The sequence below is a fragment of the Nicotiana tomentosiformis genome, chromosome 8 (assembly GCF_000390325.3).
Source record: "Nicotiana tomentosiformis chromosome 8, ASM39032v3, whole genome shotgun sequence".
NCBI classification, from domain to species: Eukaryota; Viridiplantae; Streptophyta; class Magnoliopsida; order Solanales; family Solanaceae; genus Nicotiana; species Nicotiana tomentosiformis.
In genome coordinates, this window is record NC_090819.1 from 51247411 (window position 1) to 51319499 (window position 72089).

A 72089-nucleotide genomic window follows, 5' to 3' on the forward strand; every position below is an offset into this window, starting at 1 on the left:
TATAGGACCCAGTACTTCGGACGGCCACCTAGGCCACCACCACCTCAGTTACAGGGTTACAGGTATGACCGCTATACTCAGTCAGGACCAGGTGAGAGCTCACGGGCGTCGGGTTTGCAGCGACAGTGAGGTTCTGTGCAGACATGGTCATTTCCTCCGCGGTGTGACATATGTGGCAGAGGACACTTGGGCCAATGCCGAGCAGGTTCTGATGCTTGTTATACATGTGGGCGTCTGGGGCATATGATGCGAGATTGCCCAAATAGAGATTCTGGGGGAATGGCACAACCAGCGAGTTCAACAACAGGATCATCTATGTCCGTGCATCCTTCAGGGCGCGAGTCTCAATCTTCGGCTGGTAGAGGTCGAGGAAGAGGTAGAGGTTGCAGTTCAGGTGGTAATCAGAACCGTATCTATGCTTTAGTGGGTCGACAGGACCAGGAGTCTTCACCAGACGTTGTGACAGGTATATTAACCATTTGCTCTCACGATGCTTATGCTTTGATAGACCCAGGATCTACTTTATCGTATATTACCCCATTTGTCGCGAGGAAGTTTGGTAGAGTGCCTGAAATACTAAGTGATCCTTTTGCGGTATCTACACCGGTCGAAGAATCGATTATTGCTAGACGGGTTTACCGAGGTTGTACGGTGACAATTTGTAGTCGTCAGACCTCAGCTGACCTAGTTGAGCTAGAGATGATGGATTTTGATGCTATCTTGGGTATGGACTGGTTGGCAGCTTGCTATGCCACAGTTGATTGTCGAGCAAAGGCAGCCAGATTTCATTTTCCGGGTGAGCCAGTCCTTGAATGGGTAGGTAATACACCAACACCCAGAGGTAGGTTTATTTCCTATCTGAAGGCGAGGAAAATGATCGCAAAAGGGTGCATTTATCATATTGTGCGAGTTAGAGATGCAGATGCTGAGATACCTACACTTCAGTCTATTCCCGTAGTCAAAGAGTATGCAGATGTGTTTCCAGATGAGCTTCCAGGTATTCCTCCAGAGCGAGAGATTGATTTTAGCATCGATTTGCTTCTAGGAACTCAACCAATATCCGTCCCTCCGTATAGAATGGCACCTGGTGAATTGAAGGAGTTGAAGGAGCAGTTAAAAGATTTGCTAGAGAAAGGTTACATCAGGCCCAGTACCTCACCTTGGGGTGCACCAGTACTATTTGTGAGGAAGAAAGACGGCTCGCTGAGGATGTGTATCGATTATAGGTAGCTGAACAAGGTAACTATTAAGAATAAGTATCCACTTCCAAGGATCGATGACTTGTTTGATCAGTTGCAGGGGGCTAGATGCTTTTCAAAGGTAGATTTGAGGTTGGGGTACCACCAGGTCAGAGTTCGGGAAAAAGATATTCCGAAGACAGCCTTCAGGACCCGATATGGCCACTTCGAGTTCCTTGTCATGTCCTTCGGGTTGACTAATGCACCCGCTGTATTTATGGACTTGATGAATAGCCTATTCCGGCCATTTTTAGATCTGTTCGTGATAGTATTTATTGATGATATTCTGGTTTATTCCTGTTCAGAGGATGAGCATGCAGACCACCTGCGAGAGGTACTCCAAACCCTCCGTGATCGTAAGTTGTATGCTAAGTTTTCTAAATGTGAGTTCTGGTTGAAGTCTGTAGCATTCTTGGGGCATATTGTATCAGATGAACGGATAAAGGTGGACACTCAGAAGATTGAGGCCATGAAATCTTGGCCTAGACCTACCACTCCGACAGAGGTTCGTAGCTTTCTAGGCTTAGCAGGATACTATCGGAGGTTCGTAGAGGGTTTTTCTTCCCTTTCAGCACCATTAACGAAGTTGACACAAAAATCAACTAAGTTTTAGTGGACGGAGTCTTGCGAGCGGAGTTTCCAAGAGCTTAAGAACAGGTTGACCTCAGCGCCAGTTTTAACACTTCCAGAGGGTCCAGAGGGTTATGTCGTGTATTGTGATGCCTCGGGTGTTGGGTTAGGATGTGTTCTGATGCAACATGGGAAGGTAATTGCTTATGCTTCAAGGTAGTTAAGGAAGCACGAGAAGAATTATCCAACCCACGATCTCGAGTTAGCTGCGGTTGTCCATGCACTTAAGATATGGCGGCATTATTTATATGGTGTTCATGTTGATGTATTTACTGATCATAAAAGCCTAAAATATATCTTCAAGCAGAAAGAGTTGAATTTGCGACAGAGGCGATGGCTTGTGTTATTGAAAGATTACGATGTTAACATTCTCTACCATCCAGGGAAAGCTAATGTTGTAGCAGATGCCTTAAGTTGCCGATCTATGGGTAGCTTAGCACATGTAGAGCCCAAGAAAAGACAATTAGCTAGAGAGATTCATCAATTGGCTTCGTTGGGGGTTCGGTTAGTAGATTCTGAGGATGGTGGAGTTGTACTCCAAAACACTGCAAAATCATCCCTTATAGCTGAAGTCAAGGAAAGGCAGTACGAGGACCCAGAGTTGGTCGAGTTGAGAGAGCGAGTTCCGTAATAGAAGAAGCCATTGTTAGAGCTCAAGGGAGATGGTGTTCTCAGATACAGGGGTCGTTTGTGTGTTCCAGATGTAGCAGGGCTACGAGACAAGATTATGTCAGAGGCACATTATTCATGGTATTCCATTCATCCTGGGTCGACGAAGATGTATCATGATATTAAGGATGTGTACTGGTGGAACGATATGAAGAAGAACATTGCTGAGTTTGTCGCCAAGTGTCCTAGTTGCCAGCAAGTGAAAATAGAGCATCAGAAGCCCGGAGGGCTAATGCAGACTATAGAGATCCCGACAAGGAAATGGGAGGCGATAAACATGGACTTTGTTACGGGTTTACCTCATTCTCATCGTAAGTTCAATTCTATATGGGTGATAGTCGATAGGCTCACTAAATCAGCTTATTTTCTACCTGTCAGATCTACATATACAGCAGAAGATTATGCAAAGTTATATATTAAGGAGATAGTGCGGCTACACGGAGTACCAGTATCTATTATATCTGACCGTGGGGCTCAATTTACAGCACATTTTTGGAGGTCATTTCAGAGAGGTCTAGGGACTCAGGTGAATCTCAGCACAGCTTTTCATCCACAGACTGATGGACAAGCCGAGCGCACAATTCAGACGCTCGAGGATATGTTACGAGCATGTGTGTTGGATTTTAAAAGGTGGGATGAACATCTACCTCTTGTCGAGTTTGCATATAATAACAGTTACCACTCCAGTATTCAGATGGCTCCGTACGAGGCTTTGTATGGGCGTAAATGCAGATCTCCTATAGGGTGGTTTGATGTTGGGGAATCTGGGTTATATGGGCCAGACCTGGTTCAACAGGCCATAGAGAAAGTAAAGCTTATCCGGGAGCGACTGTTGACAGCTCAGAGTCGTCAGAAGTCATATTCTAACGTGCGGCGATGAGACTTAGAGTTCAAGATTAATGACTGGGTATTCTTAAAGGTATCACCTATGAAGGGCGTGATAAGGTTTGGCAAGAAAGGCAAGCTTAGCCCACGGTATATTGGGCCTTATAGGATCATTCGGAGAGTGGGCCAAGTAGCTTATGAGTTAGAGTTACCCTCAGAATTGGAGTCTGTCTATCTAGTTTTTCACGTATCTATGCTACGGAAGTGCATTGGCGATCCTACCTGAGTGGTGCCCACGGATGATGTACAGATTACAGAGGACTTGTCATACGAGGAAATTCCAGTTTCCATCCTAGACCGACAAATCTGCAATCTACGAAATAAGGAGGTAGCTTCCGTAAAGGTTTTAAGGAGGAGCAAGAATGTAGAAGAGATGACGTGGGAATCGGAGGAAGAAATGAAGTCTAAATACCCCCACCTATTTCAAACTGAAGATATGGCTCGAGATGGGATGCTACAACACAGCTCTATTCAGGCTAGCAGGTCATCAGGTAAGCTTTTATTTTTTACTTTTAGTATTTATGATTTACGGTTGGTGAGGCAAAGTGTTGCTATTTATAAACATTGGCCATGTGTGGCATGCATAATATGTTTTCTGGCTACGTGCAGGTTGGTTTTAACCTAGTGTACGAAGGATACTCTGGCAAAAGTTTCCAAAGTCTCTAAGAGTAAACATTCGAGGACGACTGTTCCCAAGGGAGGAATGATGTTACACCCTATGTTTTCGTACGTAAAAATGCATCGTAAGCAAACTAATGTAGGACCAAAAATGAGATAATATTTAAAAGTATATAAAATAATTTAATCATGTTACCTCGGAGGTTACAAATATTGAAGATCATGAACAACAAGTACAAAGAGGGTTGAACGGTTCAGAAGCTAAAGCAATTGAAGAAAATAATGTTTCGTCGAAAGTCGACAAGTTGGGAATGTTATAACATGTACCTTTGGGGTTAGACTAGGGTGCTTAACATGATAAGGAGATTATGTTATGATTTATATTAGTCATATGACATCCGTGTGTTATGTTTTGAAGTCAAGCGAGTTGTGGAACAAAAGTCGATGAAAGTCATCACAAGTTACATTCATAAGTTTTACTGAAACTTTGGGTCAAATGTAACTGCGATTTTCTCCCAATATACTTAGAGTTATGGGGTGTTCCACCCATCAAATTAAATATCTATGAGTCTATTTTCCAACTCATTAAACCGTTTGTCAATACAACATTGGAGTAGAAAGATATGGGCATTTTTGCGATACTGCGCAAGCTGCTAGGTGACAAGTAGGTGTGTCACCTACTTGCTTAAATGAAAGCCCAAAAATGGGCCATTTCGGGTCGTCCAAAGAGGCCTTTTAAAGGCCTATTTTCTTCATATATTAGACTTAAAATAGAGCATAATAACCAGACATAAGCTCTGCAAAGAATCCTCCCAAATATTTTTCACAAACCCTAATTGATTTTCTCTCCCTTTCAAGTTCTAATTGGAGGTAAAACCTAGAGTTTGAAGAACCAAGATAAGAGCTGAGTTATCCAACAAATAAGGTGAGTTTACTGATCTCTTTCATCCATTTTTTCTGCTGTAATTTCATGGGAAGTCGTTCTATAATTGTAAGAACTCACGGGACGGTGATCGGAAGCCGTGACTTCGAGTTATTCACTTGTAGCGGACTGTTTTGTGGACTGTTTTGTGTTGCTGTTGGGCTGTGTGTTTTACTACTGTTTTGTGGAGTTTTGGAGGAGGAAGGGGTTGTAGAAACACCATATAAATGTAGGGTGGTTGGCTGGTCATTCGTCATAACATTTTCGGGTCGTTTGACACTACTACGGTGGTCGTTTTGTGTACGAAGAGATTGGGGTGTGTTGGGCTGTTTTGTAGTATTTGATGGTGTATATAGGGCTGGAAAATGATGTATATATGTTGTTATTGTTCTGTTCTTGTATTGTTGGTGTTATCTTGAATTTGGAGGAAGTAAGGATTATAGGGGAGATGCTGCCCGTTTTAATACAAAATAAGTTTGTCGTTCGTTGTGCGATAGTTGTACCTTTCGTAACTTAACGATAGTATTATTATCATTCTTGTAGATTAAGGTGCGAAGAGGTGAGTTCAACTTGGTGATTGGAAAGATTGTGATAAGGTATGTTAAGGCTAAGCCCTTCCTTCATTTTGGCATGATCTCGTAGCTACATGTGTTAATAATGAGACATAAAGAGAAGTTCGTATTCATGAATTCATTCACATTATTCTAGTCTCATAAGTTACAATATTATTCCTTATCGGGACTTCATATTCAGTTTAGTTTTGTCTTTATTTAGTCAAGAGAGCAGAGGGTCTATATATATATATACAGTATTACACTATTTTCACCACATCGAGCTATAATCGGTGGGCAGGCCCCTATTGGGCAACCTCTGATCAGATGGTAAGTTATATATACCGAGCCTACTGTGGCCGAGCGCCTATGAGCGAGCCCAGGATGGCCGAGATACAGAGCCTAGTATGGCCGAGCGCCTATGAGCGAGCCTACTACGGCCGAGCATTTACACGTACCGAGCCTTATAGGGCCGGACATTTATTTTACTTAATATATTGAGAGAGTTGAGTCAGTATCAGCAGGTAAGTATATCTCCAGACCATCTTTGACTCCCAGTTAATTTCAGTTATCATATTATCAGTTCAGTTTCAGCTTTCAGTTATTTTATTGCCTTACATACTCGGTACATTATTTATATCTGTATCTATGTTATGGGTAGGTCGGGGCCCTGTTCCGATCATAGTACATCTATCAGTAGAGGCTTGTAGACATATCCTGTTGGTTAGTTCAGTATGTTGGGTTTATAGGCCTGGTATGTATATTTGATGGTTTGTCAGCTGTAGTAGCTATGACGGCCTTGTCGGCCTAGCTTTATATTGATGTTTAGTTAGCGCTAGTTTCCATTCAGTTTTATATTTTGCTTCGCAAATTGTCTTGCAAGGTGGCCCCATGGCCAAAGTATGACATTATATGTTCAGAGTCCCTTAGTCGCAATTTGGTACGCCAAGTTAGGTGAGGCACCGGGTGCTTGTCTCGCTCCTAGGTTCGGGGCGTGATAGTTCAAGATTGGGGAAGCTGAGTTGATAGGACCAGACCTCGTGCATCAGGCTATGGAAAAGGTTAAGATCATTAAGGAGCATTTGCAAACTGCTCGAAGCCGTCAAAAATCATATTTGGATGTTCGTTGCAGAGACTTAGAGTTCAAAGAAGATGATTAGGTATTCTTGAAGGTTTCCCCAATGAAGGGTATAATGCGGTTTGGAAGGAAAAGGAAATTGAGTCTGAGGTATGTCGGGCCGTACAAATGTTACAACCCAAATTCGCATATCATAGATCACGCCGTAAGGTAGTCGACGTAAATCCAAGAAGAGATTATCTTTGAGATGATAATAAGTTAATCCTATTGGTCTTAAACGATACAAGGGTGTATAAGAGTGGTTAACAAGTATTTGAAGTTAAGCTAATCAAGGATGTTGTAACCCGTATTTTCGGATAACACTAGAGATGATTAACTGTCCCAAGAGGTCTTGTTTTAATGTATTTGAATCATATAATATCCGCATCATGAGTCTTGAAGTCAAGCGAGTTATGAAATAAAAGTCGATAAAAGTTGTCGCAACTTAGGTTTATAATTTTACTTAAACTTTAGGTCAAATGTTACTGCATTTTACTCCCAATATGCTTGGAATTATGGGGTGATCTACCTATCAAATTGAAGATCTATGAGTCTAGTTTCCAACGCATTAAACCGTTCGTCGATACGATCTCGGAATAGAGAGATATTCGCATTTTCGCGAGAGTGCGCCAAGCTGCTCTCTATGGGGCCCACAAAGGCGGTTTAAGACATTTGGACATATATAAGATAACTCAACCCCGTTTTAAGTCATTATTTTTCAGTATATTCAGACCTTATAACCCTAAAAACATTCTCTCAAGGTTCTCTCATGATCCAAGACCCAAACAAAGGGCAAACAACACAAATCAAATGTCGGGAATCCCGTGGTGCTAGTAAGTTTCTTGTTTTTCTTGTTGTTGCTGATTTTTGTGTTGTTCCAGCTCGTGTGGGAGGTTGTTTTAAGTGCTTTATGTTCTGTAAATACACCTTCAAGTTTTTAATATCAACCCTAGGTGATTTCAAGTCTTCTAAAGTAATTCTAGTGCCGAAAAACCCGAATTAATTGCTAGTTTCGCTTCCTTGTTCTTGTGGCAGAATTGAAGGGATATTTCGAGGAAAATTAAGGTCAAATTGGAGTTGTTCTTTCTGTTTAAAGGTAATGAACCTCTTACTCTATATATATTTAAGATTATCCAAGTTGTGGCTAAGTCGTTGATGCTAGAACTTGTGAAATATATATCGAAAGGCTTGGTAGTAATGTTGTTAGTTGGTGGACTATTTTGGAGACTCAATATGATTATTAATGATGTTGTTTGGGCTGTTTGGTGATTGTATTGACTTGTGGGAAGTCATATAAATAGGGGAGGTGCTGTCCGTTTCATCGTAAAATAGGTTGCGGTCGATACATAATAGTTACGACGCTTAAACGATAATGATAGTGTCATTTCTCTTATTGTAGACTAAGGAGTCGTGACATTTGCATAGCTTGAGGTTGGGCAGTATATACAAGGTATGTGAGGCTATCCCCTTCATTCTTTTGCACGACTCCAATTGTACATAATGTAATGAACGAGCTCCCAAAGATACTCTACTCTTAGAAGCTAGCAGTACTTACATTGCTGCCCTTCTTATGAAACGATTGATATTGATGTTACTTCTCTTATTCTTATATTATCAATGTTGTTGGTAGTTCCTGATTCTTATAAGATTCTTGATGAAGAGTTAATCCTAATAATGTGTACGAAGGATACCGACCTTACGTCACTCCGAAAGGTTCAAATTATGATTCCAACGAGTCCAGCATGCATCATATATATGTATCTATTTTACTCTACCGAGCCGTGCTATAGTCGGCCGGGTATGGCACCTATTGTGCAACCACTGATCAGTTGGGTTTTACCGAGCTCCACGTGGCCGGGTACGATTCTACCGAGCCCTATGATGGCCGGGTACGTTTTACCGAGCCTATTATGGCCGGGTACGATATGATGATGATGATGCCCACAAAGGCATATGTTTTAAACGTTTACGTATATATATATATGATGTCACAGGTTGTATATTCCCTATCACTGTTTACATTATTGTTCTTACTTATGCTATTCTGCCTTACATACTCAGTACTTTATTCGTACTGACGTCCTTTTTATCTGTGGACGCTGCATGTCGTGCTGCAGGTCCTGATAGACAGGTAGACGCAGCTCCCCCATCACAGTAGGCTATCCAGTTCAGCGTTATTGGCAAGATCCTTTCTCTGGACTTGCCGTGGTCTTGGTATGTATTTTTGTTATAGACATTATGGGTATGTCGGGGCCCTGTTCCGGCAATGTTGTAGCACTTATGTTCTTTTAGAGGCTCATAGACAGGTGTCGACTCATGTATGGTTTGGAATGCCTTGTCGGCTGATATTTGTTGTATAGTCTTTCATGGCACCATGGTAGCTCGTACCTTATATATAGTTTCTTGACAGTCTTGTCGTCCCATGTTACGTATGTTCATGACATTATCTTTCATTGTTGGATGTTCATGATCCATGTCTTTCATTTATATTGGTCTTGTCGGCCCTTAAAGATAATAAGGAAGGTTAGAAAATGTACGTTGGTGCTCGGCAAGTATGGCCCGGGTGCTAGTCATGACCCTCCAGTTGGGTCGTGACAAACTTGGTATCAGAGCAAGTCTGTCCTAGGGGTTGTCTATGAGCCGTGTCTAGTAGAGTTTTGATTATGGATGTGTAGCGCGCCACATTTATAATCAGGAGGCTACGTGACATCTAGGGTTGTTACTTTCTTCCTGAATCTAGATCGTGCGTAGAGTTGAGTCATAAGTGTTCATATCTAATATTCACCTTGTTTTCTTTTAGCGATGCCTTCGACTAGGAAGAAAGAGATTAGTAAACGGCTTGATACAACTGTGGGAGAGGGTAACATTCAGGTGCCTCCAGCCAGAGCAGGCCAAAGTGAGCCTCAGAGTGAGATGCCGTCTCATACCTCTCTGTCTCCTCCAGAGGATATTAGGAGGCACCCAGTACATCCAGTTCCTCCGTCTGGCACTACAGACCACGATATGCGCAGTGCGGTGCAGTTGTTAAGTAGATTAGTAGCTGCTCAGGCTCAGAGGTAGAATACTGGTGCTGCTGATAAACCGGTTAGTGCGAGAGTTCATGATTTTATTAATCTAGACCCTCCAGTGTTTACCGGATCAAACCCCAAGGAGGACCCGCAAACATTTATTGATCAGGTTCATTGTACATTGCGGGTTATGCTTGCTAGTGATACAGAGGCAGTAGAGTTGGCTTCTTATCGGTTATGGGATTTAGCGATTTTATGGTATGATAGTTGGGAGAGATCTAGGGGTCCGAACGCTCCTCCAGCCATGTGGAAGGAATTTTCTGAGGCCTTTCTTCGTCACTACTTGCCAGCTGAGATACGACGAGCTAGAGCTGATAAGTTCTTGAACCTTCGATAGGGTAATATGAATATACGAGAGTATAGTATACAGTTTGATTCTTTAGCAAGGTATACTCCCCATATCGTGGCCGAGATGAGTGATAGGGTGCACCTGTTCGTGAATGGGTTGGGACCACATCTGATAAATGAGTGCACAACAGCCACCTTGGTAGAGGGCATGGATATTTCCCGTATTCAGGCTTATGCCCAGACCCTTCAGGATCATAAGTTATATGCTAAGTTCTCTAAATGTGAATTCTTGCTGAACTAAGTAGCATTCCTTGGCCATGTGATATCTGATGAGGGTATTAGTGTCGACACTCAGAAGATCGATGCAGTGAAGAATTGGCCGAGACCTACAACACCGTCAGAAGTCCGCAGCTTCCTGGGGCTAGCAGGATATTATAGGCGGTTTGTAGAAGGGTTTTCCTCTATATCAGCACCATTGACTAAGTTAACACAGAAAGCTACCAAGTTCCAGTGGTCTGATTCTTGTGAACATAGTTTTCAGGAGCTAAAGAATCGATTGACATCTGCGCCAGTGCTCACTCTCCCAGAAGGAACAGAAGGTTATGTGGTATATTGTGATGCCTCAGGTATAGGTTTGGGGTGCGTATTGATGCAACATGGGAAGGTGATTGCTTATGCATCACGACAATTGAAGAAGCATGAAAAGAATTACCCGACTCATGATTTGGAATTGGCTGCAGTAATATATGCTTTGAAGATATGGCGGCACTACTTATACGGCGTCCATATTGACATCTACACAGATCACAAAAGTTTACAATACATCTTCAAGCAGAAGGAGTTGAATTTGAGGCAGCGTAGGTGGCTTGAATTACTGAAAGACTATGACGTCGAGATATTGTACCATCCTGGTAAAGCCAATGTTGTGGCAGACGCTCTCAGCCGTAAGTCAATGGGAAGCTTAATACATATTGAGGCAGGTAGACAAGGGTTGACCAAAGAGCTTCACCAGCTGGCCAATATGAGAATCAGATTGTTGGACTCTGATGACGGAGGTGTTACTGTACAGAATACAGCAGAATCATCTTTGGTAGCCGAGGTAAAAGCACGGCAATATGAAGATCCTACCTTAGTAAGATTGAGAGAGGGAATTCAGCAGTGTAAGATTACAGCTTTCAAGATCGGAGGAGATGGGACACTGAGATACCAGGGCCGATTATGTGTGCCTAGTGTGGCAGGGTTGCGAGAGAAGATTATGATTGAGATTCATCAGTCCCGATATTCTATCCATCCTGGCTCGACAAAGATGTATCATGACGTTAAGGAGCAGTATTGGTGGGACAACATGAAGAAGTCTATTGCAGAATTTGTAGCCCAGTGTCCTAATTGTCAACAAGTAAAGATCGAGCATCAGAAACCCAGTGGATTGATTCAGAATATAGAGATTCCGACCTGGAAATGGGAGGTGATTAATATGGACTTCATTATTGGATTACCTCGCTCTTATCATAAGTTTGACTCCATTTGGGTGATAGTTGATCGACTTACAAAATCTGCCCATTTTCTACCAGTTAAGACAACTTACACGGCTGAAGATTATGCGAAGTTGTATATCAAGGAGATTGTTAGGCTTCATGGTGTGCCGGTATCTATTATATCAGACCGAGGAGCTCAATTTACGGCTAACTTTTGGAGGTCTTTTCAGAAGGGTTTAGGCACACAAGTAAATCTCAGCACTGCATTCCATCCGCAGACTGACGGACAGGCTGAACGTACCATCCAGACGCTGGAAGATATGCTACGAGCATGTGTTCTAGATTTTAAGGGGAATTGGGATGACCATCTGGCACTTATAGAATTTGCCTACAATAATAGCTACCATTCCAGTATTAAAATGGCCCCGTATGAGGCACTGTACGGGAGGAGATGTAGATCACCAGTTGGATGGTTCGAAGTCGGTGAGACAGAATTATATGGGCCAGATTTGATTTACCAAGCCATTGAGAAGGTGAAACTGATACAAGAGCGGCTGAGGACGGCACAAAGCAGGCAAAAATCTTATTCCGATGTCCGACGTCGTGATCTGGAATTTGAGGTTGGTGATTGGGTTTTCCTGAAGATCTCGCCGATGAAGGGTGTTATGCGTTTTGGGAAGAAGGGTAAGTTGAGTCCACGGTATATTGGGCCGTACAAAATTCTTCGACGAATTGGACAGGTTGCTTATGAGTTAGAATTGCCATCTGAATTGGAATTTGTCCACCCGGTATTCCATGTATCTATGTTGAGGAAATGTATTGGAGACCCTTCTCGGGTCGTCCCTATCAAAGATGTACAAGTTACAAAGGATCTATCATATGATGAACTGCCAGTGGCTATATTAGATCGACAAGTCCGCAAGCTGAGAACAAAGGATGTAGCTTCCATGAAAGTATTATGGAGGAACAAGAATATAGAAGAAATGACATGGGAAGCAGAAGAGGAGATGAAGTCTAAATACCCTTACCTATTCCAGAGTGAAAATAACGAGGATACCGGGGGAAAGAAGGACGCATTATAAGGTGAAACGGCTCTATGAGGTAAGCAATAGCTTGTGAATACTCTTTTTTTTAATACAAAATGGTGATATGCAGATAATGTACATATCCATAATGCTTTGTATAGTCTTGTATGGCCATAGGTTGGGTTTAACTGCTTGCAAGTTTGGCTAGTGTCCATTTTATAAGGGAAACTCAGCCGGAAATCTCCGTCGGAATCCACGATGAGTTAGACACCCCATAAACCCTTACATTCGAGGACGAATGTTCCTAAGGGGGAGAGGATGTTACAACCCAAATTTGCATATCATAGATCACGCCGTAAGGTAGTCGACGTAAATCCAAGAAGAGATTATCTTTGAGATGATAATAAGTTAATCCTATTGGTCTTAAACGATACAAGGGTGTATAAGAGTGGTTAACAAGTATTTGAAGTTAAGCTAATCAAGGATGTTGTAACCCGTATTTTCGGATAACACTAGAGGTGATTAACTGTCCCAAGAGGTCTTGTTTTAATGTATTTGAATCATATAATATCCGCATCATGAGTCTTGAAGTCAAGCGAGTTATGAAATAAAAGTCGATAAAAGTTGTCGCAACTTAGGTTTATAATTTTACTTAAACTTTAGGTCAAATGTTACTGCATTTTATTCCCAATATGCTTGGAATTATGGGGTGATCTACCTATCAAATTGAATATCTATGAGTCTAGTTTCCAACGCATTAAACCGTTCGTCGATACGATCTCGGAATAGAGAGATATTCGCGTTTTTGCGAGAGTGCGCCAAGCTGCTCTCTATGGGGCCCACAAAGGCGGTTTAAGACATTTGGACATATATAAGATAACTCAACCCCGTTTTAAGTCATTATTTTTCAGTATATTCAGACCTTATAACCCTAAAAACATTCTCTCAAGGTTCTCTCATGATCCAAGACCCAAACAAAGGGCAAACAACACAAATCAAATGTCGGGAATCCCGTGGTGCTAGTAAGTTTCTTGTTTTTCTTGTTGTTGCTGATTTTTGTGTTGTTCCAGCTCGTGTGGGAGGTTGTTTTAAGTGCTTTATGTTCTGTAAATACACCTTCAAGTTTTTAATATCAACCCTAGGTGATTTCAAGTCTTCTAAAGTAATTCTAGTGCCGAAAAACCCGAATTAATTGCTAGTTTCGCTTCCTTGTTCTTGTGGCAGAATTGAAGGGATATTTCGAGGAAAATTAAGGTCAAATTGGAGTTGTTATTTCTGTTTAAAGGTAATGAACCTCTTACTCTATATATATTTAAGATTATCCAAGTTGTGGCTAAGTCGTTGATGCTAGAACTTGTGAAATATATATCGAAAGGCTTGGTAGTAATGTTGTTAGTTGGTGGACTGTTTTGGAGACTCAATATGATTATTAATGATGTTGTTTGGGCTGTTTGGTGATTGTATTGACTTGTGGGAAGTCATATAAATAGGGGAGGTGCTGTCCGTTTCATCGTAAAATAGGTTGCGGTCGATACATAATAGTTACGACGCTTAAACGATAATGATAGTGTCATTTCTCTTATTGTAGACTAAGGAGTCGTGACATTTGCATAGCTTGAGGTTGGGCAGTATATACAAGGTATGTGAGGCTATCCCCTTCATTCTTTTGCACGACTCCAATTGTACATAATGTAATGAACGAGCTCCCAAAGATACTCTACTCTTAGAAGCTAGCAGTACTTACATTGCTGCCCTTCTTATGAAACGATTGATATTGATGTTACTTCTCTTATTCTTATATTATCAATGTTGTTGGTAGTTCCTGATTCTTATAAGATTCTTGATGAAGAGTTAATCCTAATAATGTGTACGAAGGATACCGACCTTACGTCACTCCGAAAGGTTCAAATTATGATTCCAACGAGTCCAGCATGCATCATATATATGTATCTATTTTACTCTACCGAGCCGTGCTATAGTCGGCCGGGTATGGCACCTATTGTGCAACCACTGATCAGTTGGGTTTTACCGAGCTCCACGTGGCCGGGTACGATTCTACCGAGCCCTATGATGGCCGGGTACGTTTTACCGAGCCTATTATGGTCGGGTACGATATGATGATGATGATGCCCACAAAGGCATATGTTTTAAACGTTTACGTATATATATATATATATATGTATGTATCATGTATTTCATGTCAGTAGCCCTCAGAGGTACCCAGATGTCACAGGTTGTATATTCCCTATCACTGTTTACATTATTGTTCTTACTTATGCTATTCTGCCTTACATACTCAGTGCTTTATTCGTACTGACGTCCTTTTTATCTGTGGACGCTGCATGTCGTGCTGCAGGTCCTGATAGACAGGTAGACGCAGCTCCCCCATCACAGTAGGCTATCCAGTTCAGCGTTATTGGCAAGATCCTTTCTCCGGACTTGCCGTGGTCTTGGTATGTATTTTTGTTATAGACATTATGGGTATGTCGGGGCCCTGTTCCGGCAATGTTGTAGCACTTATGTTCTTTTAGAGGCTCATAGACAGGTGTCGACTCATGTATGGTTTGGAATGCCTTGTCGGCTGATATTTGTTGTATAGTCTTTCATGGCACCATGGTAGCTCGTACCTTATATATAGTTTCTTGACAGTCTTGTCGTCCCATGTTACGTATGTTCATGACATTATCTTTCATTGTTGGATGTTCATGATCCATGTCTTTCATTTATATTGTTCTTGTCGGCCCTTAAAGATAATAAGGAAGGTTAGAAAATGTACGTTGGTGCTCGGCAAGTATGGCCCGGGTGCTAGTCATGACCCTCCAGTTGGGTCGTGACAACAAATTAATTTCGAGGATTGGTCAGGTGGCGTAAAAGCTTGAGCTACCACCCAAGATGTCATTAGTGCACCCGGTATTCCATGCGTCTATGTTTAAGAAGGTAGTTGGAGATCCGTCAACTATTGTGGAAGTTGAGACCATTAAAGGTAATGAAGAACTGTCATATGAAGAAATTCCAGTTGCCATTCTTGATATTCAAGTCTGAAAGTTGAGGAATAAAGAAATTACCTCCGTGAAGGTGTTGTGGCGAAACCAGCAGGTTGAAGAGGTTACTTGGGAGGCCGAGAAAAAGATGATAGAGAAGTATCCTTACTTGTTTGTATAAGCTATGTAACCTTTCTATAAACTGTCGCCTATGGATTCTTGCATCACTTGTTCAGTTAATGTAAAGGTGCTTCTTTCTAAATATATTGTATGTGAGGCCACGGTTGGTGCTGTTATGAGTTATGTTACGTCATTGGTTTATATATATGTTTTAAGGATGTGTTTCTGGGGCTCTCTGACAGGTGGATAGGCCTAGTTACAGGGGAAACTATGGCAAAAATTTTGGAAATTTAGGGAGTTAGTCAAATTTTGGGCTGCTGGTGTGTGGTATGAAAACTGAGTTGCATAAGATGCTAATAGTGAACCTTGACCCTCATTTGAGGACGAATGATCTTAAGTTGGGGATGATGTAAGGCCCCGTGAAATGTTTTCCTAAAAATCGGGGTTCCGTGATGCAGGGGTAGGCGTAGAGGTTAATAATAGTGGAAATTCTTCGCCGCGGTTCAGACTTTTTCAATTGAACAGTGCGCTGGGAAGTTGAAGGAAAGTATTTTGCAGAAATAGGCATTTCTGCGGCCCATTATGCGGCCGCATAATCAATCTGCGGGCTACAGAATGGCCGCAGAGTAAAGCAGCTACTTGGGCCATATTTTATGTCAATTTTGTGTCCAATTATGCGACCGTACAACCATTTCGCGGGCTGCACTTTGATCGCATAATCAACCTTAGGATTTTTGCGGAGAGAGGTTCTGCGGCGCATTATGAGACCGCAGAACTAGTGTGCGGGCCACATAATTACCGCAGACCCAGGCAGATGTTTTCTAGGTTTTGGCACCAAATTATGCGGCCGATATGTGGACCGCATATCCATTATGCGGTCACATATGCGACCACATACCCTGTTCCAGAGATTCATTTTTGGGATTTTTCAACCCGACCCTATTTCGTTAAAACATATGCCATAGTGCATTTTGAGCAAAACTTCTGATACTTGTAGAGTGAGAAAGAGTGCTTAGAGTGGGGGAGTAACCTTCAACCTAATATCCATCAATTCTTGCTCAATCATTGAAGATTAACAAGGAAAGTCTTCATCGTAAAGGTAAGAGTCTATGCCCTAGCTCTTAATTTCGAAAATATTCAAAAAATGGGATAATTTGAAAGACAATTCTTGGGTGTGGGAGTTGTTATCTTGCATGCATGTGTTATCAAATAATGTAGGAAGGTTGTGAGTAACAAATGGTAGAGAATGGGTTGAGGGATGATGGAATCTTTCGTAAAAGGGCCTTAAAAACCTTAATGCACACCTAGTGCTTGATAATATGCTCGAATGAGCTAGAATCATGATCATCTTCCTAATTTTGGTACAACTTGTTATATTTCTATAATAGATCGAAATGCTAAGAATTCCGGAATGTTTTAAACTTTAAAGGAAGCTCAATTGAGGTATATTGGCTAAACCCCTTCTTCTTAGAATCGAATCCCACGGTGTTCATGTAATTGGTGTAAGTCCCAAATTGATCATTATAGAATTGGCTATTCCTAATGTGTTTGTGTTGAAGGATGTATGTTCAATATTTATTCTAAATGCTTCATCATGTCATCTTGTCATTTGAGGATGTGTTCAAAATGTGGAATATGTGTTAGAAATGTTAAGACTTCATGTCAAGATCGAATAAAGGTTGTTATGCCAAATTGTATGAAACGCCTCTACGTGCTTAGGATTCCCAAATTGCTCATATGTGTACTAATGCCTTAAATGGTAGGTCTTATTGTTGTTGATGATGATAATTATGTTTGAATGTTGAAAGGGGAAACTGGAATTATGAAATACGGCCAAGTGTCGAGAATGACTTTCTAATTGAGGCCACTTGTGCCAATGCATTGAAAAGATGTGAATGAAGTATAAAGTGAGATGTTTGATTGCAAAGGTAATATCTCGGGTGAGACGGGCTAGCCGATCGAGCCTTGATCGAACGCCATGCCGCACACATGGTGGTGACTGTGCTAGAAATGACAATTGAAATTTGTGGTTATGGTTGATATCTCAAATGAGACGACCTAGCCGATCGGGTCGTGATCGGACTCCGTGTAAGAATACGGTGGTATTGTGAATTATGGTATATCGGCACTAAAGATCACCCAACCTAATAACATGGAAATTAACTTGAGAACTTATGTGATCCTTACTTGATGTTTTAGTATTGTTTGAAGCTCTTATTGAACTTATGACTGTTTCCCCCTTGTATTATTATTCATTCTATTGAGATGGTGTTTAGTTTTACATACTAGTACTATTCGACAGTACTAACGTCCCTTTTACCGGGGACGCTGCATCTATAAATAGATGTAGGTGGTTCCATAGCAGGCAGTGTTGATCAGCGATAGTGGTACATCCTCTTTCCAACAGACTTGGTGAGCCCCACTTCATCCCGGGGCCATGTATTGTATCTTTCGTTCATATTATTATCACGTTTTGAGGTATAGACGGGTCTTGTTGCCGGCACTATCATAACATTCTTTTGTATCTTTTAGAGGTTCCATAGACACTATGTGGGTTGTACATGGTTGCTAGAATAGTCAAGCAGATTATGTTGTGTTTTGATCTCTTGCTCCACTCGAATCATAAGAATGTGTGTATCTTCAAACTTAAAAGGGATGTAACCAATGAGACGATCTAGTATTGTATATATGATCCTCCTACTGTCTAATTAATGAAATCATGTCTTCTCTTGATCATGGGTGAGTTGGGTAGAAAGAATCTAACAGGCTTGCTCGACCGGGTTCACTCGGTTGAGCACTGGTCGCGCTCTATGAGTTTGGGGCGTGACAAATTATCAATAACAAGACACCATATAACAACAAGTCACAACTACTTCACTACGAGCTACAAGACCAATTAGAATCCGTATACCCCATATCACCCCTTATAGACTTCTTACTTTAACTTCCTAGTATCATTAACAAGATAATGAAGTCATTCATAAATTATTCCAGCCTTATACCATATATTTATAACAAAGAAAACAATCCACAACTCCAACTATCCTCAATTGGCAACTTTATTTAGTAGTTCATGTCTAGTCCATCAATTTAACTTAATCAATATCAAGATTACCTTAAGCACATGAAAGAACACAATATAATTACCTCCTACAGTGGATTCGAGTCGAGATCCATGTTATATATACCTTACAACAGCCCAACACACCCGAATCACTTCATACCCAAAATGACAACTATAGTAGCGTCAAACACCCCGAAAATGATACAAAGAACGACTAATCCACCATTTAGCCATTATGTGGTGTTTTTCCACACCATTTCTCCTCCAAAAATCCATTAAACAGTAGTAAAATAGACAGCCCAAAGGTAACACGAAACAGCCCACAAAATAGTCCACTGCAAGTCAAATAACTCGAACTCACTGCAAGTCTAGTGCTCTATGGAAAAATGGAGAAAGAGACGAGATAAGGGATGTAAATATCCCGTTTTTTAAAAAGTCAAAAAGGTGCTACTTGGCACCCTCGCATTGGCCCTTCTTCAGATGCATATATCTTTTTATCCGGAAGTTGTATGAATAAATGGTTAAAAGCATTAGAAAATATATTCTAAGACCTTCAATTTGATATATAATATGTCCCAAAAAGACCCCATATAACACACAAAATGTATTGCTCAAAAAGCTCTATTACAAGGCAAATCCATAGTCGTTTTTTCTGCAACTTTAATCCATTTTTTTCCAAATTTTATATTTCATATCCAAACATCATATATAGTCATATCATGACTTTAAACTCATTTAAATCATGATTAACAAGTATCATATTCATCTCAACTTATTTAAGACTTCGGTAAACCTTTCTTATCCATGTATAAGGATTTCGTCCTTTTTGAGCTTACATTAGATAATCCTATAATGACAGTGACGTCTGAAGTACAGGGTGTAACAACATGTCCCCTAAGAAATATTTGTCCCCGAATGATAACTCTTAAAGGCTTGCGAAAATGGGACATAACATCATTAAATCACTTTATATACTTCCAAAGAGGATCTCATTTTCAAGTTTATATCAATTGACTTACGACGTACTTTCACTTACAAAAACATGTGGTGTAACATTACTTGACTAGATTTTAGCCATTCGGAGGCCGATTAGAGAGGGAAGGCATTCTTGTAGTATTGATTATGCTCGTTTGAGGTAAATATCTTGCCTAGCCTTGGTTTGGGGGATTATTTGCTCGTGGGGGGTGAGCATGTGTGTGTACACTGGGTTTTATCCATGTTCGAGGTAGTCCTTAGATTGTGTTATGCCTTGTTTTTGAAACTATGCTTCCTGCTATCATGCTTCATATGCTTGTATGACTTCGTAAACTTCTTGAATCATGCTAGAGATCAAGTGTAGGTTGATTTTCTATTCAAACATGATAATTGTAATTTTATGACGTAACCCTCTAATCTGAGCTATAGTAACACACTTCGCACATGCATACACTTAGCATGCTACTTTTCATTAGTTGATAAGTATGTGATTTGATACCCATTGTTCGTATACATATATTCTTGTATATGCATTATGTGTAAGGGACAAGATTGGCAACACGTGAGTGGTTCGTGCAGGTTGAGTTATCATAGCACGTGAGTGGTCCGTACGGTTGTTATTTTAGCATGTGATTTGTCCACGCATCGTGTGGATAATTATCCATCTCCCTAGGGTCGTCCTCTCATGTTTCTCTTTTGATGACATACACACGGTATAAGAAAAACTAATCAGTGTTTGGTTTTTGTGTATCTTCTATATATGCAAAAATATATGATTTTATCGCATATCTTCTCTATATGATAGTTTTGGAATGTATTCATGCCTCTTTATGCATATATTCTCTATATGATGCTTTGACTGAAGAATTAAGGCACGATACATATCTTCTCTATATGTTAACATGTGCATATTGACATGATTATTTATGCATATCTTCTCTATATAGTGGGCTATTAAATAGTTATAAGACTTGTGCACATCTTCTCTATGTGCATTGATTGGTTGTGCTTGTATTTCATGCTTAGATTTCGATATTGTTGCTATGTACTTGCATATTTATGAACTGAACAGGTTATTAAGTGAGTATCATTGGTAATTCTCGCTACTGCCTCGTCGAGGTTAGTCATGATACTTACTAAGTACATGAGGTCGATTGTACTCATACTACACTTTGCACTTGATTATGCAGCTTCATGAGTTGGACCCAGTTGAGCATTGTGAGCTGAGTTGTTGCTATGCTGTTGAAATCGAGGTAGAACAGCTTCCTGATCGCAGTTCATGGTATCTTTTCATATCTTTCATTAATGTTGTTGTTTCAGACAGTATTTTGTATTAGCAAACTTGTATCCGTATAGAGCTCTTGACTTAGTATTACTAGTTCTAGATAATTTACATATTAACTCAGTTTCTATCTATGGTTATTTGACTTTAGACTCATTTAATATGTATTTGTTATTATGTTTTGTTATTGTTTTATGATTGGCTTTCCTAGCTAGTGGGTTAGGCACTATCACCACCGATGGGGGTTTTAGGTCGTGACAAGTGGGTATTAGTGCACTAAGTTGCTTGGGTCTTACGAGTCATGAGCAAGTCTTGTAGATTCTTGCGAATCTATACAGAGACGTCTCTACTGATCTTCGAGACGCTACAAGGCTATTAGGAAACTACTCTTATTTCATTCTCTATCGTGCGGGTTTGTTTGTCCCTGTGTTTGAATCTTTGCTCTTCTATTCTCTTATAGATGGTGAGGACAAATTCTTCTAATACAGCTGAGCAGGCGCTAGTACCCCAGTCCAGGGCCGCGATAAGTTGGGGCTGAGGCAGAGGCAAGGTGGAACACGCATTGCGGTGAGGGGCCTTGCTAGAGAAACCACTATAGAGCCACCAAAAGATCGCATCGAGGAGTAGATTCCTTATTATGTTGAGCCGCTGGGACCAACTCAAGCTTCGGAGGGACCTATTGCTACACTTAGACTTTTGAAGACTTTTGGCTCATATCTTAAGTATGTATGTGAGTTTGACTGAGGTGGGTATGATTCCGGGTGATCCAACTACATTACAGGCTGGTGAAGGAGCCTAGATTACACACATAGCAAAGCAGTTGGCTCGTGGTTATCAAATATTGGGGGTTGTTCCTGTGAAGCCAGTCACTGTAGTTCAGCCAGATATTAGAGTATCCTTGATTGCTAAGGAGCAAAAGAGGCTAGAGAGATATTATAGACTTATTCCTCCTCATTTCAATGGAGAGCCTACTGAGGGTGCATAGGGTGTTCTTGATCAGTATCGTCAGAGTCTACGCATTTTGGGTCTAGTGGACTCGAATGGTGTTGAATTTATTGCTTTTAGTTAACAAGACTAGCATACAAGTGGTGGAAGACATGAGTTTAGTAGGCCAGTTGGTGCTGCACCACAAACTTGGTCTCAATTCTTACTTCTCTTCTTGAGATGTTTATACCATAGACTCGTAGAGATGAGTTGTGTAATGAGTTTGAGCATCTACGCCAATAGGGCTTGACCGTGACCTTGTACGAGATGAGGTTAACGGAGTTATCTCGACATGCAACATTTTTTATCCCTACAGAGAGAGAGAGAATCATGAGGCCCTCAACTATGGTATCTGTTATGGGATTGCCTGAGAGGCCGTGATTGATATTAGCTTTCACCAGGTGGTTGAGTTTGCCGGGCGCTTAAAGCGTGTGCGCAGGTACGACAGGGTGGAGCGGGAGGCCAAGAGGCCCCGTGGTTTAGATGGTTTTAGTGATGCCTCATCTGGAGGCTAGGCATATTACATTAGAGGTTGTCCTTTCAGGCATGCTCAAGAAGCCATTGGATTTCTCATGGTTCTTCAGTCAGCCATAGTTCATACAATGCTCGCTTAGGCAAGTCATCTTTCAGTGCACTACCAACACAGAGTTCATACCGTGCTCCATTTTCTCCGGGTTCTTCGGTCGGATAATCAGGTTCTCAGGGTCAGTCACAGAGTCAGCAGCCTCTACAGAGGAGTGGTTGTTTTGAGTGTAGGGACTTGAGTCATATAGAGGGATTGCCCCAGACATCTGAGCGGTGTACCACATCAAGGCACCGAGTCCATTGTTCCAATGCTAGCAGCTACGCCACCCACATATCCAGGTAGGGGTGGATCTTAGTCTGTTCGAGGGGGAGGTCAGTTAGGTTGAGGAAATGACTGTTGCTATACATTCCCGGGAAGGACATAGGCAGTTGCATCAGATGCAGTGATCACAGGTATTTTTTCAGTGTGCCTTAGGGATGCTTCAGTATTATTATACCTTATGTAATGACCCCGCCGGTCGTTTTATATATTGCAGCCCTGTTCCCCCTATTTATTAGCTCTTATATGTTCGTTTGTGGTTATATGACTTGTCAGGATGGTTGGATTAGTTTCGGGGAAGTTTCAGAATGAATTGGGACACTTAGTCCCAAGGGTGAGAGCTTAAGTTGAAAGAGTTTATCGGAGTTTGACTTTTTTGTAGACGACTCCGGAATGGAGTTTTGATGGTTCCAATAGCTTCAAAAACTTATTGCAGCCAAAGGCACACGCAAGTATACATGGTCGTCAAGTAATAAATTGACTAGAAGTTGAACGTCAAATCCACGAAGACTTGTTATCAACTATTAACTGAATTAGACTATCCTAATTATCTAAATAATAATTAAACCTACAAGTATTTGACTCTAAACTAATTAAAGTAAACAAAAACAAATAATGAACTCTGAACAAAAGAAGAGCAGATTTTTATGTTATCATTGTGACGAAAACGATCTAGGGTCATGGATATCTAACAATCCTATTGTATTCTTCTATTGTTGACTAATTAATTTATCTAGTTTATTTCCTAGCATGGTTAATATTGCTCATAAGAATCTATTGAGTTCTTACTTGTTCTATTCAAGTTAACATAACACATATATGTCTATAGAGGTAGAATCAACAAGAATGCATTTATAAATCCTGTATAATAACAAAGCAAGACAATTAACATATGTCTATCCTAATCGTGAATCTATTCCCCAATGCCCAGGTTCAAGAACTTTCTCTACTCAATCCTAAATGCTTGAATTCCCACTTTCAAATTCAATTCTAGATTTGTGGATAGTATTCAATTGTTAATCAAGCAATCAAATAATTAAGTGCATGATTGAATAAATAAACTAATATGATAAATTAAGAAATCAGAATCAATATTCAAATAAAAATATTCATCAAAGAACCGCAACCCTAGAATGTGAAGTTTAGCTCCACATAGACAGGGTAACTAAACAACAATTCATACAATGAAACATAAAAATTACTAAGTTTGGTGGAAGAAAGATGAAACCCGACCTCAACGGCGGCTCTGGGCTCTCCCTTGGTCGAAAGTTTCTCTAAACAAACATCCATCATCCCTCTTAGACTTATTTAGGGAGTATTTATAGGTTAGGGTAGGAGTCTCCAAGTCCAAAACTGAGTCGAAAATAATTTATTTGCGGACTAGGAGACCAGGCTTTAGAGCTCGCAAGGCCTGGACTATAGCACGGTTGACCAGGCAACCCCTAGTCCGTACTATGGTTGAGTAGGCTTCAGACTAGGTGAGTCCTAGTATGGGGTGAGGTACCCTTGCCTTGCTCCAATTTTCTCCTTTTCGTGCTCTTTTCTTGTGTCTTCAACATCTTTTTGTGCAACTTTTAATCCTTTATGTATTCCAATGGTCCTACACATAAAACTAACACTATTAAGCTCAAACATCGCACAATTAATCATGAAAATACTCAAATGTAAGGTAAGCAATATACAAAAATTATAGATTTATAGCCAAACATCACTACCCTACACTTAAACGTTACTCGTCCTCGAGCCAACCAATAATTCACACTAATATTGAGCACATTATACTTACCCATTTGAAGCACACTACACCAATGACCACGGTTGACAGCAACAATTAAGTTAGAGCATATGCAATCACATACACTTCCCTTTACTTATGCCATTCTTCAAAAGAAATATTAACAACAACGACAATATGCTCATAACAATCCTAGCCTCAATAACCGACTCAATATCACAATGCACTTATGGCTTGAACACCCAACATCACGGCAAAGTGTAATAACTTTACCTATACCTCGTGAAACCATGTTCTCTAACTCCTCAAGAACAAGAGAGTAAATTGAATCTACATATTCGAATCAAATGCCCAAATGTAGTTTGAGGACTCATATATATCAAAGAAACAAATCGCTCACTCTCACAAAGAAGTCACCTGCATGCAAAAGGTACCATAGGCTTGCCCTTTATGTAAACCTCTACTAATGTAGGCTCGCTCGATCTAAAATCAATTAAGACTTTTTCATGGTTGTAATGTGGGCTAAGGAATAGGTAGGATATATTTAGGAATAGTGACTAACCCTCCTAAGCACTTTAACACATCACAAAATTAACTTTAAGCGCAAATTCTCAATCCAACTTCAATTTTACAAACAAGATCACTCCCCAAAAACGTTCCCTCTTTCTTTAAGCACAACTTAATTTATACCCCACTAGCCAGAACAAGATATCAATTTATTCTTCTATATATGTTTTTCTTCCTTTTATCTTTGTTTTTTTCTTTCTTTGTTTCTTTTCAACAACAATTGTTTTTTCTCTTTTGCATTTCCCGCTAGTGGTGTATCTCTTACAAAATAAGTGCACATTTTCTCCTTTTATTGGTTCCACTCAAAAGCCTCCCGCGTTCCTCCTTACTTCTTTTAGCACTCATTTTATAATTAAAGTGATTTAAGAGGTAAAAGTATCAAAACAATGTCAATTAAGAACAAAAGCGTATAGGCTTGTAATATGGGTGCCAAATAAAAGTCTATATGCTCAAAAGGGTTATATATGGATAATTTTATTTGTAATAAGCATTTAACCTGAAAAAGATCAAAGAAAATCTAAATCATTTTTCAAATTGAGCATCACCTCAAATTTCGCTTCAACGCACATGTCGGGCATGTTCTAGACTCAATTACAATATATGGACCACACAAAAAGAACTCACCACACATGGCACATGACACACTAAGGACGGACCCATTCCGACTCTCAAACTGATGCAAGTATTCACAAAGCCATGAAATATTAAACATTAAGTACAAAGTGAACATAAATAAAGAAAGTAAGACATAGGCATCGCAAGACATGTAATCCAATTAAGCACGACATCACAAACAACTTCAATACTACTACTAATATGCTACACCATTAATTCTACTAGCTATACTATTAAAAATAAGAAGCTAGCTAACAATACGAAGATAAGAAACTAACAATATACTAATATGATACTACAAACCACAAAGAATCTTTCACCCTACATTTAAAAGAGTGCACTGTCCCTAAAGCACAAATAATGCAATACTGACAAGGGTGAACAAGAAACACCCTGAGAGGCCAAAGGCCGAAGCAATAGCAGCTCATGGGATACTCAGATTTCTCCCAAGGATGGTCCTTTGTGCGGATACCTCACATTAGTTCCAACCATCTAGCTCGCTTTTGCACATTCCAGTGGCTTTTCTTCCTATGCTCATAAATTGACTAACTAAAACAACACTACAAAAATATTAAAAAAATAAAATAAAGCAGTAAAGTTGGGTTGCCTCCCAACAAGCACCTAATTTAACATCGCGGCACAACGTGAACCACTTTTTTCTCCACCTTGAACTTATTAATTATACCCTAACAGGGCATCCAGTCTATGGTTATGCTTTTTTGGTGGGGCTACAAAGATAACCAGGCCATGTAATAAATTTCTCACTCTACACTTCTCGTCCTTTAGATGAGGAATGTAATTTTTGCTTTTTGGCACAACAAATTTAAGAATATAAGAACTCTCATCCTCATCCTTTGAACCCCCATAGGCTCAGATGACTCGATTACTACATTACTATCTAGACACAATGAGGAAAAATTGTTGGAATGAGGTCTAATGCGCCCTAATTAATGAATCGTACTACTATTTACATCCTCATATATACACACGCTCAAGTATGCAAAAGGTATGTTATCTACTCTCTCACATGACTCTAGAGCAATCTTCTCAACATTGGCACCGTCAAGGAAAATATGGTCTGATGATTGGTATTCTCGTTTTAGCTTCTCAATTTGGTCAAGAAGATTTTTTTTTCAGTTTCACACAACTCATCATTAAATTATGGGCATTACACGCATCAACCATTGTACTCAAATTTGCATCCAAGTTGTGCACAACCAAGCCAAACCTGTCAATTTTTTGTGCAAGATCAACTCTCTCCTTAGACCAATCATTCACCAATATTGTTAGAAGACAACGTCATTTCGCATATTCGCTTAATCAAGAATATTTGTCCCAATACCAACCCTTACTCCCATATTCAAATTCAGACTTATAAGAGGTCAGGCTAACACAAGACCAAAAGTATGAGCCATAAAAGTCTTCTGTCAACCAAGTATCTTCATCAATAACATTACCTCCGTATATTTCATCCCCAGATGTCATGTTGAGAGTATTAGAAACACACTAAGAGAAAAATCAATTAGTTATAAAAATAAAAATATTTACAAAAAAAAATTGTAAAGATAAAAGTAAAAGTCTAATCTATAAAATAGCTAATTTCTAAGTACCCGGCAACGGCGCTAAAAACCTGTTGCGACCAAACACACATGCAAGTATACGCGATCGTAATTATCGGATTTCATATGTCAAACCCACGAGGACTTGTTATCAACTATTAACTGAATTAGAATATCCTAATAATCTAAACAAGAATTAAACCTAGAAGTATTTGACTCTAAGCTAATTAAAATAAAGGAAAACAAATAATGAACTCTGAACAAAACAAGAGCAGATTTTTATGTTATCAATGTGATGAAATCGATCTAAGGTCATGGGCTATCTAAAAATCCTATTATATTCTTCAATTGAATTGAAAAACTAATTTATCTGGTTTATTTCTTGACGGGGTTAATAATGCTCATAAGAATCTATCGAGTTCTTACTCGTCTATTCAAGTTAACCTAACACCTATATGTCTATAGAGGCAGAATCAACGAGAATGCATTTATAATTCCCTTATAATAACCAAGCAAGGCAATCGACATATGTCTATCCCAACCGCGAATATATTCCCTGATGCCCATGTTCAAGAACTTGTTTTACTCAATCCTATATGCAATCTAGAATTCCTACTTTTGAGTTGAATTCTAGATTCGTAGATAGTATTCAATTATTGATCAAATGATCAAATAATTAAGTGCAAGATTGAATAAATAAACTAATATAATAAATTAAGAAATTAGAATCATTATTCAAATAACGATATTCATGAAAGAAACGCAATCCTAGAACGTGAAGTTTAGCTCCACATAGACATGGTAACCAAACAACAATTCATACAAAGAAACATAAAAATTACTAAGCTTGGTAGAAGAAAGGTGACCCCTTGCCTCCACGGCGGCTCTGTTCTCTCCCTTGGTCAAATGTTTCTCTAAAAAAATTCCTCCTCCCTCTTAGACTTATTTAGGGAGTATTTATAGGTTAGGGTAGGAGTCTCTAAGTCCAAAACTGAGTAGAAAATAATTTATTTGCGGACTGGGGACCGGACTTTAGAGCTCGCCTTAGCATATTGTATGGCTCATGATGTACACCCTCTCATGTTGGAAACATATATTTTAGGGATGAAGAAGACAATTGAAGGAGAATGGGATCCACCATGGTGTATTATAGCTAAAGTTAGGAGGATATAGGAGATGAAGAAGCACTTCAATGTGCTATTCCAGCATGTACTAAGGGAAGGCAACACTGTGGAAGATTTTTTAACTTAACTTGTATTTTCTTTTGCAAATACAATCGAGTTTAATTCTTTCTCTGAACTGCCAAGTACAGGGACACTATTAAAAAATTGGTCTACGGTAACGCATGGAAAACCGTTCCCAAAGACTGTTAAACCGTTGCCATAGAGATATTGGAACGGTTTACAACTTGTTCCATCATCCCACGTGCCAATAGGGCTATAGGAACGGTTCTTGCAATGGTTTGCATCACCGTGGCTATAGATATGTCTATCGCAACAGTTTTTCCTTTCTCTGTTGGAATGATTATTTTTTCCAATTAGAATGGTTTAAAACGTTACTATATTGTGTATGCAACGGTTCTTAGCTGTTACCATATTATTTAATGTAACACTTATGTAAGCTATTGTTACGGTTATGTAAGGATATAACAACGGTTTCTTTAAACTATCGTAAAAGTTTTATTTGTATTGTAACGGTTTATAGATCATTTTGGAATGGTTTATAAGATCTATTGCAACAATTTATATTGTCTAATGGAACGTCATTTGTGTCCTATTGCACCGGTTCTGGTAGGCTATTGTAACAGTTCAGTTAAAACAAAAATATAGCCCATGTTATATATAAATATTTATATATATAATAAATTATAATAACACTAAAATTTAAATAAATCATAAAATGAAACTATTAATAATATAAATTATCCATCAAGAAAATAATATCCATAAAGAAAATGTTCTACCCCAAGTGCATAAGTTTAATACATTTCAAGAGAGTATGTTTCAAAAATGTTGATAACAAAAGATTCCTAGAACATTCATCTATAGCAATTGAAAATTCATCAAAAGTAAGGTCTAGTTCTTCACTGCCTTCATCTTCCATTTCTTGATCTACTCCACCTACAAAAGAGGATAAATAAATTCATTACCCTTCAAGAGAATCCGGTCTAAGAATGCTCATAGCACAAAGTGCCAAGAAAAAAGAAAAGAACATGATATTCAAAAGAGTCAGTCAAGCAAGGCCATGAATCAACTCTAATCTTCTTCACTTTTCATTTTCATTATATATAATCTTCAATGCCTATGAAAGTGGAGTGATCAAGATTGAAACAAAGGAAAGAAAGTTTGAATATTCTGTAGGCACCATACAAAGACTTAGAATAAAGTCTCTGTTCTAAGTCTTTCCTCTCAAATATTTGAAAGTCAGTCACCCAAAGATATTGAATGTCTCGACAAAATATATGGAACAAAAAAGAAAAAGAAAAAGAAATGATTGGACATACAAGATTCTACTCATGAGCCTAGCTCTTCTACAGATAAACACATTGTGTAGAACCAAATTTGGACATCAAAAACTTACATTGTCATTCAAACCCAATTGATTAGCTAAACATTTTCTCAAAGCGTCAAAACATTAAATAAGTACAGTATTTCTTTTACAAGTTAGTTCAGGAAATACTACAGACAACATTTTAATTCCACCCCAACTTTCTATTTAGCTTCTTGTTACGACCCAATATTTCCTCCATTGGGTATCGTGATGGCACCTAGTCTTAGGGACTAGGTAAGCCTAATATTTACTGAATAACAACAATAATTAAATAACATCTAATAATTTTTGAAATAGAAATTTCTATAAAATTTACAATTCCCAAAACCGGTAGTACAAGTCATAATCTCTACAGAGTTTGCTAAAATTTTCTAAATACGACTGTTTGAAATAAAGTAAACAGTGTGAATACAAATCAGAAGGTGACTTCGAAGCCTGCGAACGCAGCAGCATGTTTACCTTGAGTCTCCATAGCAACAATCCGCACAGCTAGCTAATGATCAACTGACTTCGAAAATACCTGGATCTGCACAAAAAATATGCAAAAATACAGTATGAGTACACCACGTCGGTACCCATCAAGTATCAAGACTAACCTCAGTGGAGTAGTGACAAGGTACAGTCAAGACACCTATTGGACTAAATAACCTGAACAAGTATAAGTATAGGAACAAGAGAGTATGATATCTATATAAGGACTACGTGAAATGGTAAATAATACGGTAATTTCAGTAAGAAAGGAAAATAACAACTGTCAGCGAAATACCATAATAATGATGCAGTAGATGTACGGAAACACGGTCTAAATACGATGATCACAATAAATGAAAGTCAAAAAACAACTCAGCAAAATGACCGCTTTCACACCGGGTTTTAGCCAATAACCTCCACGAGGTACCGAACCTCAGAATATTCACAACTCGCGGGTCCCAATTCCTGAACCCTAACACTTAGCATCATGTGCTCTTATTACAATTTATAACCGCACTGACGACTCACGTGCCAAATAAAGTCATTCTCACATATAGAAGGCAAGTAAACAAGGGTGTGCATCTATACTCAACAATATCAAGAAATCTCTTAACCGATAAGAGTGCTTAACTACGTGTATGCTTGTGCAAGTGTCCTAACATAGTTCATGCCAACTAGTAAGTATAGGAAAAGAAATGGACAGCACGTAGAATGTTTTTTCACAATTTTAGACAAGATAGAACTCACACAGGTAAGTGCACCACTACACAAATATCAACAACAAGAATGCCCCCAGGGCTATCACAAGTCATCACAAATCAATCCCTGACACAGTCCACCTTGTCTCGCCACGTGTGCAATAATAAAGAAAATATCTGCGTTGTCTCGCCACATGTGCTTAATAATGTTCCCACCTTGTCTCGCCACATGTGCAACCCACATATATATATAGCCCGCTTTGTCACGCCGCATGTGCAAATATCAATATTAACAATAGCATGGCAAAAATCTCGGGCAACCCAATAACTCTCGCAAGGAAGAAATCTCGTACATCTCAATAACAACAACCGCACGGCAAAAACCTCGCGCATCACAACAACTAGTACAACAACAACAATGATAATAATACAAGGGTACGACAAATATGTCAACTCAGAGATTCCAGATCTCAAAGAAACGAAAGAACTAATTCACAAGGAGTAGCCACAATCGGGAATGCTAGTCATAATAATAACAGCTCAACAAGAAGGAAATACTATGTAACAACGGTCTATAATATACAGTTCGACAACGAGGGAGCTAACACGAGTGAAATAATTCCAAATAAGGACAAGTCAACTAAAATATAAGATATCTAACTTCTTTTAAGGTTGGGCAATTAGGAGAGAGGTACAACAAATTCAGCTAAGAAGAAGCAGTGGAAAGATAACCATAACCTCAATTAAGGCTAGACAAATACATAAGAGATAGTAATAATTTTAAATAAAGATAAGCAGTTAGGTAAAGGATAACATGGCAATAGAAAGGTAACAATTTCAGTTAAGGCACATATGAATCAAATAAGCAATAAGAGTGAATCATGAAGCAATTAAATCTAATTAAGCAGGTAGAGGTGAAACGTAATGAAGAAGCATAATCATAACAAGAACAACTGCATATTAAGTGAATACAAGGGCCTAAGAACCCTAAAAGGCCAATTTTCCACAAATAAGTCCGAGCACGTACTCGTCACCTCGCGTACACGGACTACAATTAGCATAGAAGACTCAAATCCTAAGGGGTAGTTCCCCACACGAAGTTAGGCAAGATACTTACCTCAAAGAAGACAGGCCGATATTCAAAAATGAACTTCTCGGGTGAAATGGCCTCCGGACGGCTCAAATCTAACCAAAATAACTTCAAACCACAAATAAAACTCATAAGAAACTATTCCGAAATCATAAAGCCTCAATCTTTATCAAAATATAAAAATCGACCCAAAAGTCGACCCCCGTGCCCGCACCTCGGAACCCGACAAATTTTACAAAACCCGAACACCCATTCCGATATGAGTTCAACCATACTAAAATTATCAAATTTCGATGCCAATTCGTCGCTCAAAACATAATTTTTCTACAAAAATTCCCATTTTCCTCATTCAAAAAAGCTAATTAAATGATAAATATAAAGATAAGGTCATGGAATATAATAAATTCTAGGTGAAGAACACTTACCCAATCAATTTGCTTGATAAACACACAAAGAATCGCTCTAAACCGAGCTCTACAAGTCAAGATATGATAAAAATGGCCTAACCCTTGATTTGGAAAATATATTATGCTGCCCAGGTGTTTGTACATCGCGATCGCGGAAGAGGAGCTGATATCCCGAAGAGGAAATGGTTACTGCTCGGAATTGGTGCTGTGCAATCGCGAACAAGCATGTGCGATCACGAAGAAGGAAAATAATGGCCCAGGAATTGGGCTACGCGAACGCGTGAAGCGGCACGCGAATGCGAAGGAGGGGAAATCACACTTACACGTTCGCGGATAGAACAGTGCGAACGCGTAGAGGAAATGGTCACCAGTTCCCAGCTCCTAGTTTCTACTACGCGAACATGATGGAGCGGATACGAACGCGAAGAAGGGGAAGGCAGCAGAAGGATTTATGCGAACACGGAGAACAAATAATTCATCCTCTAAAATTACACTACGCGAACGCGGAGGAAGTGACGCGGACGCGATTAAGGAAACTAGATGACAGAAAACAATAGTCCAAAAATAGGAGGAAATGGCCCATAGCCCATCTGAAACTCACCAGAGGCCCCCGGGACCCCATCTAAACATACCAACAGGTTCCATAACCTAACAAGAACTCGCTCGAGGTCTCAAATCACATCAAACAATGCCGAAACTACAAATCATGCCAAGAATCGAACTTATGAACTTTCAAATCTTCCAACTTCTAAAACGCATGCCGAAACCTATCAAATCAACCAGGAATGACGTCAAATTTTGCAGGCAAGTCCCAAATGACATAACAGAGCTGTTACAACTCTCGGAATCGCATTCCGACCCCGATATCACTAAATTCAACTATTGGTCAAACCTCTCCACCTTCAAAATTTTAACTTTTCCAACTTTCGCCGAAATGCTCCAAATTACCCTACAGACCTCCAAATCCAAATCCGGATGCAGGCCTAAGTCCAACATCACCATACAAAGTTGTTGGAATCATCCAAAACCCATTCCGGAGCCGTTTACACAAAAGTCAAATTCTGATCAACTCTTACCGCTTAAGCATCCAAAACTAGAATCCTTCTTCCGATTTGACTCCAAATCATCCGGTAACTGAACTCGACCACGCACGCAAGTCAATACACATAATACGAAGTTGCTCAAGACCTTATGCTGCCAAACAACACTTAAATTCTCAAAACGACCGGTCGGGTCGTTACATCCTCCCGCTCTTAAATAAACGTTCATCCTCGAACGTGCCAAGAATCACATCGACGTCTTTAAATCACTGAATGCACATATCCAACATACACCCGCGGGTGACCCCACGTCACCCCAATCCATAAGCCTAACGACACCATCTCAACTATAATTTATCCTTTCTACCAACACCGATAAGCCTTAGAGTCAAAATTCTCACCTTACGTTCACCTCCAAAAGACTCGATTCTAAATACATACCCGGTATCATTCTCAACCAGCTACAACAACTCATGGCTACACCCACAAGGTACGACCACTCAACATGACACGCCACACATAGGCCCATAATAACATTTCTTATCACAATAGCTGTCTGTAATCAAAACTAGCACCGGCAATTAGCCTCATATCCGTTAAAAACTTGTTTCAAACCTTCACAACGCTGACAACGATGCAAGAAACATGAAGAGCACATAACTATACACCCGGATCAACGAGTCACAACTAACTCTACTGGGCACACACCCCGTAAACTAAAACTCAAATAAGCACAAGACGAAAATGACTGAATATGCAAAGAGAAACACATAAGGAAAATATCAACAAGCACGACAAGCACAACTCTCTATCAGTACCATACCACAAATCACTTTACAAGGAAAAATCAAAGTACATGAACAAATCACAAAGATCTCATCCTGATATAACTTCCACCGCGGCACGCAGCCCGACTCAAACATATCAAATCATATGGAATCGCGTGGGTCTCACCCTTAACTCTGAATCACAAGTCGAATACACATCATACCAATGGAAATCTTCCACTGACTCAATTCTGCCAAAAAAATCACAACACTTACTAAACTCTTACCCTGGTAGAGTGTCAAATCACAAATCGTTACCAAATTACTCAGGAATCACATCAAACCTACCATAATGGACAATAAGAATTCACTTCTAGCCTCGTAACTGGCAATAATGAATAAAAACAAATGATAGACACGGTCTACCACTCATAGAATCTCCTAACAGGGGTATACACATAAGCAGAGTACTAATCATGAAACTCACCCATAAATGAAGCAGCCAATAAGGGAACTCGCCCCGGTAAGCATAACCAAAACAAAATATGAATGGTGCCCCTCTGTAACAAATCAAAAGCCTACCTGTATGGCATCATCTGGCGCAACGGCCTCAAGCCTACTATATGAAACACATCAATGGGTCGGGTCACCCCCTCTTGGGCGCCCTCTACTCGCCTGAATACCCCGCTGTGACACAGCTGTCCGGAGCCTGAGACAATCTCTCACCATATGGACGGTATCTCCACACTCAAAGCAACCCCTCTGCTGATGTGGCTGTGGGAACTGTGCGGTACGGGTACTCTGAGACCCATGAGTACCTGAAACACCGTGCGAAGCCTAAAGTTCAAACTGAACTGGCTAACCCACAAAACCTCTACCATGCCATACCCTGCCTCCAAAATAAGGACAAGTAGTTCTCTCCGGTCTACGAGGCCTCCTAGCCTCCCTATCCTCTCTCTCCTGACCTCGCCTGACATCTCTCTGATGGCCCCGCCTGTCCTCTCTCTCCTGATCCCACATGCCCTCTACTCGGCAAGCGATCCCTACCACTTGCTGAAATGAAACATCCGACTCTATCTCCCGGTAGTTGCATGTCAGGCCAAATCACTGGATCTAACGGCATACTCTGACACTGAAATAGTGCCCTGTCGCAGCTGCTCAAGCTTCGCGTGCCATGAATCTCGAAGGGACTGAGGTACAAACTCTCTCAGGAATATCTCCGAAAATTGAACCTATGTAAGTGAAGCTGACTCGGCCAGCCTACCCAACTCATACGCCCGCCACCACTGATAATTCGCTCCCCTAAGATGGAACGGAACAAAAGCAACCTTGCTCGTCTCCACGATACCCATAGTACGGAGAATGCGGTGACACTCCTCCAGGAAACTCTGGGCATCGTCTGTCGCCAATCCACTGAACGTAGGAGGGTGGTACTTCTTGTACCTCTCAAGTCTAAGTTGTTCTTTCTCAGATGTTGCTTCTCTAACCACGGGCTGAACTGGAACCACAGGCTATGTCGCCATGACACATGGAACCGGACCAACCTGAACTTGCTGCTCTGGAGTGTGGGCAGCGGGAGTCTGAGATCCTCCCCCGGTCTCCGAAGTAGCTGGTGCAACCGGAATAAACCCCACCTGAGCCAATGTACCAAATATGCTTAGGAACTGTGCTAAGATCTCCTAAAGTCCGAGGGTAACAGCAGGCGCCTCCGGTACCTGTCCCCCAACCGGAGCTACTGGCGGCTCCTCAACTGCTGATCTGGTGGGTGCTCTAGCTGCGGCTCATGCTCCTCTTCGGGCTTTGCCTCTTCCCCTAGTGACATCTGCTCCGGGGGCAGCGTCATCAGTAACTATAGCTCGTGTCCTGACCATCTGTGAGAGAATAGAATGATAAAAGCTTCAAACTTCGAGATCAATAAACTCGCACGATAGGAATGAAGGAAGGGAAACTGTCCTAATAGTTCCGTAGCCTCTCGAAGATAAGTATAGACGTCTTCGTACCGATTCGCAAGACTCTACTAAACTCGCTTATGACTCGTAGCACCTATGAACCTAGAGCTCTGATACCAACTTATCACAACCCAATTTTCCCTCCGTTGGGTATCATGATGGCACCTAGTCTTAGGGACTAGGTAAGCCTAACATTTACTGAATAAAAACAATAATTAAATAACATCTAACAATTTTTGAAATAGAAATCTCTATAAAATTTACAATTCCCTAAATTGCTAGTACAAGTCATATGCTCTACAGAGTTTGCTACAATTTTCTAAATATGATTGTTTGAAATAAAGTAAACAATATTAATACAAATCAGAAGGTGACTCTGAAGCCTGCGAATGCAACATCAGGTTTACCTTGAGTCTCTACATCAACAATCTGCATAGCTAGCTAATGATCAACTGACTTCGAAATACTTAGATCTGCACAAAAATATGCAGAGGTGTAGTATGAGTACACCACGGTGGTACCAAGCAAGTATCAAGACTAACCTCAGTGGAGTAGTGATAAGGTACAGTCAAGACACCTACTGGACTAAATAACACGAACAAGTAGAAGTATAGGAACAACAGAGTATGATATCTACATAAGGACTACGCGAAATGGCAAATAATACGGTAATTTCAGTAAGAAAGGAAAACAACAACTATCAGCGGAATACCATAATAATGACGCAGTAGATGTAAGAAAACACGGTCTAAATCCGGTGATCACAATAAATGAAAGGCAAGTAACAACTCAACAAAACGACCGCTTTCACACCGGGTTTTAGCCAATAACTTCCACGAGGTACCGAACCTCAGAATATTCACAACTCACGGGTCCCAATTCCTAAACCCTAACACTTAGCATCCTGTGCTCTCATTCTAATTTATAACCGCACTGACAACTCACATGCCAAATAGAGCCATTCTCACATAAAAGGCAAGTAAACAAGGGTGTGCATCTATACTCAACAATATCAAGAAAACCTCTTAACTGATAAGAGTGCTTAACTATGTGCATGCTTGTGCAAGTGTCCTAACATAGTTCATGCGAGCTAGTAAGTATAGGAAAAGAAATGGATAACACGTAGAATGTTTTCCCACAATTTTTTACAATATAGAACTCACACAGGTAAGGTCATCACTACACAAATATCAACAACAAGAATGCCCCTAGGCTATCACAAGTCATCACAAATCAATCCATGACACAACCCTACTTGTCTCGCCATGTGTGCAATAATAAAGTAAATGCCCGCCTTGTCTCGCCACACATACATAATAATGTTCCCGCCACATGCGCAACCCACATATATATAGCGCGCCTTGTCACGCCGCATATGCAAATATCAATATTAACAATAACATGAGCGAAACCTCGTGGAACCCAATAACACTCGCACGGCAAAAACTCGTGCATCACAATAACAACAACCGCACGGCAGAAACCTCGTGCATCACAACAACTAGTACAATAAAAACAATGACAATAATACAATAGTACAACAAATAAATCAACTCAGAGATTCCAGAACTCAAAGAAACGGAGGAACTAATTCATAAGGAATGGCCACAATTGGGAATGCTAGTCAAAATAAGAACAGCTCAACAAGAAAGGAAATACTATGTAACAATGGTCCATAATATACAGTTCGACAACGAGGGAGCTAACACAAGTCAAATAATTCCAAATAAGGACAAGTCAACTAAAATATAGGATATCTAACTTCTTTTAAGGTTGGGCAACTAGGAAATAGGTACAACAAATTCAGATAGAAGAAGCAGCGGAAAGATAACCATAACCTCAATTAATGCTACACAAATATAGAAGAGATAGTAATAATTTCAAATAGAGATAAGCAGTTAGGGAAAGGATAACATGGCAATAGAAAGGTAACAATTTCTGTTAAGGCACATATGAATCAAATAAGCAATAAGAGTGAATTATGAAGCAATTAAATCTAATTAAGCAGGTAGAGGCAAAACTAGTAATTAAGAAGCATAATCATAACAAGAACAACTGCATATTCAGTGAATACATGGGCCTAAAAACCCTAAAATGTCAACTATTCACAAATAAGTCCGAGCACGTACTCGTCACCTCGCGTACACGGACTACAATTTGCATAGAAGACTTAAATCCTAAGGGATATTTCCCCCACACGAAGTTAGGCAAGATATTTACCTCAAAGAAGACAGGTCGATACTCAAAAATGAACTTCTCAGGTGAAATGGCCTCCGAACGGCTCAAATCTAACCAAAATAACTTCAAAGCACAAATAAAACTTCTAAGAAACTATTCCGGATCATCAAGCCTCAATCTTTAACAAAATCTAAAAATCGACCCAAAAGTCGACCCCCAAGCCCGCACCTCGAAACCTGACAAGTTTCTTAAAACCCTTACACCCATTCCGATATGAGTTCAACCATACTAAAATTATCAAATTTCGATATGAGTTCTACTATGCGAACTCGATGTAGCGGATGCGAACGCGAAGAAGGGGAAGGCAGGCTTCCGCGATCGCGGAGAACAAATAGTTCATCCTCAAAAATTACACTACGCGAACATGGAGGATGTGACGTGGGCGCGATTAAGGAAACCAGATGACAGAAAATAGCAGTCCAAAAATAGGAGGAAATGGCTCGTAGCCCATCCGAAACTCATCTGAGGCCCCCGGTACCCCGTCTAAACATACTAACAGGTTCCATAACCTAACACCAACTCGCTCGAGGTCTCAAATTACATCAAACAATGTCGAAACTATAAATCGTGCCAAGAATCGAACTTATGAACTTTCAAATCTTCCAACTTCAAAAACTCGTGCCGAAACCTAACAAATCAACCCGGAATGACGCCGAATTTTGCACGCAAGTCCCAAATGACATAACAGAGCTGTTCCAACTCTCGAAATCATATTCCGACCCTGATATCACCAAAGTCAACTATTGGCCAAACCTCCCCACCTTCAAAACTTCAACTTTTCCAACTTTCGCCGAAATGCTCCAAATTATCCTACGGATCTCCAAATCCAAATCTGGACGCACGCCTAAGTCCAACATCACCATACGAAGCTGTTGGAATCATCCAAAACCTTTTCCGGAGCTATTTACACAAAAGTCAAATTCCGGCCAACTCTTACCGCTTAAGCTTCCAAAACTAGAATCCTTCTTCCGATTTGACTCAGAATCATCCGGTAACTGAACTTTATTATGCACGCTATTCAATACACATAATATGAAGCTGCTCAAGACCTTATACTGCCGAACGAGAATTAAATTCTCAAAATGACCGGCCGGATCGTTACACTTCTATAACAAATCCAACAGAGGCCCAAGATAGAATCTTTAGAATTTGTTCCTCCCTAAAGGCTAAAATATGTAAAAGCCACCAAGATAGAATCCTTAAATAAATAAGACTTTTACCCATAATATCTTCTCCCTCATGCAACAACTTTACCAATTAGCACAAAATTACGCAGCGACTATACAACAATAAAGATCCGGCAAGGTAACATAAAAGAATATACATCTTAGTAATGACACTAGCTAGGCAACCACAGAATTACGCTGCGACTAAGTGCCATAGGCAGAGTAAACAAAATTACTAGACTATTCAGACTTTGCGAGAGTAAGAAAGAGAGAAGTGGTTGAAGAAGCAGCACAGGGAAGGCGGAGAAGAAGATGTATCACATTTGGTACGTATTGACCTTGATTGTTACTACCAGCACATAGTCGATTGTTTAGTTGAACAACAACTTGTTGTGAAGAGGAAGCTTCTACAAGTGAACAAGCATAGAACCTTAGCATGTCAGGATCAAGTTGCAATTCTAGATTCAGACGCCGAAGTCGTGGCACGACGTTCATTATAATATCTTGTTCCATAAAATCCTTTTGTTCGTTCTATTTTTCCTGTATTCTTTGTTGCATCCTCTCTTCTATTTCCTCCATTTTCTCCTGCATCCTCTCATCAATAGCATCTAAAGAACATCCAAGATTTCCTATTTTCCCTTTTAAGACAGTCTTGGTAACCCCTCATCTATACAATCTCACACGACCTGGATGTTCAGGTCCTATGACTAATGCAAAAGCGTCAACTGAATGACTGTCATCTTTACTTTCTTGAGTGGATTGTATTCTCTCTATTTCAGCCTACAAACTAAATGCGAGAAAAAAGAGTCCAAGTAAATAAAATTGAATTAATAATTAAGAAGAAATTATCACAACAAACTTTAAATTAGAAATTTCGTACAATTTTACTAATCGTATTGTCATATGAGCTTTTGTATACTCGTCCAAGTTTTTTTTTCTTGTAGCCGCAAAGATGTCCTTACTTGATAGAGTATACAAATTATCAGAGATTCCATTCTTTTTTACCTAGTTACATGAAAACAAGTATAAGAATATTTCCATGTAAAGTTAGCAAGTTCATAATTTATTTTTAAAAAAAAAGAAGAAGAGAAAACATCAAACCTCGCGAGTTAGAGCAAAACTTGTTCTGTCAGTAATGTGCAGACACTTCAACTTATTTCGATTCTCTGTATTGGTTTCAGACATTTTCTGTGAATAAACGAGTCAACCAAATAGCAACAAACAGTCATGCCTACTAGTGAGCAGCAAATAAACGAGTCAACCACAGATGGGTAGCATTCATTTCAGTAAATATATAGTTACTAAAATGCGTCATAATATTCATTCTAAGCATTGTGACTTTATACCAAATTTGTCCCGCAAGCTTCAATCCTTCATTACTCAGAGTGAAACATCTTCTTAGCTTTTTGTTGCAATTTTCTTACAATCGTTAAATCCTTTGTAATTACAGTTTAATGTTAAATATAATCATTGAAAGAGAATTGATTATGTGTAGTTTTTTTCATATGCTCATATATTTTGAAGACTAATGTATAAATAACCAAGCTATTCAGCAATTGGAAAGATGGTTTACAAGTTTGATGTAAACCAAACAACTACAAAGTGATTAACTGAGTTGCAATCATGAACAGTCCACATCATTTCCCACCACCCCCACTTTTCCTTTAATTTTTTTACCCTTCTAGAATGAGGTGAAAAAAGGAAAAATTCACAGGATACTCTCCATAGTTATCTGGTGTAGCTTGGTAGTGCCATCAAACTTAACAATGCGCAGGAGAAGTGGAGACGATGAAAAAGAAGCCGGTGTCTCTTAGTTTTTAATTGTGACTATTTTTCATTGTACAAATGTGGATTATATTCTACATTAGCAGCCTTAAAAGTGTCTATTTGTCAAAATCATACCATCCTTTTCCTGTTTTATATTCTTTTGCACAAATAAGTTGTATACGTATTACTTTACTATACGTTGTAATAACTACTGGGTTGTTGCACAAATGATAAGAGTCGTTCAATGCCATATTCCAGTTTTCTAGTCCTCAACAATCAGCATGCCCACCCAGTACAAATTGACTTACTTTCACTAATACAACTTGCAATACTCATAATTGACACTCTTTAAGTTGAGTTTGAAATCATTAAATATCATGATGCATATAAACTTGTTTCTTCATTTCTAGGCTAATTTAACAAAGAGAATTAGCTTAGATGGAGTAAACCTCAAATAGTGATCTTCTACATTGATACAAGGACTAGCTAGCTAAGGGTGAAGTTGGGTGCCAACCTACATTCCTTCACATAAAGTATAACAAGAAACTTGCAGAGAATAGGTCACATAAAGAATGGATGTAATTACCTTGTGAGGATCGGAGTTTCAATATTTAAGAAGATCCTTAAAGTGAGATTCCAGAACATCTACTGGCTTATTCTCCATTCGAAGCTCGTCCTTCTCATAGGCTTTAAAGTGGTTTTTCTTCAATTGATTCTTATATTTCTCCAAGCAGTACCAATTGATTCAAAAACCCATGGTTTTGCCTCGTTAGGAATGTCATATTTTTCCTATAAATTTAGTGGTAGAACATTCATCATCATTGCTTGGATGAGGTGTATTTCTCGAGGAAAATCCTTCCCCATGGAAAACTCTTTCCCATGGAAAACCCATTTGGTATAACCATCAACAAATCTATGAACTACCAAATAATCCTTCACCATATTTCTATAATGCCAATAGCGATTCATCCACTTTTTGCAAGGACATAATATTTCATTTCCTTGGGCGGCTTGTTCAAATGTCTTACCAAGAAAATTATTCACTCCATGGATATACTCATCCGTCTATCTCAGGAGATTTATCCAACTTTTATCACCATTATACATAGATATCCTATACGATAAAAGTAAATCAACAAAACTAACCAAATAAACTAAAAGCATATTAATTTGACATTGACCACTACTTTTAAGGGTTGAACTCAGAAAGTCACAAATAGTAAAGCAATTTTTGCATGAAAGACAGAATTACTTTTCTGTAATATAACATGATATTTTATGTTTTGACTTCTCTTACCATAAAGCAAGTCTTCTAACAAAAGTAAAAAAGAAATCTTTTTTGTTACATTGTCAACTTCTTTATAAATATTAATAGCAAATATTCAGTTTCATTATTAACCTTTTAACAAAGTTAAAAACAACATTGGTTATCAAATTTCCGAATCTGCCTTTGATGCATATAACATTGTGTTGGTTATCAAATTTAATAATTTTGTAATAAAGTTAAACTTTACCCTGCAATTATTAAGATAGAACTAGAATTAGGAAATAAAAAGTGTGAAAGTTTTTCAGAAAATTTTACTATGGGAAAGAAGAAAGAAGATGAATCCCTGACTTGAGTTCTATTGGAACGGTTTATAATACTGTTGTGATAAAAACCGTTCCAATAGATTTTTTTCCTATAAAACTGTTGCCATAAATAGTTCTATTGGAACGGTTTATAATACTGTTATGAAAAAAAATATCTATGGCAACGGTTCTGTTACAATTGCAACGAATTTATAGCTGTAGTGTGCCGATATCACCTAAATTCTATTGTAACAGTTGCAACTGTTACGATATGTGATCTATGGCAATGGTGTGAGAACCGTTACAAAAAGAACTACTGTCATAGGCCCATTTTCTGGTAGTAGGAGGAGACTACTCAACATTTACAAGGCTCAAATACCTAATCTTAGGGTTAGGTTAGCAAAAAGAAAAGCTCCAGATTGATGTTAACCTCTACTTATACACTACATGCCTTTGCCATCTATATGGGTGTTACTACATTTTGTATGCTGTTGAATTGCTTGCGAGTGTTATTAGCATGGATACATGCTCATTCTGGTGGTGGTTCTACAATGTATGAAACAGTTACAGCAGGCAGGAGATTTACTACTGCATATGGAAGGTCACAAAGACACATATTGTTATCTCTACCGGTTTACCTCTAGAAGCACTCTACAGACTCTCATGTTCACTAGACATTCATTGTTGTTTATTGGCACTAGACATGGCCAAATACTGTATGTCTTGGACTGCTATTTGTGTTGGCTTGTATAGTTATTGCAAACTGTATGATGTCTTTCTTTTTTCAGTGGTATTAGCATGTTTTCATGCTCATTATGGAGAAGGAATGGCATTGTGTGGATACAAGAGTAACAATCTTGAATTGGCATTGGAAATTTCACACATTACTGGAAAAGGTTGAGAGTAATTGAAGGATCCTACTACAAGAACTCAATGATAAGACTACATGCTGCAAACCTACTATTAGAGATTATTTGATGGCTTCTGAGAAGTGGTATAGTTGGTGGTGTTTTACATTTGCCTTGTCCTTTGGAATGCAAATCCTGGCGCCTGGGGAGGAATTTTAAGGTGCTACTATGGGGTGTTTGTACTTGGCTTGTAAAGTTCCCTACACCCTTATCTTGTTGAAGTGCTCATCTACTAGATATGTAGTAGCTAGCTTAGTTATTAGTACAATAGTTTTAGCTTCTAGCCTCTTTATTTCACTTAGTAGTAGTAGAATAAATTGTATGACTTGGATCCTATTTGGGATTATCTCTCTCTCTCTCTCTCTCTCTCTCTCTCTATATATATATATATATATATATATATAAAAGAGCCACTAGGCAGCCTGCATAGTGGTATATTTGTTAATAAAAAGACTTTAAAGCTCACGAGGCCTCGTCTGTAGCACGGTTGACCAGGCGAGGCCTGGTCTATAGCACGGTTGACCAGGATTTAGGCTAGGCGAGGCCTGGTCTGGGGCGTGGTACCCTTGCCTTGCTCTGATTTTCTTCTTTTCGTGCTCTTTTCTTGTGTCTTCAATATCTTTTGTACAACTTTCAATCCTTTATGTATTCCAATGGTTTACACATAAAAGTAACACAATTAATCTCAAACATCGCACAATTAATCATTAAAATGCTCAAATGTAAGGTAAGCAATGCACTAAAAAAATACATTTATAGCCAAACATCGACAATGATCACATGTATTGTTTCAATGTGCCATAAGGATGCTTCAGTATTTTTTGACCTTGTGTAACGATCCGGCCGGTCATTTTGATATTGTAGCCTCGTTCTCCCTATTTATTGCCTCTTATATGTTCGTTTGTGGTTATGTAACTTGTCGGGGTAGTTGGATTGGTTTCGGGAAAGTTTTGGAATAAATTGGGACACTTAGTACCAAGGTTGAGAGCTTAAGTTGAAATAGTTAAACGGAGTTTGACTTTTATGTAGATGACTCTGAAATGGTATTTTGATGGTTCCAATAACTTCTTATGGTGATTTTTGACTTAGGCGTATATGTGGATGTTGATTTGGAGGTCCGTATGTTGATTTGATGCTTTTTGGCAAATGTTGGAAAGTTGATGGTTTGAAAGGTTGGGAGGTTTGATCGAGAATTGACATATTAATATCTGGTTCGGATTTTGGTTCCGAGAGTTAGAATAGGCTCGTCGTGTCATTTGGCACTAGTGTGTAAAGTTTGAGGTCATTCGGAGTTGATTTGATATAGTTCAATATTAGTTTTAGATTTTTGAAGTTCACTAGTTTTATTAGGCTTGAATTGGGGTGCGATTCGTGATTTTGATGATGTTTGATGAGATTTGAGATTTTGAGTAAGTTTGTGTCATGTTTTAGGACTTGTTGGTATGTTTGGATGGGGTCCCGGAGGCCTCGGGGGTGTTTCAGATGGTTGACAAATCATGTTTTGACTTTGAGGAATGGTTGATGGCTTCAGGTCTGGGGAAATCGCACTTGCGAGGATTTAGTCGCAGGTGCAAAGCCGCCGAAGTGGCTTGGTGAGCAAGCATGCGGCCTAGGCTGGAGTTGGGGAGGAACGTAGGTGCAAGGAATTTCAACATATGCGATCCTGTAGATGCGGACGAGTGTACGCAGAATTGAAGTGGGCCGGAGGATTCCACATATGTGTACATTGGGGCGCAGGTGCGCATGTGCAGATGCGCAAAGAAGATCGCAGAAGCAGAAGGTTGCTTGAAGGCTAGGGACCACAATGGTGGAAGGAGTCCACAGAAACGGACTCACAGATGTGACGTGCGTTCCGCAAAAGCGGATGGTCGGCTTTTGGAGAAAGCTGCAGATGCGGTCACTTTTCCGCAGAAGCGGTACTGCAGCTGCGGTTAATTAAGTCGCAGGTGCGAAATCTCTGGGTAGAGCTTATAAATGAGGGTTGGATCATTGTTTTTCTCATTTTGGATTTTTGAACTCGGTTGGAGGCGATTTATTAGAGACATTTCACTACAATTGAAGAGGTAAGTGAAGTTTAATCACTTGTATTGTTATATTTATTACCCATTAATTATTACACCTAGCTTATATGAATTTGAAGCGAAATTTGAGGATTTTAGACTATGTTAATGGAGAGTGAGTTTGGATGATTTGAGGGTCGATTTGTGGATGGAATTGGATGAAATTAGTATGGTTAGACTCGTGCTATTTGTTTGAGACTTGATAGGGCTATTCTTGCCTTTGCTGAGCTATTTGCTTTATTTGTACACATGTTCTCAGTCATAATGCTATATCCGTGTATGATATCTCTGTCTCAATACTTCTTATTTGATTCCTCATATGTTGCTGATGTCTCCTATGTGTAACACTGTTAAACTGAGTATTTTGGGATGTGTTTATCTGAAACTTAAATGGTAAATGACTGAGTTTCGGCCATAGATATGATTTGGTATTGACTTTGAGGTGACGCGTAGTCCAGGCCCATATTAGGCTAAGTGTTACTGTTTTGGGGTGACATATGCACCAAGACTCACTATTGGGCTATATGACTAGATTAGCGCTTGGGCAGGATCCACCCCCCCCCCCCGGAGTCTGATTTGCTAGCAATGGGCACAATTACAGTGTTTTATATACGTGCTTGATGATGGGCAGTTATGCAAGACACACGTACAGTGCTAAGTGTGAATATTTTGATGGATCCACTGTGATATTGTTGATTTGAGATGTATACTTGACATGTAGGAATAGAGATGTACTATCCTCATGCTAGCTCATAAATGAAATGCCTTATCTGTGTTGGGCTTTAACTGTTATACTTGAAAGCATGCCTAAATTTCTGAAATATGAACAAGAAGAACATAATATCATTGAGTTACTTGTTTCTACTATTTTCCTTTATATTCTGAACTGATACTGGTTATTGATATTGACATCTGACTACTGTTCGGAGCTCGTCACTGCTTTTTGCCTAAGGTTAGTGTTGTTACTTATTAAGTACACCGATTTAGTTGTACTCATACTACACTTTGAACTTCATGTGCAGATTCAGGTGCATCCGATCGAGGTGATTTCCAGAGTTGAGTTGTTATTAGTTTTTGGGATACTACGAGGTATCTGCTATTTCATCAGCAGTCCTTGAAGTTCTCTTTCAGTTATTTTTATCTTTACTGTTCTATTATTCAGACAGTTAAATATCAGAGGATTTTAATTGTATCTTATTATTCCGTAGTGCTCGTGTACTCGTTGACACCAGATTTTGGGGTTGGTTGTAGTAGAATTATGGCTATATTCTCAGATATTTCATGATGGGTCCACTGTTTAGTTTATTAAACCTTGTTTTATTTTATCAAATTCATGGTTCTCATGTGTTGGCTTGCCTAACAAGTAGTGTTAGGTGTCATCGCGGCTCCGGTGGGCGTTGGGTCATGACAAGTTAGTATCAAAGCACTAGGTTGCTTAGGTCTCACGAGTTATGAGCAATTTTATTAGAATCTTATAGATCGGTAAGGAGATATCTGTAGTTATCTTCGAGAGGCTACCGAACTATTGGAAAACTTCACTTTCTTGCATTCTTGTCGTGCGAATTTGTTATTTTAAAAGTTTGAAACTTTACTCCTCTATTCTCTCATACATGATAAGGACACGTGCAGCCGGATTAGGTGGATGGCCACCAGTATCACCAGTTAGGGCCGGGAGAGGTCAGGATCATGGTAGAGGCCGAGGTGTGGCTCTCACTACATCTAGAGCAGCACCTGTAGAGCCACCAGTTGCTCTAACTGAGAAGCAGGTACCAGATGTTGTAGAGCCGGTGGGACCAGCTTTGACACTAGCAGTGCCCATATTTATTCCTAGCCTTCAGGAGGCCTTAGCCCAGATTTTGACCGTGTGCACAAGCTTGGCTCATGCGGTTTTGATTCCAATTGCACCAGCTACCTCACAGGCTGGGGGAGGTGCCCAGACTCCCGCCTCCCGTACTACTGAGTAGCTAGCTCCGGGCCATCAAACACCAGGGGTACTACCAGCTCAATCGGTTGTTGTTGCTCGGGCCGAGGTTGGTCCACCTATGATCGATGAGGAGTAGAAGAGATTGGAGCAGTTTGGGAGTCTTAAGTCGCAAGAGTTCAGCAGAGGACAATTAGAAGATACTCAGGATTTTCTAGACATGTGTTAGCGGATTCTCCGCACAGTGGGTATTTTGGAGAACAATGGAGATGTATTTACTACTTTTCAAATAATTGGGGTAGCCTACAGATGGTTGCGGGCTTTGGAGTTGAGCATGCCAGTTGGGGCAGCGCCACTTTCATGGCATTAGTTCTCAATTCTCTTCTTAGAGACGTTTGTTCCAGAGACTCGTAGAGAGGAGCTGCGTAGAGATTTTGATTAGCTACACCAAGGGGATATGACCCTGACTCAGTACAAGATGAGATTCACGAATCTAGCCCATCATGCTATATGGTTGGTTCCCACTGAGAGAGAGAGAGAGAGGAATAGGAGGTTCATTGATGGCCTTAACTTATGTCTAGATTACAGTTTGGCTCGAGAGGCTAAGGCAAATTCTAGGTTTGACCATGTGGTCGAGATTGCTAGGTGCTTAGAGCAGGTTCGCAGGCTTGAGGGCGATAAGCGAGTGGGAAAGAGGCCCCGTGGTTCAGGTGGATTTAGTGGTACCTCATCTGGAGGTCAGTCACATCATAGCAGAGGTCGTCCTTTTAGGACCGCTTAGATGGCTCGTCAGGTTCATCGTGGTGCATCAGCTAGCCACGGCTAATATAGAACTCACCCGGTTCATTCATATTTTAGTGCACTCCCAGCTCAGAGCTCATACCGTGCTCCATCAGTTCAGAGTTCATCAGTATCGGGTCCTTTAAGTGGTTATTCTAGTTCTTGGGGTCCGGTTCAGGTCCCACCATCATTTCCGGCTCGAGGTTATTATGATTGTGGAGAGTTAAGACATGTGAGGAAGTATTGTCCCCGTCATTACAGAGGCCCAGTACAGTAGGGAGGCCAGTTTATGACCCCTACACCAGTTGCTACACCACCCGCTCAGCCAGCTCGGCGAGGAGGTCGTGCGGGTGGAGGTCGCCCTAGAGGGGCAGGTTAGACAGGTGGTGGTCTGGCTCGTTTCTATGCATTTCCTGCCAGACCAGAGGTAGTTGCTCCCGATAATGTGATCATAGGTATTGTTTTGGTATGCCACAGAGATGCTTCAATATTATTTCACCCTGGTTCCACTTATTCATTTGTGTCATCATACTTTGCTCGTTATTTTGATATGCCTCGTGATTCCTTAACTATTCTGGTTCTTGTATCTACGTCAGTGGGTGATTCTATTGTTGTAAACCGTGTGTATTGATCATGTGTGGTGACTTTTGGGGGATTTGAGATGAGGGTTGATCTTTTATAGCTTAGCACGGTTGATTTTGACGTGATTCTGGTCATGGACTTGTTTTCGCCATATCACACCATTCTTGATTGTCACGCTAAGATCGTGACATTGGCGATGCCGGGATTGCCAAGGTTGGAGTGGAGAGGCTCCCAGATTATGTTCCTAGTAAAGTGATCTCATATTTGAAAGCTCGACGGATGGTTGAGAAGGGATATTTGGCATACTTCGCCTTCATGAGGGATGTTTGTGCTGATACTCCTACCATTAAGTCAGCTCCGGTAGTGAGAGACTTCCCAAATGTAGTTTCTATAGACCTGTCGGGCATGCCACCTGATAGGGACATTGATTTTGGTATTGACTTGGTACTGGGCAATCAGACCATCTCTATTTCACCACATCGCATGACACCAATTGAGTTGAAGGAGCAGTGGCATGAACTACTTGATAAGAGGTTCATCAGGCCTAGTGTGTTGCCTTGGGGTGCACCGATTCTATTTGCGAGGAAGAAAGATGGTACTATGAGGATGTGTATTGACTATAGGTAGCTGAACAAGGTTACTATTAAGAACAAGTACCCACTACCATGCATTGATGACCTATTTGGTGAGCTTCAGGGTGCTAGAGTTTTCTCGAAGACATATTTAAGATCTGGGTATCACCAATTGATGATTCGGGATTCAGATATTTCGAAGAAGGCTTTCAGGACCCGGTATGGTCGCAATGAGTTTCTGGGGATGTCTTTTGGGATGACCAATGCCCAACAGCCTTTATGCACTTGATGAACAGTTTGTTCCAGCCATATCTTGATTCTTTCATAATAATATTCATTGATGATATTTTGGTGAACTCTTGCAGCTAGGAGGATCATGAGCAACATCTGAGGATCGTACTCCAGACATTAAGGGAGAATAAGCTATATGCTAGATTCTCCAAGTTTAAGTTTTGGCATGATTTGGTAGCATTCTTGGGGCACGTGGTGTCCAGTGAAGGGATCAAGGTGGACCCGAAGAAGATTGAGGCAATTCAGAGTTTGCGTAGACTGTCTTTAACTACAGAGATTTAGAGCTTCTTGGGTTTGGTGGGCTATTATCACTATTTTGTGGAGGGTTTCTCATCCATTGCTTCACCTTTGACTAGACTGGCCTAGAAGGGTGCTCCTTTCAGTTGGTTTGAGGAGTGTGAGGAGAGCTTTTAGAAGCTCAAAACTATATTGACTACAACCCCAGTGTTGGTGTTACCTAGGGGTTCGGGATCTTACACCGTGTACTGTGATGCATCACGTATTGGGCTTGGAACGAAATTGATACATGACAATAGGGTGAATTCCTATGCATCTCGGAAATTGAAGTTTCATGAGAAGAATTACCCTGTACATGACTTAGAGTTGGCAGCCATTGTTCACGAGTCGAAGATTTGGTGACAATATCTGTACGGTGTTCTATGTGATGTCTATACCAACCATCAGAGTCGCCAACAACTGTTCAACTAGAAGGACCTTAATTAGCGGCATCGGAGATGTTTAGAGTTGCTGAAAGATTATGATATCACCATATTATATCATCCGGGGAAGGCCAATTTGGTGGCCGATGTATTGAGTAGGAAGGTTGAGAGTGGGCAGTTTGGCATATTTACCTGTAGTAGAGAGGCCACTTGCCATGGATGCTCAAGCTTTGGTCAATCAGTTTGTGAGATTGGATGTTTCGGAGCCTAGTCGGGTACTTGATTGCATTGGGGCTATGTCGTTGTTGTTGGAGCATATCAAGGCTCGCCAGTTTGTTGATCCTCACTTGATGGTGTTGAGGGACACGGTTCAGCGAGGTCGTGCTAAGGAGGTTGTGATTGGTGATGATGCTATTATGCAGCTTAAAGGCCGGATTTGTGTTCCAAATGTTGATGGGTTGAGAGATTTGATCCTTGAGGAGGATCAAAGCTCGCGCTATTCCATTCAACCAGGTGTCACAAAGATGTAACGTGACTTGAAACAACATTATTGGCGATGAAGAATAAAGAAAGATATTATTGCTTATTTCTCTCGGTGTTTGAATAGTTAACAGGTGAAGTATGAGCATCAAAAACCGGGAGGGTTGACTTAGAGATTGGAGAAATCAGAGTGGAAGTGGGAGCGCATCACTATGGATTTTTGGTAGGCTTACCACGATCCTTGAAGAAATTTGACGCAACTTGGGTTATTGTGGACCGGTTGACTAAGTCTGCAAACTTCATTCTAGTGATGACTACCTATTCTTCAGAGTGGCTGGCTCAAATATACATCAGGGAGATTATCCGCTTACATAGTGAGCCCATATCCATCATATCTGACCGAGGCACGCAGTTCACATTGCAGTTTTGGAGAGCAGTGCAGCGAGAGTTGGGCACACGGGTTGAGTTGAGTACAACATTCCATCCTCAAACGGACGGGCAGTCTGAGCACACTATTTAGATCATGGAGGATATGTTACGTGCATGTATTATGGATTTTGGAGGTTCATGGGATCAGTTTCTTCCATTAGCAGAGTTCGCCTACAATAACATCTTTCAGTCGAGTATCCAAATGGCTCCTTATGAGGCCTTGTATGTGAGGAGATATCATTCTTCTGTTGGTTGGTTTGAGCTCGGGGAGGCTAAGTTGTTGGGCACTAATTTGGTCCATGATGCTATAGAGAAGGTTAAGGTGATTCAAGAGCAGCTCCGTACAGCGCAGTCCAGGCAGAAGCGTTATGTTGATAGAAAGGTTTGCGATGTTGCATATATGGTGGGTGAGACGGTTTTGCTCAGTGTTTTGCCCATGAGGTTCGGGAAGAAGGACAAGTTGAGCCCTCGGTATATTTTCCCTTTTGGGGTTCTAGAGAGGATTGGAGAGGTGGCCTACAGACTTGCCTTGCCACATAGTCTATCGGGTGTTCGCCCAGTGTTTCATGTTTCTATGCTTCAGAAGTATTATGGTGATATGCCACATGTTTTTGACTTCAGCACGGTTCAGTTAGATGGGGAATTGACTTATGATGTGGAGCAGGTGGCTATTTTGGGTCGGTAGGTTCAGAAGTTAAGGTCGAAGAATATAGCTTTGGTGAAGGCTCAGTGGAGAGGTCAGCTTGTTGAGGAGGCTACTTGGGAGACCGAGAAGGAGATGCGGAGTATATATCCACACCTATTTGAGACCCGAAGTATGATCATAGACCCATTTGAGGATGGACATTTGTTTAAGAGAGGGAGAATGTAGCGACCCGATCGGTTGTTTTGTGTATTGTAGCCCGGCCCCCTATTTATTTCCTCTTATACGTTCCTTTATGGTTATGTGACTTGTCGGGGTGGTGGGAATGGTTTCGGCGAAGTTTCGAAATGAATTGGGACACTTAGTGCTTAAGTTGAAAGAGTTGATCGGAGTTTGACTTTTGTGTAGACGACTCCGGAATCGAGTTTTGATGGTTCCAATAAATTTTTATGGAGATTTTGGACTTGAGCATATGTCCGAATGTTGATTTGGGGGTCCATAGGTTGATTTGATGCTTTTTGGCAAAAGTTGGAAAGTTGAAGGTTTGGAAGGTTGAGAGGTTTCACCGAGAGTTGACTTGTTGATATTGGGTTCGAATTTTGGTTCTGGGAGTTGAAATAGGTCCGTTGTGTCATTTGGGACTAGTGTGCAAAATTTGATGTCATTCGGAGTTGATTTAATATGGTCGGCATTGGTTTTAGAAGTTGGAGTTCTTTCGTTTCTTTAGGCTTGAATTGGGGTGCGATTCGTGATTTTGATGTTTTTTGATGAGATTTGAGGTTTCGAGCAATTTCTTGTCGTGTTTTAGGACTTGTTTGTATGTTTGGATGGGGTCCCGAAGGCCTCAAAGGTGTTTCGGATGGTTGATAGACCATGTTTTGACTTAGAGGAATGGCTAATGGCTTTAGGTCTGGTGTAATCACACCTTCGAGGATTTGGCCGTAGGTGAGAGGCAACAGAAGCGGCCTGGTGAGCGCAGATGCGCAAAGAAGACCGCAGAAGCGGAAGGTTGCTGGAAGCACAGGGAATACAGATGCAGAAGAAGTCCATATAAGTGGACTCGCATATGCGACGTTTGTTCTGCAAAAATGGATGGTTGGCTTTTGGAGGAAGCCGCAGATGCGGCCACTTTTCCGCAAAAATAAGACTGCATGTGCGGTAATTGAGCCCCAGGTACGAAATTTCTGGGCATAGCTTATAAATGAGGGTTGGCCATTTTGTCTCATTTTGGATTTTGGAGCTAAGTTGGAGACGATTTGTGAGAGACCTTTTGCTACAACTGAAGAGGTAAGTGAAGTTTAATTAGTTTTAATGTTAGATAGTGATTGCCCATTGATTATTATACCTAGTTTATGTGAATTTAAAGTGAAATTTGGGGATTTTAGACTATGTTATTGGAGAGTGAGATTGGGTGATTTGGGGGTCGATTTGTGGATGGAATTGGAAGAAATTAGTATGGTTAGACTCGTAACTCAATCGGAGTTCGGAATTTGTGAATTTTATAGGGTTCCGGGGTGTGGGCTTGGGTTGACTTTGCACATTTGATTCAAGACCTTAGCTTTATCTTTTGGAATTGTTTCCTATAGCTATTATTAATGTATTAAGTTGCTTTGGCAAGATTCAGGTCGCTCAGAGGCCGATACGCGTGGAAAGGGCTTTTTGGATTATTGATTTGCGCGCTTTGAGGTAAGTAGCACATCTAAACTTAAATTTTAGGGTATTTAATCCTATAAACTACGTTACATGAAAGGTATTGGGGTAATGCACGCACTAGGTGACGAGCATGTGTACGTGCACCTATGTGTTCCTGATTTGTGGTGGCTTTTAGACTATTTTCGAAATTATTAAGCTATCATACCTGATTATACCCGTGCTTTCCTTACTTTTTCAGCTATTTGAACTGTGATTCATGTTAGACATCATGTTTAGGCTATGTGCTATTTGTTTGAGACTTAATAGGGTTATTCTTGCCATTGCTGGGCTATTTGCCCTATTGGTTATTGATCATTAGTTGTAAAATGGTCAACGCTTGGATATGGGTCCGTCCCTCTGGAGTGTCACGACCCAAAATCCCATTGAAGCCATGATGGTGCCTACCGCTACTTTCTAGGCAGCCAACAATCAATATGCATAAATAAACTTAAATAATAGTACTAAATAGTCTGAAATGCAGAATAATATAAATAACTGAAGTCAATATAGCAGTACAACAGAAAACCATCCCAAAATCTGGTGTCATTGAGTACATAGAGCTCTCAATAGAATACTAAATACTGAAGTTGAACAAAGATACAAAACTGTTAGAATGACAAAACAGTAGTGACAATAGATGTAGGAGGGGACTTCAAGGCCTGCAAACGGGACAACAGTGCTACTTTGAAATCTCCAACAAATCCGGATATAGCTCACTGGAAACTACCACGATCAACATCACCTGATCTGTACACGAAGTGTAGAGTGTAGTATGAGTACAACTAACCCTATGTAACCTCGGGTTGAAAGCAGTGACGAGCTTGGCAAGGTTCGATGCTTACTTTCCATAGCCAATAACAACAGAATAATATTATATAGGGAAAAATAGATCAAATAATAACAAGCTTAACTCTAACACAATAAGAGGCAAAATAGTTATACTTTTAAGATATAACAGTCAAGGCATCAACCTTTTACAGTATTCACTTAGACATGTATTTATCAAGATAAAACTGTAATATCAAGCTCTAAACATCAAGTGGAGATATCAAATACCAGTTAGCATGAGAAAAACAATAACTTTATGCATGCATGTCAGTTATACATGCCAAATCAACAAATATTACATTTTAAATATCAAGTATTCAAAATCTCAGCACATTCATAGTGCCTGGCACTAAGTACCCCTCAATCATAGTCTCAACACTCTCACGGTGCCTGGGAAGATGCCCATGGATCCTCACGCACACACATATACACACTTTCAGCATTGTACGGGCGCCTGACATAAGCCTCTCACCAAGCACATATCAAGTGCTTGCACTCACATGGCCCAAACTAACAGGGGTTATCACATGACTCCAGAGAGGCGGATCCTAGCCCAAGCACTGATGGGATCAAAGTCAACGATCAATATTACTCAGCACATTATGGGTTCTAGCACACACGACACCTCACTATCAATACCATTCAGCCCAATATGGGCCTGGGGCACGCATCACCTCACTATCAATAGCACGGCTCTATGGCCCAAGACCAGCCATCAATCCACTCAAGTCTCCATATGCCAACATCTTACAGAATCACAATCAATGTACTGCATAGAATATACCCACGTTCCATAACTCAACTCAAACCTGTGTCAAACACAAAGACACTAACACATGTGAGATAACATATAAAAAGTGCAAGGAAAAAGAGTTATAACACGTGAATATAATATTATTACCACAATATGTGACTACAGCTAAGACAAATAGCCTGACATTGCAAAATTAGCCCTATCATGTCTCAAATAGATAAGAGCATAGTCTAGACATGATTTCTAGCATGAATAATCGCCCCCACAATCATATAAGTGGAGAAAACACGAGATCAAAGAAGCATGACAACAAAAAAAAGCATATAATGGCCAAAGAACTACCCGGATCATGAATAACCATGGTGCACACATATACTCTCATCACCTCGCATATACGTCACCCCTAACACATAACAAATATCATAGCCAACGAGGAAATTTCCCTCAAACCAAGCTTAAGCAAAATACTTACATCATTCGGGCGAGTCTTCAACCTTAAATATCGTCAAAACATCGATTTATCCCTCCAATCAAGCGAATGCAAGCCAATTATCATCCAAGGAAGTCAACAATGCCATAGGATGCAATCTCAATCCATAAAGCTTCGATCTTTGAAGAAATTTTCAAAAGTCTACAAAAGTCAATCCAGGCCCACGTGCTCGAAATCCGAAACTAATACCAAAATTCGATGACCCATAACTTGCCGAGTCAAATATGTAATTAGTTTCCAAAATCGAGTTCATATCGGTATTAAAATTCCCAAAATACACTCTCTTAGAGAGTAGACAAAATACCCAAAACACCAATATGAAATTCCCTCAATGGCCCATAATGACTTCATAACATCAAACATCCCTGAAATATGTAGCGACCCAAGCACTATATCCACAATGATATGCTCTCGCTTCCACACCAGTATAACAATCTTCCGAAGTAACCACTCGGTCCCGGATCCTCATTCTCGACCTGTTGACAATCAAACATCGTGAGACATGCCCAATAATGCTACCTAGAATCATGATACCTCTCTGTAACACCTGGACGAATAGAATACCACAACTACGAGCATCTTCAAGGATCATTTCTCTCGAATCATCAACACTAGGAACAGAAATCTGACCGGATGACGCAACACACCATCCACACTAAGGACTACCTCCTTAGCACTACTTCGCACAGCAAGTCCCTAAGGACGAGAAAATAGAAACCATTATACTGGCAAGCCTTAATACGCTCAAACAAGAATGACTACGCAACAACACAAACGAGAACTCCACTAAGCTCATAAAGACCCAATCTTGCAACTATATCAACCAAAGCCCGAACATCCATTGTCCAATATCTCTCTGTTGCTAGAACAACTGCCAATCTTCAAATCGTGAATCGGATAATCCTTCTTATGGAGCTACGACTGCTGCAAGCTTAAGCACTCATCCTACTATTTTGCACCAGCAATGCATCAATACCAATGTGTGAATCATCACAGTACACTGCATAAGGCTCCAAACCCGTGAGTAATACCAACACTAGGTCTGCAATAGAAGGCAAATCATCCGAAAAGTGACAATAGTAGTCTGACCTCATAACATGGTGGAAAAACATCCCGAACCACATCTGTATCATCATCTTAACTCACCGGTGCCCAACTGAAATCGAGTACTCATCATCGCATATAGGTGAATAGGAAAGAAATGAAGATATAGGCTTCAAGCCGAGATAAATTCGAACAATAAGGAATCAAGGAAGGGAAAGTTTTCTAAAGATCTATAGCCTCTCGAAGGTAAGTACATGCCATGCCCCAGACTCGGGGAGCGCGACCGGCGCTGAACCAACTGGACCCGGTCAAGCAAGCTTGTTAGATACTTTCTACCCAAACTCACTTATGAAAAAAGATAATGCATATTTTCGTTAATTAGACCATAAAGAGATCATGAGTACAGTAACAATTCATTACCAATAGCTAATTCATTTTAAAGTGTCAAATTACACACACTTTCATAGTTTGAAGCTGAAGATGTAACACACATACAAAATTTCTTTCTTGACTTTCCCAATACCAATACAACCCACACCATGTCTATGGAGCCTCTAATACATACAAAAGAGTACTATGATAGTGCCGGCAATAAGGCCCCAGATATACCTAAAAACAATACACCAGGAACAAAATAAACATGACCCCGAAATGAAGTGGGGCTCACCATATCAGCTGGGAAGAGGGTGTACCGCTATCACTGATCAATGTCTCCTACTGTGGAACCACCGGCATATATTGAAGATGCAGCGCCCCCGGCAAAAGGGACGTTAGTACATATGGAATAGTACTAGTATGAATGACAAAACACCCTCTCAATAGAATGATAAATAATACAGGCAAGAAGAATCATAATATCAGTGGAGGCCACAAACAACATCAAACCTCAAATTAGGATCAAGACTATGTTTAAATAAATTTCCATATTTTAAGTTGTGAGATCTTTTGTACCAATATGCCACTGTTCAAAATATCAATACCACCGTACTTTTATCATGGAGTCTGATCAAGACCTGATCGGCTAGGCCGTCTCATCCGAGACATCAACCACAATCACAATTTCAACTAAAATTTCCCGCGCAATCACCACCATGTGTTCGGCATGGCGTCCGATCTTGACCCGATCGGCTAGGCCGTCTCATTCGAGACATCATCCATTTATACCAATCGTCTCATTTCATACTTCTTTCACATCTTTTCATTTCATTGGCACTAGTGGCCACAATTATAAAATCATTCTTGGCACGTTGGCCGTATTTAGTATTTCATGCTCACCTTTTTCACTTTCAAACATCATCATCATCAACAAAAACAAATCATTACAAATCAAGGTTTCTAGTACACATGTGAGCAATAAAGAATCTTAGACACATAGAGATTTTTCACAAAATTTGGCATAATAGCCTTCGTTTGAACTTGACTTGAAGTCGAAAGATCTTTAATACACAACCCACACTTTGAACACATTCTCAAATGATAACATAACATGATAAAAGCATTTGGTGTACATATTGAACATATATCTTTCAACACAAACTTATTCGGAATAGCTAACTTTATAATGAATAACTCGGAACTTACATAAATTACATGAATATCGTGGGATTCAATTCTAGGAGAGGAGTTTAGAAAACATACCTCGATTTGAGCTTTCCTTAAATTACTACACGTTCTGAAAATCCTAGCAATCCCAATCTCTTTTGAGGCATAACCAAATTGAACACAAATTAGAAAGATATTCATGGTTTCAGCTCATTTGAGCATTTTATCAAACACTAGGTGTGCAAATTTGGCTACAAGGTTCTTATACAAGATATCCTTCAATCCATAACCCAATCTTTACTTATTTGAGCTCAACAATCTTCCCACAAACCTTATTGGTACATGCACATATACATAATACTCTCACACCCAAGAATCATAATCCCAATCACCCATCTTTTACCCAAAACTCGAAATTGAAGAATTGGGGGAAGAAATTCTTACCTCTTTGAAGCCCTAGCAAGATCCTTGTGAAATCTTCAAGCGTTGAGCAAGAATGGATGAACAATTGACTAGGTCTTCTATTTCTCTCTCTAAAATACTCTCACCTCTCTCTAAAAATATCAGATGAAACCTTTAAAAATGACCCCCAATGCCTTTTAATAAAAATGGGATCAGGTAAAATTTCCAAAACTTAAACTTGCCGAAACCGTGTCTGCGATCGCAGACCATACCGCACAATCAATATGCGGCCCACATAATGGGACGCGAAAAGGCCCTCCGGAACTGGGCAACACTGATTCATTCTACGGCCGTTATATGGTCCGCAAACCTGTTATAAAGTCGCATAATGCACCACAGACCTGGTCTGCCATCGCATAATGTACCGCAGACCTTCCTCCATACTTGCCCAGCACTGCTTCACTCTACGGCCATTCTGCGGTCCGTAGAGTGATTCTGCGGCCGCATAGTGATTCTGCGGCCGCATAGTGGGCCGCACAAATGCCTTCTTTGCCAAAAAGTTTCTTTTACTCCCTAGTGCTTTGTTCAACCTAAAACGTCCGAGCACCGCGAAACCTTAATTTCCTTTACGAAATTTTATGGGGCCTTACAGTACAGACGTCTCTGTAATTATCCGCAAGACTATACTAGGCCTACTCATGACTCGTGAGACCTATATAAAACTAGGGCTTTGATACCAAGTTGTCAAAATCCAAAATCCCACTGGAGCTCTCTATATAATACTTAATATAGAGGCTGGACAAAGATGCAATATTGTTCGAATGACAAAATAATAGTGACAATAGATAGAGGGGGGACTTCAAGGTCTGCTAATGAGTCATCAGTTCTACCTTGAAATGTCCAACAAAATCCGGATATGGCTCACTGGCAACCACCACGATCAGCATAACCTGGATCTGCACACTAAGTACAGAGTGTAGTATGAGTACAACCGACCTCATGTACCCAATAAGTAGGAAGCTTAACCTTAGGCTAAAAGTAGTGACGAACATAGCTAAGTCCGATGCTCACTTTTCGCAGCTGACAACAACAATAACAACAGAATAATAGCATATAACGGAAAAATATTTCAAATAATAACTGGCTCAACTCTAACACAATAAGAGGAGAAATATGCATACTTTTCAAATATAACAACCAAGGCATCAACTTTTCCACATAAACTTTTCTACAATCCTCAAACACGTAAGCCTAATTCGGCACCATGAAACCTTAAATTCCTTTACGAAATTTTATGGGGCCATACATTCTCCCCCACTTAGGATCATTCGTCCTCGAATGAGGGTCAAAATCCGTTATTAGCATCCAACGTGGCTCAACTATTAATTCCCACACACTAATAGTTTCAAAATTTCACCTAACAAAATTTCATAAAATTTCATAAAAATTTACCAGAGTCTCCCCTGCAACTGGGCCTATCCACCTGCCAGAGAATCCCAGAAACCAAACCTAACAACATATACATAATTTGGTGATGCAATATAACATAAAAACAACACCAACCATGGCCTCATAAGCAATATATTACCAGAAAAGGAACACCCTTAACATCAACGGTACAAATGATACATAATTCATAGACCACTTTATAAATATATGGCTGTTCAAACAAATAAGGATACTTTTTCTTCATCTCTTCTTCGGCATCCCAGGTGGCCTCTTCAACCTGCTGATTTTGCCATAACACCTTCACGGAGGCAATTTAGTTATTTCTCAATTTTCGGACTTGCCGATCAATAATAGAAACTGGAATCTCTTCATACGACAATTCCTCATTAACCTCATTAGTCTCAACAGGAACAATGAGTGTCGGGTCTCCAACTACTTTCTTCAACATAGACACATGAAACACCTGGTGCACTAATGACATCTCAGGTGGTAGCTCAAGTTTGTACGCCACCTCACCGATCCTCTGAATTATTATGTACGGTCCGACATACCTCGGACTCAATTTCCCTTTCTTAACAAATCGCATTACACCCTTTATGGGGGAAACCTTTAAGAATACCCAATCATCTTCTTAGAACTCCAAATCTCTACGACGAACATCTGAATAGGACTTCTGATGATTCTGAGCAGTCTTCAACCGCTCCTTAATGATTTTAACTTTCTCCAAAGCCTGATGCACGAGGTCTGTCCCTATTAACTCTGCGTCCCTAATCTTAAACCACCCAATGGGAGATCTATATCTCCTACCATATAGAGCCTCGAACGGTGCCATCTGAATTCTAGAATGATAACTATTGTTGTAGGCAAATTCTATGAGTGGAAAATAATCATCTCAGCTACCTTTGAAGTCAAGAACTCATGCGCGCAACATATCCTCAAGCATTTGAATAGTCCACTCTGCCTGCCCATAAGTCTGCGGGTGAAAGGCTGTACTAAGATTCACCTGAGTACCCAAACCTTGCTGAAATTTATTCCAAAAATTAGCCGTGAACTGTGCCCCCTGATCAGAAATGATAGAAACTGGAGTGACATGCAACCTGACTATTTCTTTGACATACAACTGAGCATACTGTTTCGCTGTGTCAGTAGCCTTAACCGGCAAGAAGTGTGTTAATTTCGTGAGTCGATCCACTATCACCCAAATCGAGTCAAACTTACGAGGAGTGCGAGGTAGTCCTACCACAAAGTCAATATTAATCATTTCCTACTTCCACATTGGAATTTCTATGTTTTGTGCCAACCCACCGGGCCTTTGGTGTCTGTCCTTCACTTGCTAACAATTTGGATATCTCGCCACAAAGTCCGCTACATTCCTATTCATATCATTCCCCCAATAGACTTCCTTAAGATCATGATACATTTTTGTAGAGCCCAGGTGCACAGAATACCTAGAAGTGTAAGCCTCGGTCATGATTCTCTCCCGGAGACCATTTATATTTGGAACACATAGACGCCCTTGGTACCTTAGTGTACCATCACTCATGTCAAGAGAAAAGGCCATTGTCTTGTATTTATGAATCCCCACTTTCAATTGTGCTAACAATGGATCGTTGTATTTCTTCTCCTTGACTTCTACAACAAGTGATGATTCAGCCCTATTTTGCACAATCACCCCTCTTTAACTAGAATCCGTAAGACGAACTCCCAAACTAGCCAATCGGTGAACTTCCTTGGCCAATGGCCTTTGATATGCCTCCAAGTGTGCTAAACTTCCCATACATTTCCGTCTAAGAGCATCCGCCACAACATTAGCCTTCCCCGGATGATACAGAATATCGATGTCATAATCCTTAAATAACTCAAGCCACCTCCTCTGCCTCAGATTCAACTCCTTCTGTTTGAAAATGTATTGAAGGCTCTTATGGTCCGTGAATATATCTACGTGGACCCCATATAAATAATGATGCCAAATTTTCAATGCAAATATCACTGCCACAAGTTCTAAATAATTCTTTGGATAGTTCTTTCCATGATTAATGAGTTTCCTAGAAGCATACACTATCACCTTGCCATGTTGCATTAATACACACCCAAGCCCGATTCTTGAAGTATCATAATATACCACAAATCCATTTGTACCCTCTGGTAGGGTCAACACCGGTGTCGTAGTCAATCTTGCTTTCAATTCCTGGAAGCTCCTTTCACAAGTATCTGACCATTGGGACTTAATTGCCTTCTGCGTCAATTTAGTCAACGGAGAGGCAAGAGTAGAAAACCCCTCTACAAACTTTCTGTAATACCCAGCTAAGCCTAAGAAACTGCGAATCTCTGTTGGAGTTGTAGGCCTTGGCCAATTCTTCACAACTGCAATTTTCTATGGATCAACCTTAATTCCTTCACTAGAGACAGCATGACCCAAGAATGTGATACATTCAAGCCAGAATTCACACTTTGAAAACTTTGAATATAACTTGTGGTGATGCAGGGTTTGCAGAACTGCCCTGAGATGATTGACATGGTCCTCTCGATTGGGTGAATATAAAAGGATATCGTCAATAAACACTATCACAAAAGAGTCGAGGAACGGCTTGAAAACCCGATTCATAATATCCATGAAAGCTGTGGGGGCATTTGTTAGCCCGAAAGACATTACCAGGAACTCAAAGTGCACATACCGGCACCTGAAAGTTATTTTCGAAATATCTTGCTCCCTGATCTTCAATTGGTGATATCCGGATCGTAAATCAATTTTGGAGAAGTACTTAGCACCTTGCAATTGGTCAAACAAGTCATCTATCCTTGGCAGTAGGTACTTATTCTTGATTGTGACCTTGTTGAGCTGTCGATAGTCGATACACATTCTTAATGACCCATCCTTCTTCCTTATAAAGAGAGACGGTGCGCCCCAAGGTGACACACTCGGCCGGATGGAACCATTTTCTAACACTATCCTTCAGCTACTCCTTTAGTTCCTTCAATTCTGCCAGTGCCATTCTGTAGGGTAGAATAGATATAGGCTGTGTGTCTGGCATCACATCGATCCCAAAATCAATCTCCCTGTCTGGTGGTATCCCAGGGAGCTCATCCTGAAAGACTCCCGAAAATTCATTCACAACAGGCACGAACTCAAGTGTAGGTGCCTCAGCATCGGTGTCCGTAACCCGGACCAAATGGTAAATACACCCCTTGTTGATCATCTTCGTGGCCTTAAAGTAAGAGATAAACCTATCCTTTGGCACCACATCATCCCCCTTCCACTCAATAATTGGCTCATTTGGAAATTCGAACCTAATGGTCCTTCAAGAGGCTGAACAAAGATGCAATACTGTTCGAATGACAAAATAGTAGTGACAATAGATAGAGGGGGGACTTCAAGGTCTGCTAACGAGACATTAGTGCTACCTTGAAATCTCCAACAAATCTGGATATGGCTCACTGGCAACCTCCATGATCAGCATAACCTGGATCTGCACACTAAGTATAGAGTGTAGTATGAGTACAACCGACCTTATGTACTTAATAAGTAGGAAGCTTAACCTTAGGCTAAAAGATGTGACGAACATAGCTAGGTCTGATGCTGACTTTTTGCATCTGACAACAACAATAACAACAGAATAATAGCATATAACGGAAAAACATCTCAAATAATAACCGGCTCAACTCTAACACAATAAGAGGAGAAATATGCATACTTTTCAAATATAACAACCAATGCATCAACTTTTCCACATAAACTTAGACAAGTATTTAACAAGATAAAACTATAATATAAAGCTCTAAATATCAAGTGGAGGAATTGAATACCAGTTAGCATGGGAAAAACTACAACTCTATGCTTGTATATCAGTTATACATGCCAAATAAATAATTATCTCAGTTTAAATATCAAGGATACAAAATCTAACACATTCATAGTGCCTAGCACAAAATACCCCTCAATCATAGTTTCAACACTCTCACGGTGCCTAGGAAAATGCACATGGATCCTCTCACGCACACACATATATGCACTCTCAACACTATATGGGTGCGTGGCATAAGCCTCTCACTAAGCACATATCAAATGTGTTTACTCACAGGGCCTAAAGTAATATGGGTTATCACTTGACTCTGAAGGGACGGATCATATCCCAAGCGTTGATCGGATAAAAGTCAACGATCAATATGACTCAACCCAATATGGGGCCTGGCGCACGCGTCACCTCACTATCAATACCACTCAGCACAATATGGGGTCTGGCGCACACGTCACCTCACTATCAATAACAACATGACTATATGACCCAAGAACATCTACCAAAATCACAATCAATATATCGCACGGAATATACCAATGTACCACAACTCAGCTCAAACCCATGTCACACACAAAGAGACCAGCACGTGTGAGTTAACATATAAAAAATGCATAGAGACAGAGTTATAACACGCGGGTATAAAATTATGACTAGAAAATATTACTACAACTAAGTCAAACAACCCGACATAGCAAAAATATCCCAATCATGTCTCAAACAGGCATGCACATTGCCTAGATATGATTTCTAGCATGAATATAGTCCACATAGCTATACAAGTGGAGAAAACATCATATTAAAGAAGCATGATAGCAAAATAAGACATATATTGGCCTAAGAACTACCCGGAATATGAAAAATGATGGCGCACGCATATACGCTCGTCACCTCACATATACATCACCCCAACACATAACAAATACCATAGCCAACGGGGAAATTACCCTCAAACCAAGGTTAGGTAAGATACTTATCTCACCTGGGCTAGTCTTCAACCTCGAATTGTATCATAACCTCGATCTAAACCTCCAATCACGCAAATCAAAGCCAACATCATCCAAGGAAGTCAACAATGCCTTACGAGGTGATCCCAATGTCACGCCCCAAAACCGAGGCGCGCGACCGGTGCTCAACCGAGTGAACCCGACCGAGCAAGCCTGTTAGATTTTATTCTACCCAAACACATCCACGAATAGAGATAATACATATTATCATTAATTAGACGAAAATGTGTTCATGTCTACAATACCAATTCATTTCCAATAGTTTTATCATTTTTAAAGTCTCAAATGGACAAGTAATACAACCACAACATAATATAGCTTGTCTTTCCCCATCACCAATACACAACCCACACTATGTCTACGGAGCCTCTATAGATAAAAAAAGTACAATGATACTGTCGGCAACAATGCCTCGGCTATACCTCAAATCGAATACACAAAGTACAAAAGATACATGACCCCGGAATGAAGTGGGGCTCACCAAGTCAGCTGGGAAGAAGGTGTACTACTATCACTGATCAATATCTCCTGCTGTGGAACCACCTAAATCCATTTAAAAATGCAGCGCCCCCGGCAAAAGGGACGTTAGTACCGTCGAATAGCACTAGTATGTATAACTAAAGAGTCTCTCAATAGAATGACAAATAATACAAACAAGATTATCATAATATCAATGAAAGCCTTAATTAACATCAAACCTCAATTTAGGATCAAGACAGTGTTCAAATTAATTTCTATATCTCACATTGGGAGTTTTTTTTAGTATTGATATACTATTGTACACAATACCATTATTCACAATACAATTATTCACAAAACCAGTACCACCGTACTCTTAGCACGGAGTCCGATAACGACCTGATTGGCTAGGCTATCTTATTAGAGACATCAACCATAATTTCTCTCAATATCAGTACCACCGTCTTTAACACGGAGTCCGATCACGGCCCGATCGGCTAGGCTATCCATTAGGGACATCAACCACAATTACCATTTCGATTACAATTTCCAGCACAATCACCACCATATGTGCGGCATGGTGTCCGGTCACGACGACCCGACCGGCTAGGCTGTCTTATTTGAGATATCAACCTTTTTATATCAATCATCTCATTTTATATTACTTTCACTCCTTTTCATTTCATTGGCACTAATGGCCATAATTATAAGATCTTTCTTGGCACGCTGGCCATAATCAATATTTCATGCTCACCTTTTTTATTTCAAATATCTTCATCATCATCAACAACAAATACAATTCAAATCAAGGTGTGTAGTACACATGTGAGAAATTTAGAGTCTAAGGCACATAGAGATATTTCACAAAATTTGGCATAACAGCCTTCATTTGAACTTGACTTAAAGTCGAAATATTATTAATGCACAGACCATATTTTAACACATCCTCAACTGGTAACATAACATGAATAAAGCATTTGGGATGCTTGTTGAACATATATCTTTCAACCCAATCTTACTCGGAATAGCAAGTTTCATAATGAATCACTCGGGACTTACATAATTTACATGAATATCGTGGGATTCAATTCTAAGAGAAGAGTTTAGACAACATACCTCACTTGAGCTTCCTTAAACTCTAAAACGTTTCGGAATTCTTAGCAACTTCAATCTATTGTAGAAATATAACAAATTGAATCAAAATTTGGAAGATGATCATGGTTCTAGCTCACTTGAGCTTTTTACCAAATACAAGGTGTGCATAAGGTTTTAATGTCCTTTTTATGAAGCATTCCATCATCCCACAACCCAATCTTTACCATTTTTAGCTCAACAATCTTCCTACACCCTTTGATAACACATGCATGTATAATAAGCAACTCTCATGCCCAAAAATTACCTTGCTAGTTATCCATTTTCAGAAGATTTCGAAATTAGGGTTTAGGGTGTAGAATCTTACCTCTAGGATGAAGACCTAGTGCGCTCCCCATCTTAATCTTCCAAAACTTGAGCAAGAATTGAAGAAAAATTATTGAAGAATACCTTCTCACTCTAGGGCACTCCCTCTCACTCTAAAATATCAGATTATGGCTCAAAAATGGCCCAAAGAGTGTATTTAACGAAATAGGGTCGGGTTTTAAAATGGAGCTCCGGAACAGTTCTGCGGTCGCATATGCGACCGCATAATGGATATGCGGAGCGCATATCGGTCGCATAATTGCTGATAAAATGATCAAAAAAGCTGTCTGTGTATGCGGTCATTATGCGGTCTGCATAACTGTTATGCAATCTCATAATGCACCGCATAACATTTATGTGGTCGTATAGTCGACCACATAATTGCTTCCAACTGACCCAATTAACTGTCTCACTCTGCGGCCATTATGCCGTCCGCAGAGTGATTCTGCGGTCGCATAATGGACCGCAGAAATGCACTTTTCCGTCAAAAAATTTCTTTTACTTTCCTGTGCATTGTTCAAAGCGAGCCGCGAAGAATTTCTACAATCCTCAAACACATAAGCCTAGTCCGACACCATGAAATATTATTTTCTTTGCAAATTTTACCGGGCTTTACACTTAAGTTCTTAAAAGTTTTTTGGGGTGTTACACCCAATCCATAAAGTTTCGATCTTTGAAGAAATTTTCAAAAGTCAACAAAGGTCAGCTGGACTCGCGTGCCCAAAATTCAAAACCAATAGTAAAATTCCATGTCGCATGACTTGCTGAGTCCAAATATGCAATTAGGTTTTAAAACCAAATTTATATCGGTACTCAAATCCCCAAAATACACTCTCTTAAAGTGTAGACAAAAACCCCAAATTTTCTTTTAAAATTCTATGTTTTAGGTGTAGAAATCTATGGGTAGTCAATTTGTTATTTTCGTGTTGAAATTGTCTATTTGAGCTATGATATCATACTTTGCACATGCATACATCCTAGCATGTCTTTTATTCCAGTCCAGGAGCATGAAATCTAATATTCATGATCATATACATGTAATCTTTTATATTTGCTTCTGTGTAATATGATTTGGACTGGATGCCTTTGACCACGCGGGGCGGATTGTGTTGTTATATCTGTGACCACGCCGGGCGGATTATGATGTTATGCACGAGATCATACCGGGAATATTTTGTTGTTATGCATGTGACTACGCCGGGCCGATTGTGATTATCGGCACGTGAGTTGTTCATGCGATTGATATTATTAGCATGTGAGTTGTTCGTGCAATACGTGAGTTGTCTGTGCGGATCCAGAAATTGATATTATTGGCATGTAAGGTATCCGTGCAGCACGTGCGTTGTCCGTGCAATACGTGGATATGGATCCATCCCCATAGGGTCACCCTCTCATGTTTCTCTCTTGATGGTATACACACATATTGTGAGAAATCGACGGGTTTCTAGTTGATGTGAGCTATGGGAGCTGGTTATTTGATTGGTTCGATTACTGATATTCAAATGTAAGCCTGAGAGCCGTGGTGTAATTTTTATTTGAATCGGGTTGCGCGCCGCAACGGGTTAATATTTGGTTATTGCATTTCTTCTTTACATGCAATTTCTATGGTTATTTACCTGATTTATTTGCATATCTTCTTTTTATGTTGGATTGTTGACTAAGTTGAATACATTGAGAAAGTATATGAGTGCCAAGGTGGTATTATTTGTGATTTCATGAATCGATCATATTTCTGCTCTATACTTGTTGGAATTTATGAACTGTACAGGTGATAGAGAGTATCATTTATAATTCTTGCTTCTATTACCTCGCCGAGGTTAGTTATGATACTTATTGAGTACATGGGGTCGGTTGTACTTAGAGGTGACAAAATGGTTAAAGAATACAGTTATCCACCCATATTATCCATTAAAAAATGGGTTGGATAATGAACTTTTTAAAAACGGGTCGAATATGAATAAGAACCATATTATCCACTTAAAAAATAGTTAACCAAATGGATAACTAATGTGTTTAACTTTTACATTTGTAAAGCCTCAAATTGGGGGTTCCTCGAGTTTGAGAGACTAGGAATTGTCCCATAAGTGATCATACTCAAGAAGCCATGGATATCCATATTATCCGCCGGATAACCCATTTTTTATCCGTCTCAAATACGGGTCGGGTCGGATAATTTATCCGTTTTTTAAATTACCCGTTTCGACCCGCTCATATCCGACCCAACCCGCCCGTTTGTCACTCCTAGTTGTACTCATACTACACTTCTGCATCATGCATGCAGATTTGGGAGCTGGTGCTGCTATGTACGACGGGAGCTGGCATTGAAGATCTACCTACATTCTGGATATAGCTACCATGTGTCCTTTGGTAGTTTTAGATTTTTAACGTTGTTAACCTATATTCCAAACAGATGTTGTATTATTTCATACCAGGTTTGTAAATCTAAGTCTTAGTGGCTCGTGATTTGTATAAAAGTTCAGTTGATTCATCATTGAGTTCTAATTTATCTCATTTGGATTGTGTTCACTATTAGTTGGCTTACCTAGCGGGTTGGGTTAGGTGCCATCACTGCTAGTTGAATTTTGGGTCGTGAAATTATTATTTGTTTGGACGGGGTGTTGTTGCAAATGATTGGGAATATCCTTTGGAGTTTATATCTCAATTTTGAGAGAATTTGGTGAAGATTCGAGGTGGATTTGGTTAGAAATTCAGACTGAAACTCGAAAAAGAAACATAATTTTTTTTATATTTTATGTCAGGTGTAGAAACGGCATACAAAATATATACAACTAACTTAATTGTATATAAATTGTATGTAAATTTTAGTTTTTGACTGGATTTTATACAGAAAAATTGTATTTAAGCTGTAGATAAATTGTAGATATATTGTAAATTTTGACCGCATTTGTATATATTTTGTAAAAAATTTTAGTTACTTAACGTAAATAGGAAAACTTAGACAAAATTGGTAAATGAATTTAAAATATAGTATATATATATATATATATATATATATATATATATACACACACGTAAAAGTCCTATTGCCAATCCATGCATAATTACATGAACTAGCATATATGCTTGAGAAATAACTAATTCCACACAAATTGACATCTGGAAATGTTAAAATTCAATATAACCAATTGTATAGCTAAATTTCATACCATCCACAGACAACAGTACATAACTCTTCTACAACACACTTAATAAAGTTTGAGGAAAAAAACTAGCTAATGTGAGGTTGGATATAGTGATGGTATTAATCAAAGGACCTGCTTCATTGCATTTCCAATGCCAGGTTTTCCTGGTAAATAAGTTCTGTTTAAACAGCATCTGTACAAACAAAGTCAAGAATTCTAATACATTCCTTGGGAAATCATCATCAAGTAAATTTTTTTAGTGCTTCAACTGCAAGGAGAAAGATATATGGTAACCAAAAATCAAGACTGAAAAGATGAAAGAGTAAGGGAAAAAGAGGAAAGAGTAAGGGTATGCACAAATTCACATGTCAAGATACCTGTTATTGAGTAACCTTGTTGATGAAAAATTTATCCATAGTCATTGGCTTGGCTTCATCTAATGCAGGAATACAAGATAACCTTATCAGATCTCACCATTTTTGGTTAACAAAGTAATCCCTAGTTTATCTATGCTTGCTAGTATGGTGTCACTTAAAGATCTTGAATTAACGCTTAATAATCTAACAAATCTTTCGTCAATTAACAAGTTCCAAAATATAAGAAGCGAACTAAAGGAGACCAGTGTTGGTTGAAACATCTACTTCAAAGCATAATAGGTGCAATTATTGCAGTTTGTCTCAAGATCGATAACAGAGAGCACTGATCTAGTGTGCCTGCAGTTGTTCTTGCTCAGAGGTCATTTGCAGCATTTCAACACGATACAAATGAAGAAAGGAAAATTAAATGGAAACAACAGGGTCCAAGGAAAGACTACAGGACATAAAGATCACTAATGCAAAAGATCTCAACAAGAATGCACAAATCTATGTACTTTAAGCAACAAGCAAAGGGAACAACATGCATTTTTTTTAAATGCAATTACACGGTATGTGTAACGGCCCGGTTGGTCATTTTGTGCATTTGAGTCCCCTTCCCTTTTTAAGCTTCCCATATGTGTATTTGTGGTTCTATGACTTGCGGGGATTGTTGGTTTCGTTTCGGGGAAGTTTTGGAATGGTTTGGACCCTTTGGTTCTTGGTTTAGAAGTTTAAGTTGGAAATGTTGACCTAAGTTTGACTTTTTGTGAAAACGACCCCAGAACGTTGTTTTAATGGCTCCGATAGGATCGTATCGTGATTTTTGACTTGCACGTATGCCCGAAATTGAATTCGGAGGTCCCTAGGTCGATTTGACTTGTTTTAACGAAAATTGGCAATTTGAGGTTTTGAAATTTCCTTAAGTTTGATTGTATGTTGACTTTATAGCTATCGGGTTAAAATTTTGATTTTGGAACTTGAAATAGGTCCGTTTTGCTATTTGAAACTTGTATGCAATATTCGGTGCTATTCCGAGTTAGTTTGATCGGATTCAGACGCTTGGTTGTGATTCTAGTGATTCTTAAGTTTCCTTTTAAATTTCATGCATTTTTTTTGTCCAATTCATGATTCCTGTAACGACCCAACCGATCGTTTTTTGTTATTACTCTCCGTCCCCTTTTTGATGCGTCACTTCATGTCTTATAACTTGTGGGGTTGATTGGTACCGTTCTGGGAAGATATCGAGTTGGTTTAGACACTTTGGTTCTTGACTTAGAAGATTGAGTAAGAAATGTTAACCAAACTTTGACTTTTGTGAAAATCACTCCAGAACGGTGTTTAATAACTTTGATAGCTTCGTATCGTAATTTTAGATTTGGGCGTATGCCGGGAATCGAATTCGGAAGTCTGTAGGTTGATTTG

The 72089-nt window shown here is 39.8% G+C and overlaps 2 long non-coding RNA genes across 2 annotated transcripts; both read right to left on the bottom strand.

Annotated features, from left to right (window-relative positions):
• Positions 1–29094: 29094 nt before the first annotated feature.
• On the bottom strand, positions 29095–40620 carry LOC108948502 (uncharacterized). Its single transcript, XR_004512092.2, has 3 exons — positions 40469–40620; positions 39927–40368; positions 29095–29332 (listed from the first exon to the last, which is right to left on the bottom strand). It is a non-coding gene; the product is annotated as an uncharacterized lncRNA (long non-coding RNA).
• A 68-nt stretch (positions 40621–40688) lies between these two features.
• Positions 40689–42145, bottom strand: LOC108948503 (uncharacterized). Its single transcript, XR_001973238.3, has 2 exons — positions 41942–42145; positions 40689–40776 (listed from the first exon to the last, which is right to left on the bottom strand). It is a non-coding gene; the product is annotated as an uncharacterized lncRNA (long non-coding RNA).
• Positions 42146–72089: the final 29944 nt, after the last annotated feature.